Source organism: Rana temporaria, chromosome 8 (assembly GCF_905171775.1).
Source record: "Rana temporaria chromosome 8, aRanTem1.1, whole genome shotgun sequence".
Taxonomy (NCBI): domain Eukaryota; kingdom Metazoa; phylum Chordata; class Amphibia; order Anura; family Ranidae; genus Rana; species Rana temporaria.
The window spans coordinates 68,788,765-68,860,853 of record NC_053496.1 but is presented as its reverse complement, the minus strand read 5'-3'; the positions used below and the strand labels follow the sequence as shown (position 1 = coordinate 68,860,853).

General features: G+C 43.0%; 3 protein-coding genes across 3 annotated transcripts in view; all 3 read left to right on the top strand.

Annotated features, from left to right (window-relative positions):
- Window positions 1-27,821: 27,821 nt before the first annotated feature.
- Window positions 27,822-29,109, top strand: LOC120910681 (taste receptor type 2 member 9-like). Its single transcript, XM_040322434.1, has one exon. The coding sequence runs from the start codon at window positions 28,026-28,028 to the stop codon at window positions 28,971-28,973; it is 948 nt and encodes a 315-aa protein (XP_040178368.1). The 5' UTR covers window positions 27,822-28,025; the 3' UTR covers window positions 28,974-29,109.
- A 10,954-nt stretch (window positions 29,110-40,063) lies between these two features.
- Window positions 40,064-57,063, top strand: LOC120947040 (glutathione S-transferase kappa 1-like). Its single transcript, XM_040361977.1, has 8 exons — window positions 40,064-40,171; window positions 43,228-43,309; window positions 46,386-46,514; window positions 50,571-50,671; window positions 50,764-50,799; window positions 53,077-53,193; window positions 53,317-53,410; window positions 57,000-57,063. Exons 1-8 carry the CDS (start codon window positions 40,103-40,105, stop codon window positions 57,041-57,043), a joined length of 672 nt encoding a protein of 223 aa, XP_040217911.1. The 5' UTR covers window positions 40,064-40,102; the 3' UTR covers window positions 57,044-57,063.
- Window positions 57,064-70,784: 13,721 nt separating this feature from the next.
- The window catches only part of LOC120947039 (glutathione S-transferase kappa 1-like), a 23,223-nt gene continuing 21,918 nt past the window's right edge, over window positions 70,785-72,089 (top strand). The window contains exon 1 of the mRNA XM_040361976.1: window positions 70,785-70,902. Within this exon, the coding sequence (XP_040217910.1) occupies window positions 70,834-70,902 (69 nt within the window). The 5' untranslated portion in view covers window positions 70,785-70,833. The remainder of the gene's footprint in view (window positions 70,903-72,089) is intronic.

Below are 72,089 nucleotides of genomic sequence, written 5' to 3'. Positions count from 1 at the left end.
TGCGCAAATACAGCGGGGTCTATAAAATCAGTAGCACCTTCTTTTTATTCTAGAGGTCATATGCTTTCAGAAAATATATGGTTTTGGGGGTCTTTCACAAAATTCGGAAAGCTGTAAGGGAGAAATTAAAACTTTCCGATTTTTTGAGATATTTAGGACATTTACACTTTTGCGTCTGTTTAATTTTCACCATTTTGCAAAAAGTCACAATTTAAAAGCTACAAATATTTAGCTTCTATATTTAGTAGGAATTTTGCTAAATTTTCTGTGTATTTATCTGCTAATCATGATTTTTGTGTTTTTTTTTGCAAAAATATTGCTTTGATAAATTTAAAGATAAGTAGCACCTTCTTTTTATTCTACTGGTCATGTGCTTTCAGAAAATATATGGTTTGGGGGGGTCTTTTACAAACTCTGAAAGCTACAAGTAAAAAATAAAAAGCAAAGGAAAAATGGTCTGGTCACCTGAGTGTAAGAATGTAGAACAGGGCCTGGCAGCGAAAGGGTTAAAGGACAACTGTACCTTTGTACAGTAGTCCTTCAGCATATGCCCTCATCCCCTAAGTGCAGCATGCCATAAAAAAAAGCTTACTTTTCACCCTATTCACTGTGCAGCTTTGCCCGACACTGCAAAGCCTTTGTTGCAAAAATTGCCCCCACCCAATCTTCTTCTTTCCTGCACATGCATTCTGCAGCCGCATTCATTCTTATGAGTATAACTGATAACTCATAGAAATGAATGGGGCACAGTAAGAAGAGGATCTGGCAGAAACATTTTCCAAGCAAAGTCTATGCAGTGCTAGATGTGGTCATGCAATGAATATTGCTGAAGCAAGCGGGATAGCAACTTTTTTATGCAGCAGGCTGCACTTAGAGGGTTGAGGCGCATTAATTAAAGGACAACTGTATTATAGATGAAATTAACCTTTTTTATGGTGTTTAAAACATGTCGGCCCTCTTAAAGTGATCAGTTTTGGTGCACTTTTGGGGTAAAAAAAGCAGAAGAAAAATGCATGAAAAATGTATCCCTTTAAATCCTACGGAACTCTTTACACCAGTGCGCTGCAGGTGCAGTGCATTTTTAAAAGTCCTGCATGCTGCATTTTTAGTGTCTGTTTAAAAACCTCACCAAAAACGCTACTCCCCATTGAAATCAATAGAAAAAGCATAAAAAATGCACCCACGGTGCGTTTTTGTGTGCTTTTTGTGTCACATGTCCTAGATTCACAATTGCATAATTAGAGTCAGGAGTCCAGAAAATAGAACTACAGGAGATCATCACACAGCTCCTATACATGGTTAACCATGTATAACTCCTGCGCAACCAACCAGTGTTTGGCAATGGTGGAAAAGGTGGCTGCTAACATCTAGTAGTGTTCCCACACTATATAAATAATATGTGATATTGTGATGTTGTACTACCTACCATGCACAAATAATAATGGTACTAAAATACCCCAAATAATACTGTTGTTAAACCAATAAACTAAATAAAATATACCAACCAATAATACCTAAATAAAAAAGTGTGATTCTATATCAATAACATGTTATATAGGGTTATGTGATTGTGAATGTAAGATCTAAAACAAAAAAATATATATCAGTCTCTCAAGTCTTTTTATCAACAAGCAGAGTTTTTTTTCCCCCGCTCTGACGGTGTGGAAGGTGGTGTGAGATGGATCTACATCGGGGGACATTGTTTTTTTGTTTTGTTTTTTATATACTGTCTATATTCACTTTGTACACTTTTTTGTGAATGGGTAGGGCTACAATGTACTCCATACTCATTCACATGGGGGGCAGGATCTAGGAGGCCCAGGGTTGTGGGGAAGAGGCCCTTGTCCCTATTAACATGGGGGCAAGGTGCTTTGGAGTGGGGTGGGAAGAGGGTTGAGAGCCACTGAACCATGAATCTCCAGAGTTCGTGCCTCAGTTACTGAGCACGTCTAGTCATTTCTATTCCTTCTACACACCCAGTGCCATTCTTTCCTATTTCTCAAAAAAACTGTTCAGTTTCTGAAAAGAAGGCAAATGTGGAGAGAGCAGAGATTCAGACATTCTCCACCTGTTTTGACCTATGATAATTTGGGAAACTCCAGGTTTATCACCCAACCACGTTGGTATCAGAGTTGGGTAGGAGCATTTTCCAGTTAATCAACAAACTTCCTTTTTTTCTCCACCTGGCATGTATTGCTATTAACGTGTTGTTTTTCTCAGCAAGCCATAGTATTAGGGAGAGGACAAGGTTGTTTTTCTCATAAATGTTTACTGTGCGTTTTGTGTTGCCTTTGACAACACATAAGGATTTCACCAGAAAAAGTGTATAGGCATCTGCTGCCCTCTACTGTTAGCTGCTAATATGTATAATGTGTTATGTATAATTATGTATTAGCACTTCCTGTCACTGTAAGGCTGACATTAAGACCCCAGAAGGAGGAAGTGGAGATAGAAAGATAGAAAGAAAGTCTCGGCTGCATGTCCTGTCCATGCTGCTAAATCTAGGCCAGAATGGACTATTTTGAAAGTATTTATTTGTTCTAATAGTTTAACTGCAGCTGTCCATAGCTTCTTGGTTGTGTTTCTGAATCCTTGTGCCAGACATAGTATCTCTGAACTATTGTTATTATTTTAGTGCCAGATTACTAGGTCTGTGCTACAGCATGTATATAGTGGTCACCTTCCAGTATATTCGTTTTGTAGAAATGTGCGGTTCGTTTATTTCCAAATTAATATTCATAGAACATTTTTTGTTATTCGGAGATTCCGCTATAGCCAAATACCCGAATTACAATATAAAGAAAATTTTACGGAAGGCTCTGTATAACGTAACGAAATTCGTCCGAATTTTGGAAATTCTGACTGAAATTCGATTTGAATTTTACATGATCGGACATTCGACATCAAAACCGTGGATTTTTTTCCGACAGATTGTTTGCTCAAACTTGTCTTGCATACACACGGTCACACAAATGTTGTCGGAAATTCCGAACATCAAGAATGTGGTCACATACAACACTACAACGACCCAAGAAAAATTTAGTTTTTTGGAGTTAACCTGACGAGCATGCGTCAAATTGATTCCGAGCATGCGTAGGATTTTGTGTCGGAATTGGCTACAGACGATTGGAATTTCCGACAAGAACTTTTGTTGTCGAAAAAATTGAGAACCAGCTGTCAAACATTTGTTGTTGGAAATTCCAACAGCAAATGTCCGATGGAGCATACACATGTTCGGATTTTCCGACAACAAGCTCACATCGAATATTTGTTGACGGAAATTCAGACCGTGTGTACTCGGCATAACTGTACACATAGGGCCAGATTCACAGAGCAAGTACGCCGACGTATCTACTGATACACCGTCGTACTTTCAAATTTGCAGCGTCGTATCTTTAGTTTGAATCCTCAAACCAAGATACGACGGCTTCTGGCTTCGATCCGACAGGCGTACGGCTTCGTACGCCTTCGGATCGTAGGTGCAATACTTTGGCGCCCACTGGGTGGAGTTTGCGTCGTTTTCCACGTCGGGTATGCTAATTAGCTTTTCCGTCGATCCACGAAGGTACGCGCGGCCGTCGCATTCTCTTACGTCGTCGCTAGTCGGCTTTTCCTGGCGTATAGTTAAAGCTGCTATTTTGTGGCGTCTAGATAGACTTGCCATGTTAAAGTATGGCCGTCGTTCACGCGTCAAATTTTTTTTTTTGCGTAAGTCGTCCGTGAATAGGAAAGGACGTAACTCACATCTAAGTTAAAAAAATTACGTTGGTGCAACGTCATTTCGCGCAAAGCACGCCGGGAAATTTCAAAACGGAGCATGCGCAGTTCAATCGGCGCGGGGACGCGCTTCATTTAAATGAATCACGCCCCCTACCCGCCCAATTTGAAATACGCGCCAAGAGATACACTACGCCGCCGTAACTTACGGCGCGAAATCTTCCTGGATTCGACTTAGAGCCAGGTAAGATACGGCGGCGTAGCATATCTCTGATACGCTGCGCCAGGGCAATTCTATGTGAATCTGGCCCATAATGCTGAACTCAAAGACTGTGTGTGTTATTAGAGTACCATTTCGAAATAATGCTGTTTTCGTTAAGCCGAAAATCGCCGAAATAAGCCTAAAAAATGTAAATCGAAAACAATATAACATTTACGAAAATGGTTGGACAATTGCTGGAGGGTCACCCTATCACCGCAAATTTTATATTTAGATCTCTGACATGCCACACCTTGATCATCCTCAGGGGCCCTGCAACTGGACTTTGCTGCAACATTCATATGAAGGTGTCAGTATTAATAACTATATATACTGTACCTGAGTATATGTGCAGGATTCCACCAGGAACCTCTTCAGATTCAGAATACTTTATTTATTTAAATGGGAAATTACTAATATACAATAACATTTAACAAGACAACACAAAGATCACAACAATAACATTACCATTAACAGCAACGAATACCACATAAAACTAAGTTAATACTGTACTGTAATCAATCATACCATCCTAGTAAAATACTACATAAAATAAATAACACAGATTAAAAAAAAGAATACAGAAAAAGACCAACATGCAAATTACACCACTTTCTCTAACATTAACCAAAAATGATTACACCAACATAATATAAAAATTACATCTGCTACATTAAATCTTCTGCTTCATAAACCAGCATTTACAGAGAATAATCCGTTAGCTGTATAGAGAGCGCTTAACAGTGGTTATTACATAAGTCTCACTGACTAGAATTGATGTCAGTGCCAACAGGACCCGCTCCAACGCGTACATTGAAGGTTTTTACTATTAATAATCTCTACACCATACTGGTGTGAATCTATATATCTAATATATATATATATATATATATATATATATATATATATATATATATATACACACCAATGGTTCGATTGATTGTCAAGTCTTTTTTCTTTTTTTTATTAAAATAATAAGCATGTTATAAATATCTGCTCTGTGCAATGGTATTACACAGAATGGCCCAAACCTCCTCTTTTGGGATTTCCCGCACACAATGGTCTTGGCTCCTCTTCTTCTCTGTGCACCCCCATAGGAAACTGCTTTCTATGGGGGCGCACCTGTAGGCTCACTCCTGAGCCAGGCTGTGTGCAACAGCACAGTTTGGCCCAACCCTCTGCTCCCACCTCACAGGGTGTGATTGACAGCAGCAGGAACCAATGACTTCCACTGCTGCCTCTGCCCTGTGTATGCAGGGAGGGAGGAGAGAGCCTCTACAGATTTAGGTGCGGGTTCATACAAATCCTGACAGATTTTTTACCTTGATGCAGGGAATGCATTAAAGTAATAAATATGTAGCCTTTACAAACACTTTTGTTGTATGCAAAGACGGGAATCCTACTTTACTGTCCTGGGTGGAGGCACTGCCAACTTTATTATCATAGAGAGGAAATAAGGGAGCTCTTGTGGAGGTGGATAGCTGGTCAGAGGGATGATAGTGATGAGATGGCAGCACTTTGGTTAGAGGAGAAGCAACTCTAAGTGAAAGGCGCTTCTAAAGGCAGTATTCAAAATTTAATAAAGTGCACAAAGGGTTAAAAGCACTTACAAGATCGTTGAGTGTTAAAAGACATGATAAAATCGGGAGTCCACATCTGTGGCATGTGTCCATCCTCGGCACGGTGGTAGAGAGCAGTGTAGAGCCATCCAGCAGCTGTAAAGCGTTCTCGTATGTGTTGGAGAGAGGAGGCAGCAGGGAAGCCTGTGTTCCGGGTTCACTGCGGAACACACAAGGCTGATGGTGTTAGTGGGGAGAAGGGGGCGTTAACGCGGTTTGGAGCATGTGTGGCTTCTTCGTCAGACCACCATCAGCCTCGTGTGTCCCGCAGTGAACCCGAAACACAGGCTTCCCTGCTGCCTCCTCTCTCTAAGGCCCTGTACTCACGACCAAACATGTCTGCTGAAACTGGTCCGCAGACCAGTTTCAGCGGACATGTTTGGCCGTGTGTAGGCCCGAGCGGACCATTTTCGGGCGGATCGGACAGGTTTAAAACAGCTTTAAAACAGTCCGCTGGAAACCTGTCCCCCCGACATGTACGGTCGTCTGTACAGACCTACCGTACATGTCCGGCCGCCCGCCATCCCTCGCATGCGTCGAATGACTTTGATGCATGCGTGGAAGCATTTTAAAGGCAGGCCGCCCACGTCGCCTTGTCATTGTCGCGGCGACACCGCGTCATCGACGCGGCGACACCGCGTCATCGACGTGGCGACACCGCGGACACGCCCCGCGTATTGTTTATGCGCGGACCTCTGTTCGATGGTGTGTACAGCCATCGAACAGAAGTCCCCGGGCAGACATGTCCGATGAAAACGGTCCGCGGACCGGTTTCAACGGACATGTCTGCTCGTGAGTACTCGGCCTAACACGTAAGAGAAGGCTTCACAGCTGCTGGACGGCTCTACACTGCTCTCTACCACCCTACCAAGGATGAACACATGCCACAGGTGAGGACTCCTGATTTTATCATAACTTTATTATCATACCCACGCTTCCTCTTAGCAAAAGTTCTGGTTCTTTTATTTGCCTGCAGGTTTAGCACAATATCCTGTTTTGGGAGGGTCATGTGTGATAACCTCACCAAAAGAGGGCTACATTTGATATAAGCAGATTATAAATGTCACATACAAAAGTATATGATGGGCTCTTTATACATTAGAAAATCTGGACTTTGCAGATGATATAGCTTTACTATCCTATACTCACTGCTACCGTGTTTCCCCGAAAATAAGCCCGGGTCTTATATTAATTTTGGCAACAAAGGACACAGTAGGGCTTATTTTTGGGGTAGGTCTTAACATGTAATGTGCTGTCTTCTCTCCCCCTCTCTCTCTCTGCCTGACAGGAATCCCCAGTGTAAACTGAGTTAAAATGCTTGTAAAATCCTATAATACACTCTATTACAGTAGTATATAATGTACAATGTGTGTGTTTCTGTAATATAATTGTGCCAAATACCTTCGTTATAGCGCTTCTGTGACCCGCCGGAGCTCTCTTCCCCGCAATTATATTACAGAAACATATACATTGAACATTATATACTACTGTAATAGAGTGGATTATAGGATGTTACAAACATTTTAAACTAGGGCTTATTTTCGGGGTAGGGCTTATATTGCAGCCCTCCTGGAAAATAACGCTAGGTCTTATTTTTGGGGTAGGTCTTATTTTCGGGGAAACACGGTATATGCAGGGAAATATAAATAACTTGTGCACATTTGCCAGACAGGAAGAATTGAAAGTCAACCAAAAGAAAACCAAGACTTTAAACTTATTTCACTGGAGCCAGTGAGGATTAATGGCTAAGAAATATAATATTGTAAGTAGTCATAGCATACTAAGAAATGAATAGTCAGAAGAGAATGTGTGCCAAACTAAATAAAATACACTGTTTGAAAATCAACTGGTTCAGCAGAGACTACATTTCCATCAGTGGCTGTCCCTGCTCGACAAAAGTCAATCATGTGATCGACTTCTGTCGAAGGGTCATGCTGGAACACTTTTCTCGATCAGCCGCTGAACAGTATAGGTCCCGCTGTCAGAATATAATGTACTGCAGGAGGGGATTTTTTCCATTCCCCTTGTTTAAGTGGTAAGGGAAATACCGTATGTTTGTTTGTTTATTTTTTGTTTCTTATTCTTTTCATTAAGCCCGCTGGCTCAAAAAAATAAAAAAAACGAATGCTGCGTACACACCATTGGAAATTCCGACAAGAAATATCTGATGTGAGCTTTTGGTCGGAAATTCCGACCGTGTGTAGGCTCCAACTGAATTTTTCTGTTGGAATTTCCGCCAAGAAAAAAATGACAGATGGTTCTCAAATTTTCTGACGAAAAATTTCTCGTCGGAAATTCCGATCGTCTGTATGCAATTCCGATGGAGAAAAATCCTACGCATGCTCGGAATCAAGTCGACACATGTTCGGAAGCATCGAACTTCATTTTTCTTGGCTCATCATAGTGTTGTACGTCACCGCATTCTTGACGGTCGGAATTAGGTGTGACCGTGTGTATGCAAGACAAATTTGAGCCAAAATTCCATCTGAAAAAAATCTACAGTTTTCTTGTCAGAATTTCCAATCGTGTGTACGCAGCATTACAGTGTATGTTCAGCTTAAGTCTATACCAACTCCATCAACTCTGCTATTTGGCTCAGAATGTAGACAAATAAAATAATTCAATCCTACTAAGCTGTCATACTTTTATAATACAAGGCTAATGCCCTGTACACACGATCAGAATTTCCGATGGCATAAATTCCGATGGAATTTTTCATCAGAATTCCATTCAAGCTGTCTTGCATACACACTGTCAGACCAAATTTCGACGGCCTGAAACACGGTGACGTAAAACACTACGACGAGCTGAGAAAAATGAAGTTCAATGCTTTCGAGCATGCGTCGACTTGATTCTGAGCATGCATGTTTTTTTGCTCAGTCCAGTAGACTTCACCTATAACTGTTATACACCTTTTGAGCAGAATGGCCCTTTAACCACTTAAGGACCGCCTTCTGCACATATACGTCGGCAGAATGGCACGGCTGGGCACAAGCACGTACCTGTATGTCCTCTTTAAGTGCCCAGCCATGGTCCGAAGCTCCATGACCACGGTAGCGGGACCCGCGGACCCGATCGCCGCTGGAGTCCCACGATCGGTCCCCGGAACTGAAGAACGAAGAGAGCTGTGTGTAAACACAGCTTCCCCGTTCTTCACTGTGGCGCTGTCATTGATCGTGTGTTCCCTAATATAGGGAAACACGATCAATGATGTCACACGTCCAGCCCCGCCCCCCTACAGTTAGAAACACATATGAGGTCACACTTAACCCCTTCAGCGCCCCCTAGTGGTTAACTCCCAAACTGCAATTGTCATTTTCACAGTAAACAATGCATTTTTATAGCATTTTTTGCTGTGAAATGACAATTGTCCCAAATATGTGTAAAAATTTTACGATGTGTCCACCATAATGTCGCGGTCACGAAAAAATCGCTGATCGCCGCCATTAGTAGTAAAAAAAAAAATATTAATAAAAATGCAATAAAACTATCCCCTATTTTGTAAACACTATAAATTTTGCGCAAACCAATCGATAAACGCTTATTGCGATTTTTTTTTACCAAAAATAGGTATAAGAATACGTATCGGCCTAAACTGAGGAAAAAATATTTTTTTTATATATTTTTGGGGGATATTTATTATAGCAAAAAGCAAAAAATATTGAATTTTTTTCAAAATTGTCGCTCTATTTTTGTTTATAGCACAAAAAATTCAAACCGCAGAGGTGATCAAATACCACCAAAAGAAAGCTCTATTTGTGGGAAAAAAAGGATGCCAATTTTGTTTGGGAGCCACGTCGCACGACTGCGCAATTGTCAGTTAAAGCGACGCAGTGCCGAATCTCAAAAACTGACCGGGTCCTTTACCTGCATTTTGGTCCGGGTCTTAAGTGGTTAATAATACACTACAATTTGTACCTGCTATGGGCGCTAACTGAAAATGCTGTAGTACATATTATATACACACACAAGTAATTTGAATTTGATAAACGCCGGGAGATTTACGCTACGCCGCCGTAACTTTAGAGGCAAGTGCTTTGTGAATACAGCACTTGCCTCTCAAAGTTGCGGCGGCGTAGCGTTACTATGATACGCTACGCCCATTTAAAATTACGCTGATCTACGTGGATCTGGCCCATAGGTTTATTTAGTATGGCAAAACAAAAAAAAATTTTAAATCGAAAGTGAAAGGTGCAGTAAAATATAGCCACCATTCTGAATTTATAATATGCTGAAAAAAAGATCACTGGATGATGAATTCTGATTGGTTGTTATATGTCACTGCGTTTTTCACCGTGCCAAAATTATTAAGCTTGGCAGTCAAGCCATTTGAAAACACATTTATGTGATTAGCTATGGCTTTAGAAAACAGCTGTAATTGATAACTCCTAACGTTTTAGACTCTCAAAAAATACCTCTAAATATTAGATAAGCTTGACTGAACAGATTTGCAACTCGAGGCTCTGGTTTTAACACCATATACTTATAATTACAAATCTGTCGTTTGTTCCCTCACGGCACACAAATTCTCTGTCAAGGAAATCATGCAAATGTGGTAGAAACACATAGCAATCAAAGGCCAATAAGGCAATAGGAAAAAAAAAAAACAATTGACAGGTGTATTGACTTGCAAATACATTCATCTTGATATGCTCTCTGCTAATATGTAATACAGAGCCTGAGATTTTGCTTAACTCAAGCAAAGGTGAAAAAATGGGCAACCTTTGAAACTACAATTACATACAAAGACATGCAAGAACTCGTACATCTATTAATCCAGCTTTTATTACAACAGACATCTGCAAACCGAGACCTAAAAAGAACTCTTGAGGACTTTTTGGCATAAAGGACTAACAAACTTCAACTATATAAATACTTTGGAAATTTCTTAAGAAATAACAAACCAGACCCTAATTGGAGAAAGATTTTTACTAAGAATCCTAAAACAAAGCTATCATCATCATCATGGATAGCGTAATCATTGCAGATATAGCCGTTCATAGTATACTTTTTGTAACTGGTGTATCTGGAAATAGCTTTATCTTATTTGTTCACTTTCAGGAGTGGCTAAAAACGTGTGAGCATAATCCTTGTAATCTCATTCTTAATGCCATTGGGATTTCCAACATCTGTCTGCAAATTGCAAATGACATGGTACAGATGTCATTCTACATATGTTTAGATGCCTATGATGATGACTGGGTAAATAATTTAGTGACAGCTCTTATAGCATCTCTGTCGTTGTCCAGTCTCTGGTGCTCCACCTGCCTCTGTTTATACTATTGTGTGAAGATCGTCAACCTCAATGGACCTTTGTTTTATAAAATCAAAGCAAATCTTCATGTTGTGGTACCTTGGCTACTTGTGTTCTCGTTTGTTCTGTCTTGGTCAGTTGGAATGCCAGCCCTATGGGATCTGTACACAGGCTATTCCTTTACAGCCATAAACATTACAGGGAATGTGACATTAGAAAAATCAATTTATCCCTACCAGAGTAAATGTAATTGTATATTTTACTTATACGTTTTAGTTGCTTCTTTGGCATTTGTAATAATCTTCTTGGCAGGTGGGACCATCATCACCTCTCTGTGTAAGCACATGTCAAGGATGAGGCAAAACAATGAAGGACTCGGTCATCCCAGAATCAGGGCTCACTTATCAGCTGCTAAAACAGTGACTGCTCTCCTGATACTTTATTTAATTTTCTATGGTACATTTAGTTTTATTAACAATCCCAATTATATCTTGGATGTTGAAGAGACAATAATATGCAACATTGTTATTTCCACTTTCCCAACAGTAAATGCGATTATTCTAATCATGAGAAACAGAAAATTGTTAAATGCTCTGAAGCAGGTACTGGGTATGACAACTAGTGTGAGCAATACTGAAGTGCCTGCTTGCTAATGTATGTGTGTTTGTGTGTGTATGTGAGCTGTTTTATTTAGAATTATATGATGAAAACTGGACATAACACATTATAAATGTACCCTGTTTAGAGACAAACTAAAAATTATTTCAGATATTCACAGCTATTTTATTTGCCTTTTACTATTAGTCTCATTACATTTTTCGAAGGTTTAGTAAAAAAATAAAAATTCAGTCCTGATACCAGATGTATATATATATATATATATATATATATATATATATATATATATATATATATATATATATATATGTGTAACGCTTAGACAATGTTAATCATGACAAAAAACATTGAAAATGAGTATTGCAAAATGAATATATCAATCAAATAAACAATAATCATGCATATATAAATAGCTGATGTACATTAACTAGATGTTAGAAAACAATATAAAATAAATAGTGAAGTCCATAAATAATGAAAATTCCACCACGTGAATAAGTGAAGAGATATCAAAAACATCAATTCGTGACTTTTTCTGTGTACGACAATGACCCGCAACCAGAAAAAATGCAGGCTTACCAGATCAAATGGACTTAAGGAGACATACGTCACCAGAAGTCGGAATGAGCTTGTATGAAGTACAATCACAGACAATGAATGGAAGGATTGCGGTTTTGGATGGACATCATAACCTCTGATGAGCAATGATTGAAATAAACGAGACCCGCGGTGAAGAACTCAGTCCCCAAACTGGTTTCTCAAGTGTATCAATGTAGTAAAGAGATAGAAAAGAAAAATGGCCACATAGCGTAATCTTGCTTAAATAGTGGCAGTGGAGTCCTCCCGACGCGTTTCGTGTCACAACACTTCGTCTGGGGTGTGACATTTAGTTTTATTAACAATCCCAATTATATCTTGGATGTTGAAAAGACAATAATATGCAACATTGTTATTTCCACTTTCCCAACAGTAAATGCTATTATTCTAATCATGAGAAACAGAAAACTGTTAAATGCTCTGAAGCAGGTACTGGGTATGACAACTAGTGTGAGCAATACTGAAGTGCCTGTTACTACTTGCTAATGTATGTGTGTGAGCTGAAAATTTTTATCTATTCAATGTTTTATTTAGAATTATATGATGAAAACTGGACATAACACATTATAAATGTACCATGTTTAGAGACAAACTAAACAATTATTTTTGATATTCACAGCTATTTTATTTGCCTTTTACTATTAGTCTCATTACATTTTTCGAAAGTTTAATAAAAAATAAAAATTCAGTCCTGATGCATGGGCATTCTAATGTCTGTATATTTATTTTAGACAAATTCTATTTAACATAATGACGTAACATAGGGATGTTTGATCATAAATTAAATATAATACAGGCTCTCCTAACTTAACGATCAGGTTCAGTTCCAGCGATCAAGTCGTTAAACGAATTGGTTGTCAAACTAGGAGCCACAAGTAATCAATATTTTAAGCATGCTTAACTACTGTACTGTACTGTATTCTGAAAAAAAAAGGTCTAAACACAAAACACCAACTCAATAAATTGTTTTAATTTGCATAAGTGCAGAACACAAAAATATAAACAACAAAAATCCTGTTTTGTACTGTACAGGATACAATGATTACAAAAGTAATTGTATACAGTAGACATTTAGAGTAGCATTTTAGTCATCAAATTCTTTAAAGCAAGGAATATGCAATTAGCGGACCTCCAGCTGTTGCAAAACTACAAGTCCCATAATGTCTCTGCCTCTGGGTGTCATGCTTGTGGCTGTCAGAGTCTTGCAATGCCTCATGGGACTTGTAGCTCTGCAACAGCTGGAGGTCCGCTAATTGCATATCCCTGCTTTAAAGGGTGATAGTGCTTCAGGGTCATCAGTGTCAATATTGGAGTTACCAGTAGGTCATCTGTGTCATCACTGTAGTTACCAGCAGGGTCATCAGTATCATCATTGGAGTTACCAGCAGGGTCATCAGGAGTTGTAGATGAGGGATAAGACTAAAAGCAAATGATAGAACTGGTAGGGGTAGCTTGCAAGAAGAATTCTGTTAAGGTGCACTACTTTGTAAAAATAAAAAATTTCTTCATAAATTTCATAATAACATTGCAAAAGTTCCTTCATCTGCCGCTCCACTTTAGAGAACTGTTCAACATTTGGGTCCATACTCTCTAATTCTAATAAAGCTGCATTCACTTTTCAGAACATGCCAGCTAACTCCCTGACTGTAAACTTATTTTGTACTTCTTCCATTGTTTCTTCCTTTTCTTACTCTTACTTTTCTAAGTGCTGCTGTGCTTCCAACTCTATTAAATCTTCATTACTTAGCTCTACCTCAACATAATTGACTAATTCTTTTATTTTATTTTTAATGAATTATACATTTTTTACTATGTGTCACGTCAACATATATGTCAAGCATGTTGGCAAGTTGCACACTTTTTTGATTTATAATGTCAACATCTGTTTCATCGAACCCTTCGCTATTGTTCACAAAACGCTTTAAGCGTGCCCTGCATACACTTTTCTGTTACTTCCTCCCAAGCTGATGCAATGTTTTTTATGCAGTACTTTCCTAAAATCTCAAAGGGTAACTTCATAATTTTCAGTTGCTGCTACAGCTTTGGAAAAGGTGGCGTGCAAATAGTAGGCCTTGAATGTTGCTATTGCTCCCTGATCCATGATTTGTGGGATAGCAGTTGTGTCTTTAGGCAGATACACTACCTTAATGTCTAGATGTAGGTCATCAAGATGTTGGGGGTGGCCTGGGGCATTATCAAGCAGGAGGATAATTCTTCTCCATTGTGCACTTTCAAACTCTTCAAAATACGGCATGCTTTGTTTTGAATCAATAAAACACTCATTGGCATTCTTTTTTCTATTTGGTCATCAATCCATACCGCCAGCAATTTCTCCATTCCATGAATGAGGCCTTAGCGCTGCCTAGTTATTATAGCTTGATATCCTGGTAAAGCTTTTTTTTTTTTACAAATCTTTTTCATAAAATTTTGCAGGTAAAAGAGATTCCACCCATGCAGGGGTAGCCTAAGGGGTCCACTACCATTTATATGCCGACGACACCCAAATCTATCTCTCTGCCCCTCAGCTCACCCCATCAATCTCCTCACGCATCACTGATTAACTAACAGACATATCAGCCGGGATGTCAAACCACTTTCTCAAACTGAATCTATCTAAAACTGAGCTCTTTCTATTTCCTCCCCCACGTGCCCCTGACTTCTCTATCAAGATCAATGGCACATCTATCAGTCCGTCCCCACATGCCAGGGTGCTAGGGGAAACCTTAGACTCTGAACTGTCCTTTCAGGCCCACATCCAATCCCTGTCAAAAATTATGCCGCCTTAGCCTCTGCAACATTTCCAGAATATGCCCCTTTTTAACTAATGACACCACCAAGCTTTTAATTCACTCCCTGATCATCTCTCGCCTCGACTACTGCAACTCCCTCCTCATTGGATCACCTTTACATACACTATCCCCCTTCAGTCCATCATGAATGCCGCTGCAAGATTTATCCACCTTACCAACCATTTAGTGTCCTCCACCCCTCTCTGTCAATCCCTCCACTGGCTCCCACTCACCCAACAAATAAAATTCAAAGTACTAACAATAATTTACAAAGACATCCCAAAATACCAACCATGCTGCTCTCTAGCTCCCTTGTCACTTCCTCCTATGCTCGCCTTCAGGATTTCTCCAGAGCTTCTCCCATCCTTTGGAACTTCCCACCCCAATCTGTCCGACTGTCCCCGAATCTGTACATATTTAGAAGATCCCTGAAAACTCTTCTCTTTAAAAAAGCCTATCCTGCTTCTAACTAACACTGTTTTACTTCCTCCATCAGCTCATCCCCACAGCTATTACCTTTTGTATCAATTGACCCTCCCTTTTTAGATTGTAAGCTCTAATGAGCAGGGCCCTCTGATTCCTCTTGTACCAAATTGTAATGTAACTGTAATGTCTGCCTTCATTTTGTTAAGCGCTGAGCAAACTGTTGGCGCTGTATAAAACCTGTATAATAATAATAATAATAATAATAATAATAATAATAATAATAATAATTATTATTAATATTATTATTATTATTATAAAGAGAGATTTAGTGCATTTTTATTTTTAAGGTTACAAACACCTTAACATAAACTGCCCAATCCTAAACATGGCTTAAACCTTAACATGATTCATAGCATGAGATTATCTCCTAACTATGTAGTTACCATGAAAAGTATCAGCTCTTGAAGAGTATTTAAATCCAACATTTCATATTCCTGATATCTGCCTACTGTACCACATACTTGTATAAAAAAGTATCCTCTTTGTATTGCTTCCTAGGTGTGTCTGCCAGTTTCTTTTGCTTTCATATTAAAAACTGACCAAACTAGGCAGGAGAGCACATCATGGTCAGTTATCTAGCTGTGCTGGGAACTTAGCCTATTCTCCTTCAATGATCAGACTTGTCCCAACAAGTTTCCCCAGCACAGCCATTAATTGGGAAGCTCAATGGTCTGCTGTTTCACCTCCCCCAGTTCTTATGCAACTGACAACAGAGATTATGTGATCACTTATAAAAAAGGTGGAAAGATGTTTATAATTTTTATCAGGGCTTTTTTTCCTCAAACAATAGGTGCTGGAACTCAACCACGATCCCCCAAACCCCTCCCCCACACACACCCTCAAAATCACATCAAGTAGTGGATGTGGTCAGTCAAATTTCACGAACAGTAGGAGGGTCTTAAAGGGGCATTAAATACCAGGATTGCATTACATACAGAGTGCAGAATTCAGGGGGGCTACACACAGAGTGCAGAGCTGTCACTTGTAAACACAGACACCGGACTTCTGTGTTTACAAGTGATTGTGGTAAGCAGGCCCCCCGCAAGGGTCTGAGCCAGAGGTGGTGGAACTGAGTTCCACCAAGTTCCCCCTGAAAAAAGCCATGATTTTTATAAATATTTATACACTCTTAAAACTGAATGGGTTGTTCTACAAGGTGAGGGTTGCAGCTCCTACATAAAGATCTAAGAGAGCTGAGACCGCGTTACAAAAAAACAAATTTCTCACACCTCTGACTAAAGAACAATAAGCAGTGTGCTTTAGCTGTGGTCAGTGGCCGGATCACATGTATCAAAGGTGAATTATCTAGCGATCATTGTTTCAGAGGTTGTAAGAGAATAAAAATACAGACCCAAAGTAGATGCTATTGTGGATTCTGACACTTTATTTCAGGTACATTTGGTACATGAAATTGTATTTAGTAAAGATAAGATGAGAGAAGGTACTAATGACAAACCACATTTTTTGCATGTGAAAGGGAAAAAAAGGAGAAAAGGACTTGACTTGCAAATATATTATTTTTGACAAGTACACTATTACCAGATAGGGTAGTATTAGAGAGTACACCATACAGAAACTGCACACACAAGAAGATACAAGAACCCAGAAAACAATCATCCAACACTTCCGAGCCACTAAGGGAGGTTCAACAATCCAACTTGTGGCAGTAAGTTAAAAAGAAAAAACAACTTCTGGGTCGTCTTCAAGAAGTAATACAACGTAGAAGAAACTTACCTTTGAAAAATTTGGCAAAAAACATGTCCATCTAAGATTACAATCTTTATACATTTTATGTTTAAAGGGAATAAAATCTCGAAACATTTGCTTTCCAGAAATAGGAAATAAGTTGGAGAGTATTCTACTAAGCATCACAAATCATACTTGAGTTCTTCAGCATGTTTTGCTTAGCCACCACAGTTGTTGCGATTCACAGTACACTTCTTGTAACAGGTTTATCTGGAAATATTTTTATCCTGATAGTTCACTTTATAGACTGGCTTAACACACATGAGAATAATCCTTGTGACATCATCATCAACAGCATTGGGACTTCCAACATATTTCTTCAAGGAGCTGTTGCTTTCCAAGAGATTTCTTTCTTCATATTTCCAGAGTTCTTCAGTCAAGCATGGGTAACTTTCTTACTCATAGGCATCATGACATCACTAGTATTATCCAGTCTTTGGTGTGCTACATGTCTTTGTTTCTACTATTGCGTAAAGATCATCACTATCAACAGACCTTTGTTTTATAAGTTGAAGGCAAAGCTTCCTAAAGTTGTACCTTGGCTAATAGCTTTCTCGATTATTCTTTCATGGTCATCTGGAATGCCAGCCATCTGGGATCTGTACCATGACATATCTTTTTTCCCAGTTAATATTACAGGAAACTTAACAATTTTAATGTTTCATCATTATGAAGACAAATGTAATTGTTTTTTTCAGATGAGTATGTTTCTTGCTTCTGTGGCCTTTTTTATAATTATCTTGACAGGTGGAGGTATTGTAACCTCTCTTTGTAGGCACATGTCAAGGATGAGACAGAATAACGAAGGGTCTGGCCGTTCCAGAATCCAAACTCACTTATCAGCTACTAAAACTGTGACTTCTCTCCTGCTGCTTTACCTGTTTTTTTATATTACTTTTGCTATATTAAGCAATCCCGCATCTATGAAAGATAGCACAACCATCACAGTTGGGTTTATTGCGGTTGCTTGTTTTCCCACTGTAAATTCTATTATTTTAATTGTGGGGAACAGGAAATTGCTAAACATTCTAAAGAAGATTTGGGGTATAAATTCAAGCTTGACCAATACCGAAATCTCAGTTACTACACATGATTAACTAGCATACAGAGCTGTGCGCCAAATCAAACTCAGCCCATGATTGAACTTGTTTGTTATGTCCAAAATACAAGTCTACTCCAATTAGAAAAGAAAATAATTTAAAAGACCTGTTATTTTTTTAAAGCACACTGGGCCAGATCCACGTAGCGCATCGTAATTTTCGGCAGGCGTAGCGTATCGTATTAACGCTACGCCGCCGCAACTTTGAGAGGCAAGTGCTGTATTCACAAAGCACTTGTCTCTAAAGTTACGGTGGCGTATTGTTAATCTGCCGGCGTAAGGGCGCGCAATTCAAATGTTAAAGATGTGGGCGTGTTTTATGTTAATTTTACTTGACCCGACGTAATTGACGTTTTTCTGAACGGTGCATGCGCCGTCCGTGGGGGCATCCCAGTGCGCATGCTCGAAATTAACCCGCAACAAGCCAATGATTATGACGTGAACGTCATTCTACACAAAGCCATATTCGCGAACGACTTACGCAAACAACGTAAAATTTTCAAATTTCGATGCAGGAACGACGGCCATACTTAACATTGAGTACACCTCATATAGCAGGGGTAACTATACTTAAAAAAATGCGCCGGCCAGACGTACGTTCGTGGATCGCTAATTTGCATACTCGACGCGGAAATCGACGAAAACGCCACCTAGCGGCCAGCGTAAATATGCGCTTTAGATCCGACGGCGTACTAAGACATACGCCAGTCGGCTCTAGCCCAGCTTCAGGCGTATCTTGTTTTGTGGATACAAAACAAAGATACGCCGGAGCAAACTAGCAGTTACGCGGCGTATCAATAGATACGCCAGCGTAACTGCTTTGTGGATCTGACTGTGTAAAAACGCTTCTCCTCCAGTCTCATTGCGTGGTCTCGTGTCCTCTTACACTCAGAAAACCAAAGTTTTCTTCCTACGCTGGGATCACATTGAGGTATTTGTATACCGCTATCATGTCCCCTCTCAATCGTCTCTTCTCCAGAGAGAATAAGTCCAGTGCTTGCAGTCCTTCACCGTAATTGAGATCCTCCAGTCAGCTTATTAATTTTGTTGCCGTTCTCTAGACTGTATCCAGGTCTAGCACATCCTTCCTGAGGACTGATGACCATAAACTGGATGGCATACTCCAGATGTGGCTAAACCAGAGTTTTATAAAGTGGCAGAATCATTGTTTTATCTCTGAAATAAATAAAAAATGTTATGCATGTTAACAGTCTATTGGCTTTGCTTGCTGCAGTTTGACATTGTATGCTATTGCTCAGTCTGTCTACTACCAGGACCCCCAGGCCTTTCTCCATCCTGGATTCCCCCAAAAGTTCTCCCCCCTAATGAGTGGTTTGCATTTATATTTTTAGTCCCCAAGTGCATCACTGTACATTTTTTTACCTTTTCAACATTAAACCTCATTAGCCATGTAGTTGCTCACCCCATTGATTTATTTAGGTCTTCCTGTAAAGTTTCTATATGCTGGTGTGAAGTTATTGATAAGAAAGCAATCAGCGCACAAACAATAATAAACGTGATAAGTTGCAAGCTGAACACAAAAGAGAGGCGATCACAAATAGCCTCAAAAAGTACAAGTCAAAAAATATATATAAGTGCAGCGGAATAAAAGTCCATGAATAAGAAACTACTGATGACACCCAGTAATGCAGCAAATCTTCAAACGAAAGTGAATGCTTCCTTGGAAAGGACCCGGGTGACGTCACGGCAAGAAGCTCCTCCCCCGAAGCTTCTTCTTGCCGTGTATCTTCTTGCCGTGATGTCACCCGCATCCTTTCCATTGCCGTTTGCGGCTGCATGCTTGTTTTTATGATCCATTATACCAGTTACCTGTTCATTTTGAATTCATTCACATCGGACTGTGGCTTGCTGTTGGATCTTTTGCTTTTACCTTTTTGCAATAAAATCAGTCTACACTGAGATCGTGTTTACTTTTATTCCATATATGACCCTTATCACCTGATGTCTGTGTACCATCCTGTTGGACTCATCTACATCATCTCCCTCATGGTGGGAATAAGCTGATCTGACCACTTGTTATGCAAATGGTCCATCTAATCTGGTAAGGAAGCACTTCAATTGTTGGTGGAGGATATCTCTTTCTTTTTAAAGATTTGCTGCATCACTGGGTGTCATCAGTAGTTTCTTATTCATGGACTTTTATGGGGAGTGGTTATTCTGAGATGTCATTTATAATTGCACCCTTGTGATTGCTGTGATGGCCAAGCACAGTGATCACCAATGTATGATCGCCAATGTAAACGGAATTACTGTGTACATTTGGAAGCCTGCACTTTCAGCTTATAATGGATTACGGAGAGGATAATAGAGGATTTAAAGATTGACCACCAATGATTGTGGTATTGTTCGGCAGATTTTAATGACCACCAATGATGGAGGGGTCAGCAATTTCAACATTTGTAAATACATTTGTAATTCTTGAAATGTATAAAGCCCTATATTCCCAATCATGATGGATGATGGACAGGTTTATAACATAAGATAAAACAAAGTTTTGTGCTGCATATCATATATAAGTTTCACTTAATATGTACTATATACATCATTATTCGTTTGATTAAATCGATTAATAAATTGTGTTATGCACATTCTAGCATGTGTCATGTTTGATTCTTTCTTTGTGAAATTCAAAATGATTCAGGAATTGTTCATACTTGCTGTGGGGGGCGTAAAACTAAACAGGTGATTGAGCCATGGGTTACTGCCCCCCACCTTAACCTGCAAAACCAGCTGGACAGGGTTGTGTGTATGCAAAATGTATCCCCCATCACACTCGATGGGCAGTACCAGGGCCGCCATCAGGGGGGTGCAGGCATTACACCTGGAAGGGGCCCGAATGTCCCCAGGGGCCTGGTCGCCACCCCGTTTGCAGCTTGCGGCTAGAGAGAGGAGAGATGACAGTTTCTTCGGTAGCAACCCCCCCCCCCTTGTTCTCAGCGTGCTTGTCAGGAGAAAGGAGAGGAGAGGAGAGATGAGATAGATGACACTTTCACTCCTTCGGTACCATCCTCCCCGGTTCTCAGCGGCGCTCGAGAGAGGATAGGTGAGACAGATAACTCGGCAGCAGCCCCCCCCCCCTTGTTCTCAGCGTGCTTGTCAGGAGAAAGGAGAGGAGAGGAGAGATGAGATAGATGACACTTTCACTCCTTCGGTACCATCCTCCCCGGTTCTCAGCGGCGCTCGAGAGAGGATAGGTGAGACAGATAACTCGGCAGCAGCCCCCCCCCCCCCCCCGGGTTCTCAGCGGCGCACGATTGGAGAGAGGAGAGGTGAGATGGATGCAACACCCCCCCACTGGTTCTCAATGTCATTTTTGGCAGCAGCCCCCCACCTGGGTTTTAATGTAGTTTTTGGCAGCAACGCCCCCCCCTCCCCCAGTTCTCTGCTCCATTCAAATTCATGGGGCAGTTGTGGAGTGGCACTGAATGTCAAGCGCCTGTAGGCAGGTGTGCTGCTGTTCCTGGCATTTTGGATTCAGCCTACCCACCGGTGATAAAAATATGGGGGAAGGCTGGATTTAGGGGTCTCTTTTTGGCTGCACTAAGCAGGAAATGCTGTGACTACTGTAGAGGAGGATCAGCCAACACTTGGAGGATGCTGTAATGCACTACTTCCTTTCGGAGGTATGCCTGGGCAGCCAGCTTAGGGTAGATAGGGTTCTTCTAATGTTAATGTTCACTATGGACTGTAATGCTGAAAGGCTTTTAAGTAAAGTTGCATCAACTATTCTGGGCAGCACAGTGGTGCAGTGAGTAGCACTTTCGCCTAGCAGCAAAAGGGTCGCTGGTTCGAATCCCGACCACGACATATGTATATCTGTGTGTATGACTGTGTGTCCCAAGCGTGTCACGATCCTACGGGGTAATAATGACCGCACCAGCCAAGCAGACTCTGGCTGGAAAAAGCGACCAGAGACGATTCAGTTCGCATGAGTTGCGCTATACAAGTCATTCATTCATTCATTCTAAAGCCTAGTACACACGGGCCAAATATCGACCAGCATCGGCCAGTTCAATAGAAACCGGCCATCATTCGGCCTGTGTGTATGTCAGCCTGTCCAACAGAAGCTGGCCATTCGGCTTAAGGCTGGTCTGAAGTTATTTAAAGGTGTTCCTATTGGTTTTGGACAGGCAAGAGAATTAATGTAGTTACTATGGGTAACCAAGGACTAGGTTGAAGTACATTGCAGCTAGTCTTGAAGCATGGTACCTAGTATAGGTGTCGGGTCCTCTGGTAGCAAGGGGCACAGTTATCTAGCTCACCCCCCAGCGGTCGTTCTCCCGTAGCAATCAGGACCGAACCCACATTGCAGAGACCCATAGCCTGGCAACATGGTACAGGAAGAAAGGAGTTAACAAGTGCATGCATGAGGCTTGCACTAGGTGTACGGGGGGACCCAATTCTGTTACTGGGAGTGAGACAAAAGAGGTACCCTGGGCTGGTGGAGAGGACAAGGGCTCAGCGGTGTCCCTCCTAAATGCAACATTTATTAGGGAACGATCTGTGGTGACACAGGACATTACGTTTCAGAGAAGCTCTGCACTTTATTACTGCACACAGTGACACGGCTCATCTCTAAGTCGGGAAAATGCCTTAATGTTAGACTTTCACACAACCGCAGTCCTCTCCTGGTCCCAGGCATTGGTGACTGGGTTCATGGCAAAATGAACCCCCACGTGAAGGGTGAGTGGCTCCGCCCACACACTTCTGAAATGTGATCCACCACGGATAACTTTTGAGGGAAGTGTAAAGGGCTTCCCCATGTGTAAACTTAGCCTAGACCAGTGGTACTAGGCCCACTAAGAGTGTGTGTCTGGTAGAGACATAGCTGCTTAAAGCTGAACTTTAAGCAAAGAGCTAAATACACTGATAAACTACACATATGAGAGCATTTTGTACCTGTCAGTGGATTTCCTGAGACTTTTCACAAATCTGCCACACAGCTTCGCCCTCCCTATTAGGGCAGAAGACATTGATTTTATTCTGCTGCAGTTAAGTAACACTTAAAAGTCTTGTCCCTCCCCCACTAGACAGTAAAAAATAAAGAAGCAGAAAAGGAATTAGGTCATCTCTTTATCACTGATAGGCTCCTTGTGCTGCTTCTACCTCCCTGAGTCTGAGCTCTGTTGGCTAGTGTACTGTAATACCAAGTCAAATATAAAAAAAAAGAAATCTAAGGTTTATTAACGATTACAGAGCTGCATTGATGCATTATATTTGCCTGGAATTCAACTTTAAAAGTAAACCTGCCATGTACTTATAAACATGGGTTCTGCTGTTACTGACATGTTTAAGCCTGTGGCTGCACTACTGAGTGAATGATCTGGAACAATCATGCAAGACTTCTATGTTTACTTGTTTCATGCTTGTGTAATGTGTAAAAGAGTGAAACAGTTTCCCACCTATGGCAAAGATGATGTTAGTAAGGCATGCTTAGGCCCCTTTCACACTGGGGCAGGACGTGCGGTGGTGGTATAGCGCCGCTAAAAATAGCTGGCGCTATACCGTCAGAATTGCTGTGGAATTCGGCCGCTAGTGGTCCGCTCACCGCTTCAAAGATGCTGCTTGCAGGAGATTTTTTTCTCTCCCGCCAGCGCACATGGGCTTTCACATTGAGAATGCTGGGCAGGAGTTTTTCAGGCAGTATTTAGGAGCTATTTTTAGCGCTAAACTGCCTGAAAAACTTCTCAGTGTGAAAGGGGCCATAGGATCATAGGTGTGTGCAACCTATATCGTTAGGGTGAGCACACCAAAGCTCAAACACACATGCATGTGTTGTTAGTGTGTACGTATATATATATATATATATATATATATATATATATATATATATATATATATAGTACATACAGTCTTCCTCGTGGCACATCATCTCCCTACCTGCAGATTCAGAGTGAGAGAGAAATGCTTCCACACTTCTCCTTTAAACAGAGTTGCTCAATGGGAGATCTTTCCCACCTCCCCACTGGCACACAGAGCAATATTGTTAATGCAAACGGGGTGATTAGGGTGTGCCCAGGCACATCGGGTACATCCTGTGTGCACACCTATGCTTAGGCAGCTTACATCAACAAACAAAAGACAGGGGTAGGGGTTGCTGGCACATAAACAAACAAGTGTACTTTACTTTAGTTGTAGATCAGGATAAGAATATAAAGGCACATCATCTTAATAAGAGTCTAATGCCGCGTACACACGGTCGGAATTTCCGACAACAAATTTTTGATGTTAGCTTGTTGTCCGAAAATCCGACCGTGTGTATGCTCCATCGGACATTTACTGTGGGAATTTCCGACAACAAAAATTTGAGAGCTGGTTCCGACCATGTGTAGACAATTCAACGCACAAAAATTCTACCCATGCTCGGAATCAAATTGACGCATGCTTGGAATCATTATACTTCATTTTTCTCAGCTCGTCGTAGTGTTGTACGTCACCGCGTTCTTGACGTTCGCAATTTCCAACAACATTTGTGTGACTGTGTGTATGCAAGACAAGTTTGAGCGAACATCCTTCGGAAAAAAAATCCACGGTTTTGTTGTCGGAATGTCCGATCGTGTGTAGGCGGCATTAGTCCAAGCACAAAATAAAAATAAAAAAAGCTTTTGGCTATAGTTATACTTTAACTATTACAATAAGCTATACGTCTTTGCCTTTGCAGGATACAACATTAATGGACGAGTATTTACAAAATTAGCAAGCTCAAAGGTGGAAAAATTAGATAGCAGGCTCAGAGGAGGAATAGAACAGATGTAGCACCCTTTAGTGTGCTAAAATAGTTTTTTCTTAGTGTAGGAACATTGTTTAGGCTTGGCTGGCAGCCAAGCCTATGTGTTTTTTTTTTCTAGGTCAGGGTGAGTAACTCAAGGAGGACTGGATGACTCACAGGCAGCACTTCTGAGACCGACCTCCCCCTTTTGGAACTTGCTGGAAACTTCCTGAAGTGGTGTGTAAGTGTAGCGCTTAAACAATACAGTAAATAAATACTTGCATCTTAAATAGTGATCACTCACTGTGAACAAAAACAAAATATACAATGCGAAGTGATCTCTCACTATGAAAAGACCATTACATGTATTAAAACGTAAATTATAAGACCATAAAAACTGTGGATGTGATGAATAGATAAATATGTAATCCACCACGTGTCACACGGATCTCTGGACGCAAACAATAAAGTGCTTCTTAAAGTGACTTCTTGTATATAATGTGATGACCCTCCACTGGTAAAGATGCAAGCTTACCAGAGTGTGTGGACTCAAAGAAACATATATCTCTATGAGTCAAACAGACATGGATGTTGTTAAATGCCTGAAGTATCCTTGTGGAAAATTGATCGAGACATCCAATCATCTACGGAGTTAGGTTCAACCGAATGGGAGGTGAGCAGTGATGACAGTTGCACAAACTTGCCCTCAGTATAAGTCAATGGTAAGAGGAGATGGAGAAGGAGAGAAGAGGCCACATAGTGTAATCTCGTTTAAAAGAATAACATTTAATAAGCAAATGCACTTACATGTAGTTGAAATATGCAGAGCGTATAGGTATACAGGTAAGGCGGCAGTGGAGTCCTCCCAACGCATTTCGTGTAAATACACTTTGTCTGGGGTAAACTTGCTGGAAACTTCCTGAAGAATGGGAATGGAGGTGAGGAGGAGCTGCCTGAATTATTCATGAGTGCCATGACCAATCCTCAACAGATGGGCTGACATCGGGCAGGCCCCCCTCAAATTCTCTTGGTCAGCCCAGCTGGGGCAGTGGAGTTTGGGTGAAAGCTGGAGATAGAGTGTTAGGAAGCTGTCAGAGACCCTTGAGGGTAACCCCCCAGTCTGGGGGGTGACCTCGGGTCTGGGAACTCAGGTGCGAAAGGGAGGCATGGGAGCAGGAGAAGGACAGAAGGAGGAGAACACTGCTGGGCAAATCCCCAGGGAGGAAGACAGCCAGGTGTGCTGTAAAAATGCAGTGTGCCTGGCTGTGCAGGGTGGAGGATCCCATTCTACTTGTGGCTCCTACACATAGAAATCAATTAACAGACACTGTTTAACTACAGAGCAAACATCCACTTGGTCACAGAGTATCATGCACTTTGTAGCAGAACTACCTCAAATGATAATCAAAAACATTCCTTATTTGCCACATGGGGAAAGTTCATGATTTTTTGCTCAGCTGGAATCCCCTTGCATGACCATTTCCTGAATTGTTTCAGTATCTCTGACCATCACACACCAGTAGACCTTTGCTCTCTAGAGCCCCAGCTTAACCGTAGCCAATTAAAATGTCTGAGCGGTGGCAGTGGTGTATATAGGTTTTGTGCTGCCCTAGGCCTGACTAAACTCGTGCACCCCCAAATTTAACTATGACTAACCCCTTTCTCTCAAGGCCACACCCCTTGCTGTTTAATACCTGCCCTGAAATTTTAGAGTGAGGACACTAGTTCCGAGGGCCTTGGGGGGGGGCAATGAATTCCCTTAATTTGAATAGATTTCCTCTCACTTCCTGTTTGGTGAAGTGAAGTGAAGTAAAATCTCTGCAATGGGACAGGGATGGTAAAAAATTAGCTGACAGGGGCTATAACCCTATCCAAAATGAAACAAAAAAGTGTTTCCTATAGTTCTACTTTAAGCACAAATTTCTGATAATTTTATGGAGAGGACTAAGAAGATATAACCATGCTAATAGTGCAGCAGAAACATATAGCATAGTAAGGAAAGGTTTGTGGTCCAGGATGATAGGACAGTCAAAATTAGAAGCAGCACCCCCCACAGTTGCAGAATGCTGGCCACCTTCATACCGGAAGCAATGCGGCTAGACTAATTTGCCTCTCAGCCCAGTCCACCCCATAAGACTGGCGCTACACTAACAGTGTAGTGCAAGCCGGCGGGGACTCTTTCCGTGCTGCCCCCCTGCAAGGTGCTGCGCAACAATGAGATCTGTTTTTTGCTCTAGGCCGGTTATGAGCTGATACTGCCAATCCATATGGGAAGGTTTCAAGCCTTCATGGCTACTGGAACCAATTTCATCATTAGATCTGGTTGCAGGAAATATACCCCTGGGAGTGCTACCTAAGCTTTTTGATATGAGAATGCCTTTACTGAAGGCTGAGCAAATAATGATATTTTTTGACAATCAATTACTATAAGAAGAATATTATAGTTCCTTTTAAAATGTTGCTTTATCTTGTATAGAAAGCTCACTGATATATACAAGTAGCTTTGGAAATCCACTGAAATTAGATTATTTGCTGGGTGGGAAGAAAACAAATTGACATCCACTATCAAACTTGTCAGAAAGATGGATGATCTGTGCATTTAATATTAGAAAAAAGTCAAAGATAGACAAGCCACATTGTTTGTATATGTCAAACAGAAGCAGAGGAAGCAGACTGACAAATGCTGTATTGACTTGCAAATACTGTATCTCCTTGTCTCCATGTCTCCATGTCGATTTGTTTGTCCATGGATGGTAAAACAAATTTTATAAATGACAAGTCCTAAAAAATTTTGAATTATGAAAGTGAAAACAGGATGCAGCGGCAGGGAAAGCAAACCTTGCCCATCGCTGATCACAGATGAATAATGACAGCGCTAAGCTCTTCATTTGTAAAGGACAGCTGGATAATGAATACGTTTAAAATAAAGCTGCTATTTTCTTTAGCAATGAAGCCAGTGATCATCTTACAACCAATGCAATAGTATATCAAATTTAAGAATTAATTTATAACATAAATCAAGATAGGCTGTCCAAACGATAACTATCAGGAACCATAATCATAACTCATCAAGCTTGTGAAGACTGAGGCCTTGTTTTTTCTTGATTCAGAATGTCGGAATTAAACCCTATTTTGGCAGTGGTTATTCACAGTTTTTTATTTTTGTCGGGTTTAACAGGAAATATGTTTATTCTGATTGTCCACTTTGTAAACTGGCGGAAGACCCGGGAGATCAGCCCTTGTGATGTGATCATCAACTGCATTGTCATATCCAACATAGCCCTCCAAGAAACAATTCTAATTAATGAGGTCTGCTTCTTCATGTTTGTGACATTTTATTTCCAGAATAGGGCAGTCAATGTCCTGGCAACGGTTATGTCTTCATTGGCATTCTCCAGTCTCTGGTGTTCCACCTGTCTGTGCTTTTACTATTGTGTGAAGATTGTTAATATCGGTGGGACATTTTTCTACAAACTCCAGGCAAGGCTTAAAGTGATAGTACCTTGTCTGTTGGCACTATCAATTGTTATGTCTTGGACAATTGGGCTGCCCGCCTATTGGGATCTTTACTTATATATGGCCTTAACAAATGCCACCTTTTCTGGGAACATCACACATCCCATGTCTTACAATATTAAGAGCAGTTGCCATTGCCTGTTTCAGGTATTCATGCTGTTTTCCTCCATTGCGTTCACTATTGTGTTCATTACAGCCGGGACAATCGTCATCTCTTTATGCAGGCACATGAAACGACTCAAACAAACCAGAGAAGGGTTCAGCAATGCAAAAGTCAGTTCTCACTTGTCTGCTGCTAGGACTGTTACCTTTCTTCTTATACTTTACTTAGCTTTTTATGGAGCGCTTAATGCCATATTCAACGAAACTACGGAAATAGGCACCTTGATGTTTTCTCTTTGTTTTATAATGATTTCAACTTTTCCAACCACAAATTCTATTATATTAATCACAGGAAACAGAAAATTGTCTAACGCTATCAAACAACTCTTTGGTTTGAAGTCCAGTACTAACTGTGCTGAAACTCAAGCAAGCCATACATGAATCGAAAAATGAACAATCTGTTGAACGAAAATCAAATGTGTCATTCGATTTTTCATATGATTGTGCCATCATTGTTTTGGAAATTGCCCTGCAAAACCAATTTTTTTCCTTCATTTGTCTTTACCTTTCATTTGGCTAATGCGCATTTCTTTTTCAATTTTTTTTTAAAAATTAATTTGTTCTTAAAGAAATTTCCATGTTAGCTTGGTCATTTTCGATGGCCGCACAAAAATCAGTTGTCATTGTAGGCACACTAATTAAACAATCGTTTTTTTAAGTGAAATTTTGTTTGTTTTTTGACTCATGTATCTCCTGCTTATTGCTACTACCAGATAGATACATTTCATATTCTATATGTTTTCCTATGTGTATGCTAATATAGTTTTAGGATCATTGCTTTCATTTTGATGGAGACTGGATTAGCACTTTGTTTTTAGGAGTTTCTATGACAATTTATCATGTGATTAATCAATTTCAAGATCTAAATTTAGGTTTTATTATAGAGTATAAATACATGTGATTATTTTGAAGATTAGATATTAGTCTTTGCAATATTTAAGGACACCAGCTGATTTCGAACAGCAGTGATGGAAGCTGTAGTCCAACTTTGGATATATAAATATACGATTGCAGATGTCACAGATAGACTGCCAATTTAGCCTCTTTACTATGTGGTTGAGTGAGATATCAAACATCTGGACCTATCTGATTTGTTTGTCACGTTCAACTACCAGTGTTGGGTGCGTCTACTACTCCTAACCTAAGTCATATGATATATACAGTAGCTCCCATTTTTCCCTTAATACTGTGATACTTGTATATTTGCTTACTTATAGTATCTTGGTGCTTATTCATTAAAGTTAAGGAACGAAGGCTCAAGGGGAATTTTTGGTTACACAGATTAGATAACATACAGTACATAACCTTCTGAATGTGGATCGAATTTAAAGTGTTCCTGTCTTTACTGCCTTGCTTTCATACCTCAGCTTCAGAACTGTGATTTGCTTCCATGCACTTAAATAAAGCATTCTCTATGTGTTTCTGCATATGCATGCATACATTTGAATTTAAAACATGACTATCTTAATAAAGATACTGAAATATTCAATTAAATTGTTCTGTTAAGCAAATTAATAGAAAGATGGATATTATTTTGTTGAAAGTTGTTTTAATTTTTTCACAAGTTTGATCTGAGTTAAAGGTGTTTTGTGTGTTCCTTTATCTATGGAACAAAGTACAAATGGTATTACAGGTAAATGGACATTACCTTTGCATTACCATGTTTACAACTGTCTCCTAATCTTCAAAAAACTAAACATAGATGTTATGTATGATGTTAATTGTATTTTATAAGAATTCTGTTCCTTTTATTTAAAATTGCAAAAAATCTGGTAAAATAATATATATATATATATATATATATATATATATATATATATATATATATATATGTGTGTGTGTGTGTGTGTGTGTGTGCACTGTATACTGTATATACAAGGTGTGTCCAGAGAGTAATGAGAATAATATTAAAAATGTTCCTTTATTGGAAATGTTCTCAATTGATCATTGGGGGTTATTTACGAAAGGAAAATCCTCTTTGCACTACAAGTGCAAAGTGCACTTGAAATTGCACTGAAAGTGCACTTGGAAGTGCAGTCACTGTAAATCTGAGGGGTAGATCTGAAATAAGGGGAAGTTCTGCTGATTTTATTATCCAATCATGTGCAAGCTAAAATGCTGTTTTTTATTTTCCTTGCATGTCCCCCTCGGATCTACAGCAACTGCACTTCCAAGTGCACTTTCAGTGCATTTTCAAATGCACTTTGCACTTGTAGTTTGTACTTGTAGTGCAAAGTGGATTTGCCTTTCGTAAATAACCCCCATTGTCTCCTTCAAAGTATGCACATTTAGAATGTACACAATGCTTCTAGTGATTTTTCCATTCTTCATAGCATCCCTGGAAGTCTTCAAGTGGGATGGCGTTCAGAGACTGCGTAGTGGCTCTTTGGACATTATCCACACTACCAAAATGGTGTCCTTTCTCATGTTCAAATCCTGAGTCATAATTTTATGAACAATTACTTGGTAATTCCCATTTTATCTGCAATCATTCTGATAGTGAACCATCAGTCATGGTTGAGAACAGACCTCACTGCATTCACATTCTGTGATGTTTTTGACCAATGGCTCACTTTTAGAATGATTGCAGAGGAAACGGGGATTACCAAGTCAATTATTCATGAAATTATGTATTTGAACATGTGAGAGGTGTGAGAGGTGTTGTGATCTATTCTCATGTTTAGTATAAACACTCTTTGATCAGGAACTAAAGCTGTCACTGCTTGGTGGACTTACTCTTCCAGCCATGTATTTGTGATTTTGACCACCACACTCCAGTGGCCATTTTGCTACTCACACCACTGGATTGCAGCAGAGGAGTCCATATTGGCTGTTTCTGGCTTGTTGGCTTGGTGGCTTGCTTGTAAAACAGAGATACAGAGATATCCTGGACAGAAAACCACACATGTAGTGTTACCCTAATAGGAGCCACTTGGTAATTAAAGTTCTCTGTTCTGCGCCTCGACTCCAAAAACAACCTTAGCCCCTCTGACACACCTGCTTGAATGAAAGTTACTGCAAGCACTTCTAAGAACTTGAGTATAGAAACCTTTAACTTGGCTGTGAATTAGCACCAGGAATTATATACAAGACCTTTACGTGGTCATTTAATGGGATGGGTTCAAATAAGTGTTGATTTGAGCATTAATGAACACACAGAAGGTAGGTTCAGACACAGTCCACTAGACAGTAAAATCACTATGCCAAGGTAAGTTTTATTAGCGTTCTGTACTACTAGACTGGAGTTAAAGGGGTTGTAAAGGAAAAAAAAAATTCCCTAAATAGCTTCCTTTACCTTAGTCCAGTCCTCCTTTACTTACCTCATCCTTCGATTTTGCTTTTAAATGTCCTTATTTCTTCTGAGCAATGCTCACTTCCTGTTCTTCTGTCTGTAACTCACCACCGTAATGCAAGGCTTTCTTCCTGGTGTGGATAACGCCTCTTGAGGGGACGAGCAGGAGTGTCAGGATGCCCACTAACACACAGCTCCTTTCTCTATCTGCAAAGTAGAGAGTGTCCTGACTTGCCTGCTCGCCCCCTCCCTCCTCAAGAGGCTTTCTCCACACCAGGGAGAAAGCCTTGCATTACGGTGGTGAGTTACAGACAGAAGAAAAGGAAGTGACATTTCTCAGAAGAAATAAGGACATTTAAAAGCAAAATCGAAGGATGAGGTAAGTGAAGGAGGACTGCACTAAGGCAAAGGAGACTATTTAGGAAAAAAAATATTTCCTTTACAACCCCTTTACTCATTATTCAGCAAAGTAGGCAATAAACTATACATAAAATCATTAACTGCAATATTGCATGAGCAATAAGTGAAAGTCTCTGTATAGTAGCTGTAACAGGACAGTCTTTGGTCCTAACTCTTCAGCCAGCTAGCGTTGTGGCCCAGTTGTACCACTGGTGCACATAAGAATAGTCCCAGTAAAACCTACAGGCAGCAATAAGGCTACTAGATGGCTATATGTTCAGTTGCCCATTCTCTCTAGCAACAGATAGTAGATCCCCACAGCAGCAGCTCACCAGTCCCAGCAATATTGCAACTCATCATCTGGTCACACACAGTGATTAGTGCACTCTCTGCTCTGCACCCAGATGGCTCTGGCTGTCAGCACATCTGAACTCAGAACTCGATCCTGCTCAGGCCACTGTAATGCAGCAGTGGTGGAGCACACTGGACAGAGATGTACGAGATGTATACTCTCCGGGCTACTTCCTGTCTGATGTAGTTCAGGCCCCATTACTTTCAGTGGGCAATGCACCCAAGGGTACTACATATCCCATGATCCTCCCCCAGCTTTCCTGTTTTGTCCCTCTGCAGCTTGCCAGGAGGGATTGATTGCGCAGCTATATGGCAAATGTGGATCATTGACTTAATAATAGAATGAAATACTAAGCTGAAATTTCTAAAGCAAACGTTATGAACTCCAGCGAGAGACATCATTTTGCCCCTGTACTAAGCATGGGTAAAATTGAATCTGGTATATTCAGTATTGGGAACCAGTTCCCAAAAAGAATATTGGAGAACTGGAGAAAAGGTAGAGAAAACCAACTAGACTAATAAGAGGCATGGAGGAGCTCAGCTATGAGGAAAGATTAGCTGAACTGAAGGTATTCTCTCTTAAGAAGAGGTGATTAAGGAGGGGGGGGGGATCTGATCACCATGTATGTTTCATCCAGCTGTTCACAGGATACAGCGGATATAAGATCATTATACCGGATAATCCCCCCAAAAAAAATATGGATCCTGCTCCTTTAACCACTTAAGACCCGGACCATTATGCAGGTAAAGGACCTGGCCCCTTTTTGCGATTCGGCACTGCGTCGCTTTAACTGACAATTGCATGGTCGTGCGACGTGGCTCCCAAACAAAATTGGCGTCCTTTTTTTCCCCACAAATAGAGATTTATTTTGTTGGTATTTGATCACCTCTGTGCTTTTTATCTTTTGCGCTATAAACAAAAATAGAGCGACAATTTTGAAAAAAAATCAATATTTTTTACTTTTTGCTATAATAAATATCCCCCAAAAAATATATAAAAAAATTTTTTTTCCTCAGTTTAGGCCGATACGTATCCTTCTACATATTTTTGGTAAAAAAAATCGCAATAAGCGTTTGTTGATTGGTTTGCGAAAAAGTTATGGCATTTACAAAATAGGGCATAGTTTTTATGGCATTTTTATTAATATTTTTTAACCACTAGGGGGCGCTAAAGGGGTTAAGTGTGCCCTGATTTGTGTTTATTACTGTAGGGGGGCGTGGCTGAACATGTGACGTCACTGATCGTCGTTCCCTATAACAGGGAACAGACCATCAGTGACAAGCCACAGAGAAGAACGGGGAAGGTTTGTTTACACTCACCTCTCCCCGTTCTTCAGCTCCTGTGACCCGATCGCGGGACACCAACGGCGATCGGGTCCGCGGGTCCTGTGGGCGCAGTCCCACGGCTGGGCACTTAAAGGGCAACGTACCTGTACGTGCTTGTGCCCAGCCGTGCCATTCTCCCGACATATATCGGCGTTAGGCAGTCCTCAAGTGGTTAAAGCATTTTATACAGCACATTGCTTGTGCTGTGTCATTTGGCCCCCTGTAATACCTGGCTGATCCTGCCTGGTTCTGCCCTCCCCCCTGTAAATTGACAACGGTTTATCTTGGCTTCTCCCACCTCCCCTCCCTGCCTGTCTGCCCCTGTGTCAGTGACCACCCCCTCCTCTCTTCATGCTTTCATAACTGTTTAAAATGTATATAATCCTACCGGTTCCCTAACGCCAGCCGCACCTGTCTGTGTATTATTTAAACACTTAAGGACCGAGGCTCTTTCTGAAATTTGGCGTTTACAAGTTAAAAACTGTTTTTTTTTTTTTGCTAGAAAATGACTTAGAACCCCCAAACATTATATATATATATTTTTGCTTACACCCTAGAGAATAAAATGGTGGTCATTGCAATACTTTTTGTCACACCGTATTTGCGCAGCGGTTTTACAAGTGCACTTTTTTTTTAAAAATTCACTTTTTTTTTATTCAAAAATAAGACAACAGTAAAGTTATCCCAATATTTTTTTATATTGTGAAGATAATGTTATTCCGAGTAAATTGATACCCAACATGTCACGCTTCAAAATTGCACCCTCTCGTGGAATGGCGACAAACTTTTACCCTTAAAATCTCCATAGGCGTTGTTTAAAAAATTCTATAGGTTGCATGTTTTGTGTTACAGAGGAGGTCTAGGGCTAGAATTATTGCTCTCGCTCTAACGATCCCGGCGATACCTCACATGTGTGGTATAAACACCGTTTTCATATGCGGGCGCTGCTCACGTATGAGTTCACATCTGCGTGCGAGCTCGTCGGGACGGGGCGATTTAAAAAACATATTTTTTTCCTATTTATTTTACTTTCATTTTTTTTATTTTGACACTGTTTTAAAAAAACATCCCTTGCAATAGAAAAAAACAAGACAGGTCCTCTTAAATATGAGATCTGGGGTCGAAAAGATCTCAGATTTCATATTTAGACTTAAATGTCATTAAAAAAAAAAATGTCAGAGGGATGAGCATGGATGGCTGGCTGGATGAGTATGACTGAGGGATGGCTGTGAGCATGGATAGATGGATGGATGTGGCTGCAATGGGCGCAGAGCAGCGCTGTGGGCACTACAGATCCACCCGAAAGCGAGAAACAAAAAGAGGAACCGGACATGACACCGGTTTGTTTACAAGTGATCGCTCCGGCATTTGACAGAGCGATCACGTGGTAAAACGGCCGCTGTCAGCAGCCATTTACTTTGATCAATGATTATGACGGTCACAGATTCCCCTGTGTGCTCGCCCCAGGGTGATTCTGGGAGATCAATGTAGGCCTTCCCAGAGTTATTTGAGCCGCACTGTAGCCGTCATTCGGCTATGGCGCGGTCGGTAAGTGGTGAAGGCAGTGCTGGGAAATAATGGTAGACACACAAAATATTGACACTTTGGGGCCCAATTTGGACATTTTCACTTTGGGGTGTACTCACCTTTGTTGTCAGCGGTTTAGACATTAATGGCTGTGTGTTGCGTTATTTTGAGGGGACAGCAAATTGACACTGTTATACAAGCTATACACTCACTACTTTACCTTGTAGTAAAGTGTCATTTCTTCAGTGTTGTCACATGAAAAGATATAATAAAATATTTACGGACAGACGGTCCGTGTTCATCAGTGTGCGGGGACCGCCCTGTCATCCGACGGCTCAGCGGGGATCAACAGAGCAATCCCCGCTGAGCATACAGAGCATACGGAGGTGGATCATTACTGATCCGCCCCGTGTGAAAGGGGCTTAATACTGACATATAATCACACACACATAGATTGGACTTGATGGACTTGTGTTTTTTTTCAACCTCACCTACTATGTAACAATGTAACTTATAAATTCGTATTTATGTGTTTACTGATTTTCTAACAGTGTTTGTGGTACCATTTAGAAGGAATGTCACCCAAATGCATGTTGCGGGTTTTGCATTGATTGCCACGCGATTTAGAATAGCGGGCAGAATTGCAGCGATTACGCTCACGATTCCAAATCGCCAAGTGTGAATGGGGTCTAAGGCCACGTACACACGATCGGTCAAAACCGATGAGAATGGACCGAAGTTCAGTTTCATCGGTCCAAACCGACCGTGTGTACGGCCCATCGGTCTTTGGTGCTTTAAAATCGAACCGATAGACCACTGACCGATCGGTCCAAACCGATGGTTCATCGGTTCAAAACCCGCACATGCTCAGAATCAAGTCGACGCATGCTTGGAAGCATTGAACTTTGTTTTTTTCAGCACCTCGTGTGTTTTACGTCACCGCGTTCTGACCCGATCGGATTTTGAACTAATGGTGTGTACGCACATCAGACCATCAGGCCACTTCAGCGGTGAACCGATGAAAACGGTCCGTCGGACCATTCTCATCAGATGAACCGGTCGTGTGTACGGCCGACCGGACAAATTTCCGGCGGATCGGACAGGTTTCCAGCGGACAAATGTTTCATAGCATGCTAAGAAACATGTCCGCTGGAAGCCTGTCCGTCGGACATGTTCAGTCGTCTGTACGACTTACCGGACATGTCCGCTCGGCCGAAAGCCCTCGCATGCGTCGAAGTGATTCGACGCATGCGTGGAAGCATTGACCTTCCAGGGTCGCACACGTCGCCGCGTCATCATCGTGGCCACGTCGCGACACGTCACCGTTTTCCGCAGGGATTTTGGTCTGATGGTGTGTACAGCCATCAGACCAAAATCCGTCATCGGACAGATCCGCTGGTGTGTACGAGGCCTTAGAGTGAAGGTTGGTGAACTCAGAAAAATGTGTGTGGGGGCTGACAAGCAAAAGGCTTGGAAAACCTGCTTGCAATGTCTGTGATCTTGTAGTTAGCGCCGGGGCATGGCTAGGATTTCGTTTTTTTGGAATTTGGAAAAAAAAAATTGTAGCACTTCATCACAACACCTGTATATACAGTAGCATGTAAATAGCACAAGTGAACACACTGCTGCTTGTCTACTGGACTGGTATCTGCTTATAAAGGTTGCTCACCCCAGGGAGCATTTTACCTGCTACCTATCCACAAGTCACTATCTATACCGTATTTATCTTCCTATAGCGCACACCGTCTAGCGCGCACCCACACTCTAGAAGGGAAATTCCTGGGAAAAAAAATAATTACTTACAGTTTGTCGGTGTCTTGCCCGGCGTCCATCGGCGGCCTTGTCCGGTTTGGCGTCCGTCTGCGGCCTCGGTGGTGTCCTCCCCGCTTCTCCCGCACTGTCTCTGAGCTCTCCCGCGCTGTCTCTGAGCGCCGTCGCCGACATATACCGAGTGCAGTACACTCGGCTATGCTCAGCCACGCTCTGCTCCTCTCGCATAAAGGCTAGGAGGCGGCACAGGGCGTGACCGCGAGCGTTGCTGAGCGCGGCCGAGCATAGCCGAGTGTACCCGAGTGTACTGCGCTTGGTATATGTCGGCGGCGGCGTTCAGAGACAGCCGATCGGCGTATACTGCGCACCCACGATTTTCCCCTGATTTTAAGGGAAAAAAAGTGTGCGTTATACGCCGATAAATACGGTATATATATATATATATATATATATATATATATATATATATATATACACACAGCATATGTATATATAAAAATAAAACTGTATCAAACAAGTTTTAGTATGTTACTCTATTGATTCCCCCCAAAAATGACTCATTTAATTTTGCTTTGTTTTCATTGTTTTTTCCATTAAAGCGGAGTCCCACCCAAAAATGGAACATCCGCTTTTCGGAACCCTCCCCCCCTCCGATGTCACATTTGACACCTTTCAGGGGGAGGGGGTGCAGATACCTGTATAAAACAGGTATTTGCACCACTTCTGGGTATTGACTCCCGTAGGAGTCACGCCCCTTCGTGTCACCCCCCCACTGTCTTCTGGGAAACACACTGTACCCAGGAGAAAGCGGGGACCAGTGATGGCGCGCCGCGCTACTCGCGCATGAGCAGTACGGAACTGGGCAGTGAAACCGCAACACTTCACTTCCTGATTCCCTCACCTCAGCCTCGTCTGCCGGCATCGCGAGCACGCTGGACAGGTAAGTGTCCATTTTTTTAAAAGTCAGCAGCTGCAGTATTTGTAGCTGCTGGCTTTTAAAAAAAAAAATTCAGGTAGGACCTCGGCTTTAAGTTTAACTAGACAATAGAAATATATTTTCATTGTAAATCACTTCATATATATCAGCAGCATCTCAAAGCAAAACGCGGTCTTTCGTTGTCACGCTTTCACAAAAATAAGAGCAGTACAGTGAATGCTCTGAGTTTGCATAAAAAATGAACTGCGAGACAGGATGTCGTTTTAGTTCTCCCACTAATATACATTTGGTGTTGTGTGTTGTGGGAAATTTTAGCAGGTGTTTCTAGGTTATTTTGCATAAACAAAATCACAATTTTAATGTGGTAATTTATTCTGCATACTATGTCTCTGCTTTGCACACCACAAACCAAAGTCTAAATAGCGTATAAACCTCTAGATTCAAAGACGGAGCAAATCCAGAATGTTCATAATAAACACCACAACTTATTATTATTTTTTTTAGAAAACCAAATACACTTGGACAATATTGCATTGAGAAAAACATCTCTCTTATAAAGAGATATCAACAGGGCAGCCATCAGGGGGGTACAGGCAGTACACATGTAAGGGGCACGGGGGTCCCCAGAGGCCCGGATGGCAACCCCCTATTTATTTTTTTATTTTTTTTGTTTTGTTGTTCATCAGCACCCAAAGCCCCCCCCCCAACCTGTAAGGGGCCCGGATGGCAACCCCCTATTTTTTTTTTACTTATTTTTTTTTCTCCGTCAGTACCCAAACCCCCCCCCCCCGACCTATAAGGGTCCCGGATGGCAACCACCCTTTTTTTTTGTATGTCAGCACCCAAAGCCCCCTGACCTTCTCCCCGAGCTTCTCAATTTGCGGCGCCCCCCCGCTTCTCAATTTGCGTCGGCCCCCCCCGGTTCTTAATTTGCGGCACCCCCCCCCTCCCCCGGTTCTCTGCTCCACCAGGGGGCCCATGCCTGAAGCATACCTCCCAACCGTTCCGGGATTTCGCGGTAATGTCCCGCGATTTGCGGTAAATCCCGCGGTTCCGCGAGCAGTGCTATTGTCTCGCGATCTCCCCCCCCCCGCAATTACCGCGATTCGCGTTAAATCTCCCGTTCCTGCGATTCTCGCTAAATCGCGGTCCCGCGATTGGCGACAAACCCCCCCCGCTGAACAACTCCCCCCCGCTGAACAACTTTTATCTGCCCCCCCCCGCTCAACAACTTAACAACTTCGATCTGCACCCCCCCCGGTCAACTCTGATCCACGGAATCCCCCCCCGTTTAACAACTTTGATCTGCGCCCCCCCCCCTCAACAACTTTGATCCGCGTACCCCCCCCCCCCGCTCAACAACTTTGTTTGGGGTGTATGCTCATTCGTCCCTCATTCTGAAGTTGAAAAGTTGGGAGGTATGCTGAAGCTGTGTAAGGGGCCCCAAAATTCCTGATGGCGGCCCTGGATATCAATAACATTTCATGTCTCTGTCTTTGTAACATGGGAACCACTCAGAGATAAGAGGTGGCTGAACCTCGATGAAGATCATAAACCACCAATTACAAAAGATGCTGTTTTTGAAAATTAAAATGTATTTTTTTCTTCTTTTTAAATTTTTTAAAACCTTGGAGCAAAAATGAGATCTGCAAAATACTCCCCAATGCATCTTGCCAAATACCTTGCAGTTTCTACTTTCCAAAAAGAGGAAATCGAATCGAGATCGCGATCTTTTAACGATTAATCGTGCAGCACTAGAGAGAGAGCCGACATGTCTTATTTTCTGCTGCACTCACTACAAGTCACCAGCAGATGGCGGCATGCACAAGGTCAGACAATAACCAGAAGCCTAAACTTTGTCCCTTCCCACAATGCTGTGCGGTGTGTGTAGACTCGGAGAGCGCAGACATGTCTAAGCGGAGGGTGTTGGAGCTTTTCTATGATGTGGTCTCCCCGTATTCCTGGTTGGGGTTTGAGGTGAGAGTTCAGCTCTGCAGTGATATCTGTGTACATGGCTGTACAGAGGGGGGCAGACCGCTCAGTGACAGTATAGGAGGGGGGGAGGTTCTAATCTTATAATGAATTCTGTTACATGGGGGGGCATCAGCTGTCATGTTTTTCCCTTTAATACCCCCCCCTGCAGTATTAGTTGGTATGACCCAGGACAATAGTAAGTAATTTAGTGCAGTGTTTCTCAACTCCAGTCCTCGGGGCGCACCAACAGGTCATGTTTTCAGGATTTCCCTCAGATCAAACTGCTGTGGTAATTACTAAGGCAGTGAAACTGATCAAATCACCTGTGCACAATAATGGAAAGCCTGAAAACAAGACCTGTTGGTGCGCCCCGAGGACTGGAGTTGAGAAACACTGATTTAGTGCATGGATCTGCCTGATTGGAAACAAACTGAAGTTATTGCTTGCTTGGCGTTGCATTGTAAATTTTGATAAATCTAAGGCTCGATTCACACCTTTGCATGTTGCTTTTGAGCGTTTTTGCAATGCTTTTTGCGGTGCTTGCTGCGTTTTTTGACGTGCCTTTTTAACGCAATTTGCGTTTTTTTTTTTTTTTTAGCCAGTAATTATTTTTTTTTATTTTTTTCTTTAACAACCAGCTATAAGCAGGTTAAAAAAAACGCAAAATCGCGGTATTTGCGTTTTGGATGCAGGTCCATTGAATTCTATTGCATGCAAAATGCTGCTTTTTGCAGGAAAAAAAGTCCCCGACCCTTTCCAAAAACGCAGAGCAAAAAAGCATTAATGTGAACATGTTCCATAGGAAACCATGTTAAAAAATTTCCCTGCATTTCTGCAAAATGCATCAAAAAAAGCATTAGTGTGAATGGAGCCTAAAGGAGGTTGTACAATCAGATTGCATGCTGTATGGCTAGCTTTAGTTTTCAGCCTGCTGTCTTTTTTTCCCCCCCTATTAAATGCTGACTGCCACCCCCGATGCATACAATCTCTGTAATGTCTCTGCTAAGCTGTCCATACAATATACAATCTGATTGTACAACTTTCATAAGATTTACTGAAACTATATAATATCAGGACAGACCTAAATTTCAGTTTCTATCCAATCAGGGAGACCCTTGTACTACAATTGATGGTAGATATAAAGGGAATTGTGCGGGGTGTGGTCACCTTCAGGGCTGGTTCATACCACAAAAACGCACCCAGTTTGTGATGCTTTTCTGCATGCGCGTTCCGGTGAATTTTTGATGCGTTTCTGGATGCATTCCAGATGCTTTTTACTGGGGCTGGTGCTTTTAATGCTTTCCAGTGCGTTTTTGATGCGTTTTTACCGCGTTCCAGTGCAAGAAAAATGCAGCATCTTCTACTTTTTTTTTTTTTTCCTGGAACGCAATGGAACTGACCGCACTGGTCAATGCCATTTGAAACCATATAACCTACTTTCCATGCATTTATGATGCATAAAAAAACGAACTGGACTGCATGTGGTGTAAGCTGGCCCTTAGACAACATCTAGATAGACGGGGCACTGTGCGGCATTTACATTGGCTTCTACTATAAGACCCCTTTCACACTGCACTAAAACAACGCTAAAGCGATGCCTGCTTTTGCAGCGCTTTCCCGGCGCTAGCGGGCTGTTAAAAAAAAAAGAAAAAAGACCAGTTTTGCGGCGCTTTGGAAGCGCTGCCCATTCATTTCAATGGGGAGGGTTGTTTTGGGAGCGCTCCCAACCCGCCCCAAAGATGCTGTTTGCAGGACTTTTTCTAACGTCCCGCAAGCGCACTGCCCCAGTGTAAAAGCACCCATTGCAATGAATGAGAAGACACATCCAGGCTCCCAGACCCCGGCGCAGCACACAAGGCTGTAGAGAACTCCGCCACTGGTCAGGCACCTCAGTGGCGGTGGATGCGACCGCCGATGCTGCGTGTGCACAAGGGAGGCTGTATGTGAGCCAGGATCCTTGTGCAGGTGGGGGGCGGCTTTTTTGCCGCCCTGCGCCTTGTCGGCCTAGGCCAAGATACAGCACTGCCACTCTGTATAATGTTCAGCCGCAGTATATTTTTAGCCTGTCAGGCTTTTACGGGCAGCAGGGCTGGATGCTGCAAATGTACCTTCCAATTGCACAAAAATGCTGAGATTTGATGCACAGGGGCCAAACAGTGGGCTGGATTCAAGAAGCAATTGCGCCTGTGTAACCATAGTTACACAGCGCAATTGCTTACTTGCCCCGGCGTAACGAATGCTCCTGATTCAGGAACCTCGTTACGACTGCAGCCTAAGATATGCGCGGCATAAGGCTCTTATGCCCGCATATCGTAGGCTGCATTCTTGCGATGGCCGCTAGGTGGCGTTCCCGTTGTGCTCAGCGTATAGTATGCAAATTGCATACTAACGCCGATTCACAACGTTACGCGAGCCCTGCGTACGCAGTTTACGTAGTTTCCGTACGGCGGTTTTCGCTTAAGGCTGCCCCTTTTATTAGCAGGGGCAGCCAATGTTACGTATACCCGTCGTTCCCGCGTTGCGAAATTTCTAATTTACGTAGTTTGCGTAAGTGATTCATGAATGGTGCTGGACGCCATTCACGTTCACTTTGAAGCAAATGACGTCCTTGCGACGTCATTTGCCGCAATGCACGTCGGGAAAGTTTCCCGACGGAGCATGCGCTCTACGATCGGCGCGGGAACGCGCCTAATTTAAATGATTCCCGCCCCCTACGGGATCATTTAAATTGCGCGCGCTTACGCCGGGCATTTTGCCAGCGCGCCCACGCAATTTACGGAGCTCAAGGGCATCAAGGGCAGCGCAGTAAATTTGCGGGGGCGCAGGGCAAAAACGTTGCCCTGCGCCTCCGTAAAAAAAGCGCAAATCTAACTGAATCCAGCCCCGTGTGTTTAAGGCCTAGCTGGACTAGCTTGCTACACTGGGCCAGTGCACCTACAGAAAAAAATGCATTCGTGAAATAAAGCACGACAATGTTATTTAGACATCAGATATATACATGGGCATGTGATAAAATATAAGTATGCATGAAATAAATGTTACATTTCTCTTTATATCAGGTCATGTCCCGATATAAAAACATATGGAATGTAGATGTTCAGTTTCGCCCTGGACTCCTCGGGGGAATAATGCAAGGAACAGGTATGCAAACAAAGAACTGAGCAAAGTACTGTAACCGCTTGCCAACCACCCTATGCAGATAAACTGCTGCAGGGCGGCCACTGCGCTGGGTCACCTATCTGGTACATGATCAGCACTTCCGGGTAGGGGGCGCGGGTGCCTTCCTCCCCAGCTCTGCTGTGATTTATTACAGCGCAAGCCGATCAGCAGGTCCCGGCCAATGATTGATCGCTGGGACCCGCTTGTCGGCTCCATCATTCACAGAAGGGAGCCCAACACAGAGCTCTGTACACTGACGGGCTATTTGAAGTGGTTGTAAACCCACTTTTTTGACTTTTGCCTACAGGTAAGCCTATAATAAGGCTTACCTGTAGGTATAAAGAATATCTCCTAAACCTGTACGGTTTAGGAGATATTCCCCTCGCAATGCGCCGCTGATTGCAGCGGCGCATGCGCAGGGGGGATCCTCGGCTGAAGGGCCGGCCCCGCCGACCCATGCCGGAGTGAAATCTACTGTGCGCATGCGCGGGAGTGACGTCATCGCCGATCCAGCCAATCACAGCGCTGGAGTGGCGATACCCGGAAGAAACTCTCGGGTCAGACCAGGTAAGTTCCCTACCTCGTTCCGAGGTAAGTATTTCATAATGAGTTAATATGCGGTGCATACTAGCTCATTATGGCTTTTGCCTTGCAGGTGTCAACTCCTATAGTGAGTCCCCTCCCCCCACAGTTGGAGCACACAGTGTCAATCCCCTCCCTGCCAGTGACATCGCTCTTTTTTGTTTATAGTGCAAAAACGAAAAACCGCAGAGATGATTATATACCACCAAAAGAAATCTCTATTTTGGGGGGGGGGGGGGGTTGGAGGACATTTTTCGTTTGGATACTATGTCGTACGACCGCGCAATTGTCAGTTAAAGTGACGCAGTGCCGTATCGCAAAAAATGGCCTGGTCGTTGAGCAACCAAATTTTTCGGGACTGAAGTGGTTAACCTGCTGATCGACTCCTAGATGTCATTAGTACAGTGACAGCGTATAGTATTAGCACTGATCACTATATTGGTGTCACTATTGTCAGTGTACCCCCCCCCAGCTAGTGTCAGATTTCCTGCCACACTATCACAGTCCCACTATAAGTCGCTGATCACCGCCATTACTAGTATAAAAAAAAATATTCCAGTACCTATACCAAATTCTGTAACTTTAACGCAAACAATTATATATACCGTATTTATCGGGGTATTGCGCGCTCCAGCGTATAGCGCGCACCCCTAAAGTGGACCCGACATTCCTGTTAAATTTTTTTTTAGTACTTACAGTTTTGGTGTCTTGCGCGGCGTCCATCGGCGGCCTCGTCGGGTCCGGTGTCCGTCTGCGGCTTCAGGAGTCCTCTTCGTTGGGTCCGGCGTCCTTCTGCGGCGTCCTCGCTCGATCCCCGCGCCGAGTTTGAATACTGCGCCGGCATATACCGAGCGCAGTACACTCGTGTATAGTCGGGTAGGCTCGGCTACTCTTGCGCTTACGTCCAGGACGTGAGCGTGAGAGGAGCCGAGCCTGCCCGACTATACACGAGTGTACTGCGCTCGGTATATGCCGGCGCAGTGTTCAAACTCGGCGCGGGTATCGGCGTATATAGCGCACCCACGTTTTTGTCCTGATTTTCAGGGCAATAAAGTGTGCGGTATACGCCGATAAATACGGTACTTATTGGTATTTTTTTTTTTTTTTTTACCAACGACTACAGAATAGTAAATTCATGAAGAAATATTTTTTTTATTTTTTATTGGATATGTTTTATAACAAAAAGTAAAAATATATTTTAAACACTGGTGATCTTGCGAGCTACCATACACAAATTGTCAGTTCTAATATAATCATCTGCTAGCACTGATCACATCCCATAAGGCTGTGCATTCAGTATACAAGTAACAGAAAAAGTGCTGCGCTAAAACATATGCCTTTGTGTGTTTTACACATATATAGACTGTAGAAAACCACATGAAAAATACTATGACACCACTAACTCAGATTAGTGTGACTCTGTGCTCAATTATAGTGCAGCATGTGAACTATTAATTTGTTTCTCTACTTATCCATATATCCACACTCTATTAATTGCCTATAGAAGATCACATGCATAAAGTGCTAATTAGTGCCACAACTTAATGCTAATTAAAGTGATTCTGTGCGACAAATACAAATTATATGCATTAATGCTCAAATAACAACATCTGACATAAAATATATTTGTGCTCAAAATATTCACAAACGTGTTCCCATGCACTACAAAAGTGCCATGTGCAAAGTGCTATTTTGCTTGATTCACAAAATGACATGCATAATATATTATCTATTCACAGTTCAAAAAAATCCAAAGCAACTGGTGATAACAAAACTTGTCCTTGTGTCCACTCTGGTGCTTCCTCCTCTTCAGTATATGCACTCACCTTAGAGCGTAGGGCTCTGCAATTAAGCCTGGTCAGAACACGCATATGAACTACCTCCTGGGTTCAGTGGTTATGTTGGAATCCTAGGCTGGTTGGTGGTTGTGTGTATGATGAAAAAAACTCGATAGTGTGATATCGTTTAAACAATTTATTGTGTAAATAAAACTTGGCCCCTACTGTGGGGTACTCACATTTTGTGGGTGCTACAGTGCACCACTCTTTACAAGCTCAGGGATACTGCTGAAGTAATGTGTTCTTTCCTTTAGCTGAGAACGCTCCACTGCATCCTGCACCGTCCTTTCTCCTCCCCTACGCGTGTCGATACCGGGATTAACTCAATCTTCCTCAGGGGGCTTTTGAGTTTGGATTTTTTTTTTCTCTTTTTGTTTAGTTTGAAGTACTTGTCGTGAATCTGAACAAGGTTACCGTAGATGGGAGGTGAAAGTGGAAAACCCATTTAAACATTTGGTTGCCAAGTTGTATTGCTTACCTAGCTCCTGAGATTTGTCCATTCCTGACCCTGGTTGTGATATAGTATATAGGGGAATGTTTCCTGCAATGGTTACATCAGATCATTCAGAAACTGAAAATACTTTGTGTATAACATATAATTTTTACTTATTACTATTTACTTTAACCTATTTTCTTAGGTAATTCTGCACCTGCAATGGTTCCCAAAAAAGGAGCATACATGAACGAGGATCTGGCGAGAGTAGCTGAATTCTATGAGGTCCCTCTGAAAGCACCAAGTGACTTCTTTCACGTAATTATTAAAAAAGGTTAGTCTATTAAATGTATATTAAAACACATTTACCGTCAGAGACTGTTTGTTGAATGTCATATTCACTGCTTTATAAATCTGCCTCAAATTATAGAGGGGTGTTAAAATCATCTGTAAAATTGATACTTGCAATATGTCCTACCCCCCCCCACACAGCAAGGGTTAATTACATACAAATTTCATTTATTTTTTTAAAGTCAAAGGGGATTGAAATAAGCAGCAAAACCTACCACGTCCATCATTACCCTGAAAGCCAGCACTCTTCTCCACTCTCTGACATCCTGTGATGTTGGTGGACCTGTACCGTCAGTGCAGGACTGCTGAACCTTCATTGTATGTCACGAGAAAAAGCGCAAAAATTATTACTGCTTATTTATATCCCACTAGGCAAGCATATCACTCTTGTAGTGGTAGTAAGTCCGCAGTAAGGGACTTACCGTGTCTGCTTTCCAGAGTTGGACTTTTCACATGTAAGGATATGGGGATCCTTTATGTTTACAGAGAATTTGTACCCAGATAATCCAAGTAAGCAGGATAATAGACATGGTTGTATTTACCATAATAGTACTCAAGCAATCACTCAAAATACAACTTCCTCATAGAAGAAAAAAGGGACTACAGCGTTCATGATCAGTACAGAACATCCATTTTCTGAGAAAAGGTTGTGTGGCTTCAAGCGGGACTGCACAGTGAAGATTGTTGCGTTGGGACTGAAGGTAAGTATAAGGCTGCATTCACGCTACAGCGTCTTGAATCGCAGGAAGATCTGCCCACAATTTGACAACACTGATATGTGAATGACAAAACACGGAACTCGCATTTGAGATGGCATTAATTTGAGTGATACCTCAAATCGTGGTGTGGGTCTGCCGCAATTGTCGCACACTGCAATCGCGGCAACCCTCATCGTGGGACCCAAAAATAGTTCAGGAGCTACTTTGGGCGTCACGAGTCCCACAGTGTGGGTTCCTGCGATTGCATGTTTTATCGCGTGGCACAGCCGCACCACGATTTGAGGTGTCATTCAAATGAATGGCATCTCAAATGCGAGTTAGGCTCGGTTTCCACTAGTGCGACTTATTATGCGATTTGGGACTGCAAAGTCGCACGACAAGTCATACCCCATGATTTCCAATAAATACCGTTCATATCTGTGCAACTTTAAAGTAGTCCCTGCACTACTTTGATGCAAATTGAGGTCCATAGACCTAAGAATATACAGGCATTGCTTCAAATCGTGACAATAAATCGTGCGACTTTAGGGTTGCAATAGTGGAAGCAGAGCCTTACGCATTTTTTTCATTCACACATCAGCGCTGTCAAATTGTGGGCAGATCCGCGGCATATGTGCCCACGATTCAAAACACTGTAGTGTGAATGCAGACTAACACCTAGTGGGCAGCACTTGGAGAAACAAATAAAGTAAAATATAAATACAGTTGTCTTATTGTGTGCTTGTTACATGCCTGCTATAATTGATTCATCCAGTAGATGGCAACAAGCTCAAAGTAAATATTGTCACGTTTGGTAAACTGTAGAATAGCGAATGCCATGTTGTCTCTATGCCCCCCCCCCCAAATTTTTTTTATATATATTGCAGCTTGTCGGGTCTCAAAGCTGAACTCGGAGAAAAAAGATAAGTGCGCCTTTACAGTGGGGTTGCCTCTTCATTGCTGGAGTAAAATACTCGTTCAGCTCTATGGGGCGCCAAAAAGCAGTTGATTCTCAGTCCATGCAGGCTTTCTCTAGGCTGTAAGACCAGTGCTTGCAGCCTCTTCTCCTCTGCACTCTAGTGGTCACAGGTCCTCTTAAGGCAGTATTTCTCAAACTTTCTTCAGTTGGGGCACCCATTAAAATGATGCACCCCATTCTAAAATGTTTAAAACAAAATTAATAGTTTCATATAAATAATATAGTTTTGCAAAAAAACATCCACACATGTTGGACACCAAACATTAGAGGTGATTTATTATTCCAAAGCAAATACACCTTTGCTTACTGGTACTCGGGGATGGACTGGCCATTGGGACTACAGGGTTTTTCCCGGTGGGCCGATGGCTCAGTGGGCCGGCTTCAGTGACAGCAGACCGCCGCTCCTCTGTCTCTCCCTTACCGCAGCGCTCGCCTCCTCTCCCTCCTCGCAGTGCTCACCTGGGGGGATCAGAGAAGCAGGGGGGACGACAGAGGAGCATGGGGAAGGGGACAGACAGCTGACTCAACAGCTATGGCCTGGGAGTTTCTCACTTCTGCCTAATCTTGTCCCATAAGGGGGGCACCGAACTGATTCTTTCCCCCGGGTGAAATATTGTCTAGCTTCCCCACTGGTACTGCCTATAAAAGTACCAGTACCAGCCTCTCTACTCTATAAAGCTAGTGAAGGGGGAGATGGGGCTTGGGTGGCCGGGGAGGGGGGGGGGGGAGTTGTCCGGCTGCTATGGGAGAGACCTGTCAAAGTGGGCCAGTCTGGATGAAGTCCAGGGCCACATTTTTGTCCCAGTCTAGCCCTGCTGGTACTGACTAATATTCCAATGTTTCTCTTCCTCATTTTCTCTCCCTCCCTCAGCAAGTGTGATCCCAGTGCTGACAGGGAGGGCAAGGAGAGGGGGCAAACGAGGATGCTATGCAGTAGGGATGGACCGATATAGTTTTTTCTTGGCGCATACCGATAATCCCTGCCTTTCAGGTCAACAGCCGATAACAGGTGCTGATATTCTTTACATTTTGGTAGTGTCCTCTGTCCCCACACAAACGCACACCTGTGTGTAGGTGTATCTCTTCTAGGTGTACAGCAGAGCAGAGATCGACCGGTATCATAGTACTGGATGGGAGCTGCCAGAGTTAACTTTTCACATTACCAGGCTGGTGATTGGTTGCAAGGATCGCCCGGCAATCAATAACTAACTGTTTAATGTGAAAAGTTAACTCCAGCAGCTCCCGCCCCCCATCCAGACCTGTGATACCAGCCTCTAGTGAAGAGAGCAGCGAATGCTTAGAGCAGGGATTAGCAATTAGCGAAACTCCAGCTGTTGCAGAACTACAAATCCCATAAGGCATAACAAGACTCTTGATAGCCACAAGCATGACACCTAGAGGCAGAGGCATGAAGGGACTTTTGTTTTGCAACAGCTGGAGGTTGGCTAATTGCTTATCCCTGGCTTACAGGAAGGGCTGGCAATACAGGGCTGCCTGTGATCTATCCATCAACTGCCCGTGACCCCCGTTCTTGCTAGTGTTGGGTGCAGGAGCACACTCGACACATCACTGCGACTCTGTGACTCAGTCGCAGACTGTGAGCTATGTGAGTCGGTCCCACTTTGTCCTGGACCTATGGTCAGTCCGGGCCTGTTTAAATGGTGTCTGGAGGACTGGCAGAGATTGCAGTAAGTGTCACGTAGGGACGGGGGGGGGGGGGGTCTGACCAATATCGGTAAGTTTGTAACCTATACCGATTATTTGAAAAATTGAGAATATTGGCACCCTGGTTGAATAAGGCTATTTAAAGTCCTCAATGCCCAAAACCCTGCATAAGATATAAGGATGCTGAGGGACAGTCAATTGAAAGAGCAGAAGAGTGCCACCTGCTGGTGGATCAGAAGATCTAGTAAGAACAGCTTTTTTGCAGCCGCCTAGACACAAATTGGCATTCAATCCTTGCAGTTTGGGGCAGTCCCACTGCAGGGGAGCATTTTTCCTTTTCTCAGAGAAGGCTTTAAACATGCATTCATTAATCTCCATTTTTCAGTTTTGTTTCCATGTATTGCCATCTGTTAATTCTGTCAATAATTTACTTTCTGTCCTAGGGTTGCAACAAGCCCTCACTGCACTCTATCTATAGAGGAGCAGTGTGGTCACCCTAGACTGTGTCCTTGAAGTATCATTTCACAAATTTCTGCTCATTTTTGTGTTTGACTGTAGCTGGATCTTACACAGGACTGAGAATTGTCCCTTCCATGTTAATAGTACTGCGCCAGTCACCCATCACTATTCCACGTTTAAAGGATAAATGAGTCGCATGCTTCTCCATACTAAAGGGTACCTGTGGTTTTTCTTACAGGAAGTCTCTCAGCCATGCGCTTTGTCACGGCTGTTCAGATGATGCATCCTGAATTCTTAGAACCGGTTTCAAGGGAGCTTTGGGTGCGGATCTGGTCTGAGGTCAGTGTCTATGTGCCCATTTTTGTTTTCTGTAATTAACGCATAAAATGTATATGGTGTATCAATGCTTATAGTATGTTATTGTTTTATAGGATAAAGATATTACTGAACCAGAGAGCATACTGGAGGTAATGACTGTCTTATTATATGTAATTTTTATTTTTTTAGTAGCAGTACTATTATTACTCCTCTGCTATAATGTGCTGTGAATATCCATATGAACATCACATACTAATATTAAGACATTGGTTTGACAGCTGAAACTTCTGTTTCCATGGTTATTCAATGCAAATGATGGTTTACTCAAACAGGGTGTAACATTGAGGTGATCATTACTTGTACAGATTATGAACCTTAAAGTAGATCTAAACCCAATCAGTGTTTCACACTTTTTTGTTATGTATAATTCCACATGTGTTAATTCATAGTTTTGATGCCTTCAGTGTGAATCTACAATTTTCATAGTCATGAAAATAAAGAAAACTCTTTGAATGAGAAGGTGTGTCCAAACTGTTGGTTTGTACTGTGTATATGTGTGTATATATATATATATATATAAATTACACCAATCAGTCATAACTTTTGTGACCACTCTCCTAATATTGAGCAGGTCCCCTTTAGCAACCAAAACAGCCCTGACAAATCAACTCATGGGCTCCAATAGACCTCTGAAGGTATGCTACGGTATCTGGCAGCAAACCATCAGTAGCAGATCTTTTTAAGTTTCTGTAAATTGTGGTGAGGACTCCGTGGATCAGACTTGTTTTTTGAGCACATCCCACAGATGATGAATTGAATTGATTCGGAGGAAAAGTTGGTTGTGTTCCTCAAACCATTTTTGAAATCTGCACAATCCAAATGGAAGTAGTAGTTCTGTCAATATGCCTCATTTCTTAGTATAACAAAAACAGATATTTGCCCTGGGACTTGGTAGAGGTGAACACTGTGAGGCCAACATAAGTAAAAGAGTAACTTTATTGAGTATATACAGATAGTCATACATAGTTTACATCAGTAAAGATAAAATACAATTGGTAATGAGCAGGATATATAATGTGAACACATCTGTTGCAAAGGTCCATGTAATATGATACATGACATCTAGAACTCGACGTGTTTCACAAGTCAATGCTCGCTTCTTCAGGAGTAAGTACATTAGCAGTGTATCTAAAATAGGAAACATCAATAATGGGTATATGTCATGATGATGGGAATCATTTGACAACTTGGTGAGGAAGGGGGACCTTATGAGTGGAATGTCCCACACTTACTAGTAGGCAATACCAAGTTGCTACAGGCTGGTTTCCCAAAAAATGTCAGCGGCATGACCATAACAAGGGGGCTGAGGAAGTGGATCCAGCAGGGCCTGTCCGGGTGTCAACTATCAAGTACAGCGCAGCCTGGTAAAACATGGTATGGAGAGAGAGACCGAAGGCGAAGGTGAGAATACCTGTGAGGAGGTGGCTAGCATGAAGTAATCAAAATGAGGACAAGAAAGAATAATGAAAAAGGTGATTCCAAATGGAAAAGTGTTGGAGTGAAAGATTCTGGAAGCTTACATTGAGGAATGACCGCCAAATGTGCAGTAAAGGAGCCAGAGAAAGAGATACCCGTGACACAATACCTCCAATTTCTACCTCCCAGTGGCTGAACACACCGACACTGTCCGCCGCCATAAGGGGATGCAGCGAAGCAACCTTCATCCATCTGTGAATATGCAATGCGTCCAAACATAATGACGTCACCGCACTGCGGGAGTCATAGGTGGAGTGCAAAACATGTCGCTGATGTACAGGTAGCCCCGCCCATCAAAAGGATAGGAGGGAACAGCAAGGGAGGTGGACCTCCCCAATAGTACATTGCAGATCCCAAAAACTATACAGATGACCACAACCACCAAGTGGAGACCAGCACAAGAAAGCAACCTGAAGTAAAAGCCTAGGACAATTGGTATCCAAAGGGTCACTATTAGAAACTATGACACACTTGTGCATGCTTATATACACAAAAGTGTGGCCAAGGGTAGCATAAGACCAGGTTTGGGCATGTAGATGTCTTCCACCTGGGGAATGGTGAAACGGAGAATAGGTCTAGTGCCACCAATGATGCACATCCAAAACAGATATTTGCCCTAGGATTCTTTCTTGGTATAGTTAAGAAGTCATTAGTAAACTTGAATATATGTAATATGTGCTTCCTCTGAACATAAAATACATTGGAAAATTTGGCTTTGCACGTGATGTGCAAAAAATAAAGCAGGACCATAGCAATTAAAGGGTTTATGCTGTAAACTACAGTATTTCTTCCCAGGGCATTCTTATACTTTTTCATAGTGTTTCGGTTACAGTTTTTCTTTTCCTTTTTTTTTTTACACTTTCAATTTACGGTATGTATTTTTCTTTTAGGCTGCTAAAAAAGCAGGCATGTCAGAGGACATTGTTAAAAAGGTTTTGGCCAGCATATCTACACCAGAGATTAAGAACAAACTGAAGGAGAATACTGATAGTGCATTAAAGTATGGGGTAAGTTTAAGTAATGGCTGCTGGATTTTGCTTGCAAGGAAGCAGAAACAAGGCAATTTATTTAAAGAAAACTAGCAAGCTCTGTTTTTAATCCTTTTCCTAATTGTTGTGTTTTCTCCTCAGGTATTTGGTATGCCTTCTATTGTGGCTCACATAAATGGAAAGCCACAGCTGTATTTTGGATCTGATCGCTTCGAACTTTTAGCACACAATCTAGGTGGGTTTTCTAAACATAATTTTACATTTGAGTACATAAGACTGAGAACTGAGCATTTAAAGACCGCTGATCACTCAATCAGCGTCTCTCTGCTTTGCCCACCCTGCGTTCACTGGAGCACTAGGCTGTGAAGGGGGCATGAATGGCTGGCTCAATCTCTCAGCGGGTTGCTGAGAGGCTGAGCCAGTTGCCGGTCCAGGCATGTGGGTGGATCCCCACCATATGGTTGCGATCTTTTGCCCGCTGTAGGCTGAAAACTGGTCACAGGAGTGCAGAAAGAACTGCGCTCCTGTTATTCACAGAAGTACAACAATCTTTGGCTGCACTTCTCCTTTAAACAGAAAAGGTAAAGTGCACAAGTTCAATTTTGTATAGTCAGAAAAGGACCAAAGACTCCAGATAACAATAAGCCTGGTTTGCTCATTTAGATCTTGGTTTAGCTTTTTAAAGCAGATATTGTGTGCAGTGTGTTGGTGTGGCACCTTTGCATTGTTTGAAAACAATGTGGTTCAACTACTTCAATACTGGGCACTTTCAGCCCCTTTCCTGCTCAGGACGATTTTTTAGCTTTCAGTGCTGTTTCACTTTGAGTGACAATTGCACAGTCATGCAACACTGTACCCAAAGCAACGTTTTATCATTTTCTTCACACAAATAGAGCTTTCTTTTGGTGGTATTTAATCATCACTGTTTTTTTTTTTTTTGCTCAAAAAACAAAAAAAATCCCCAAAATTTTGAAAAAAAATTTTTTCTTAGTTTCTGTCAGCAATTTTTTTTTTAAGTAATTTTGTCTCCTCTACTGATGTACGCTGATGAGGCTGAAAGATGGCACAGATTGGCCTCAGTGGGCACAGACGGGTGTCACTGATGGGCAGACTGTTGTCATTGATGTGCACTGTTGGGGCTGCATTGTAATCAGGGCACTTATGATCAGTGCCCTGATTACCTTTACATGTTTCTTCTTGTGAGGATATGCCACTTATCAGCTCTCCTCACCTCACACTCTGTCAGTGTTAGAGTGGAAAAACCTACAAACGGCACTTGTTTGTTTACATGTGATCAGCTGTGATTGGACACAGAAGATCACATGGGTAAAGAGCCGCGGCTCTTTGCTGAGATTGGGGTCGCGCCATGTCCCAGGAACACTGCGTGCCCCCCGGCTAAACTGGGCGCTGTCATATGATGTCGTCCCAGAATGAGAGCCGCATTCTTCGCTGTCATTTGACGGTGGGCAGGCAGGAAGTGGTTAATCTTTAGGTGCACCTGTGCCTAGACTATCCAAATTTTTTTTTCTTTTTTGCAAGTGGGGAAGTGTAAGAAACTTACCTTTTTTACTTTCTGTTCTGCTAACAATGTTTTACCATACAGCAGCAACACAGACGAGAATAAAAATGCTTTCCTTTATTGTTCATCCTAGGACACAGGGTATCTTCAATTCTAATATGATAGTTATGCTGCCATCTTCAGGTCATTAGACTCTGACAAAAAAGACAGGGCATGCTCAAAGGCATAACCCCGCTACGCAAGGCTTCAGATTTTTTTTTTTTTTGCTAGTCTTAGGTCATCCCGACACAGGGTTATTTTCCTAGTTGCCATTCTTTTGGCTTGGAGAGTTTCAGGACTGACTGCTCTTTCCGATAAGGAACTGTTCCTGGTGTTGAACTGTGACAAGGTGGCTCTCCAGAAATTGGCTGCTGCAGTTTGTGAGTCTGATTCATTCTTGGGCTTCTAGAAGGCCCAGGGAAGGGTCATACAACCTCTACAATCTCTCAATAGATTTGTCAGTTTATTTCTTGTTTTCAGTGATGACCCTTTGAACCAGGAGCATCGTTTCTCCTGGGCTATTAGATATCAGGCTTCTGTAGCTTAAATTTGTAAAGCTGCCTACCCAGTCTTTGGTTCGTACTTTTACATAGTTATACCAAGTGGATGTTTGTGCCACTGAGGCCGCTACGTTTGGGTGAGTTTTGCAGGCTGCTGCATGAGGGTCTAACTTCTTTTGGTTTGGTTTGGTTGTTTTGCGCCTGTTGCTGTGTTGCCCTCCCCTCCTTCTCAGTGCTTTGGAACATCCCTATCATAATGGAGATGAAAATGCCCTGTGTCCTGGGATGTGGTCTACCTGTAAAATCCTTTTTCTTTGGAGTACAACATGGGACACAGGGATCCCACTCGTTTGCCTTTGTGGTTTATGGTTTGCCTGGTGGAGTGAGGTTATGCCTAGGAGGTTAGTCATGGGATTGTGCCATACTCTTTCCATTTTCAGATGATGGGTTAAACAGTGCTTCATGAGATATTCAAAGCCTGTGATATTTGGTGTGTTCCTTAACCTCCATGATACTGTTTGTTCAATAAGGTTCTCTAACAAACCTCTGAGGGCTTTGCAGAACAGCTGTATTTTATACTGAGATTAAATTACACACAGGTAGACAATATTTTCAAATTGGGTGACTTCTGAAGGCAATTGGTTTCCGATGAGCTGGTGACGGGTACTCTGATGGGCTGGTGACAGGTACTCTTTATTTATTGGCAATCAGTGTGTATTGGTGTGTACTGTGATCGGTAACTAGCTGTTACCTCAATCTCCTCCTCACACACGATTGGTGTGAGAGGAGAAAACCCCATTACAGCTTGTTACCCTGTTTTGTTCAGATTTGTGACTGGCTGTGGTTAGACACAGCTGATCACATGGTAAATCTCATCCCTGATCACTGCACTGCATGCCCTGGGGCTGTGCATGAGCGGTGTGCACGAAGACAGCGCATGTGACTGGTTGTGATTGGACACAGCCAGTCATGTGGTAAAGAGCCATTTTCATTGACTCTGTACCCTGATCGGGGATGGGTTGTGTGCACCAAGGGACACGTCTCAGCCCCCCCCATCGCCGTGCTGAGAACAAGCAGACGTCATATCACGCCCAGGGGGAAGGAGTGTTCCTGCCAGCGTCCTTTCCCTATACGCCGGTAGGGAAGTTGTTAATATGCGGCACTGAAAGGTAACGTTGACTTGCCTCACTGCTGGACACAGACTGGCATCACTGCTGGGCACTGTTGGGGCTGCACTGATAATTGGGGCAATGATGATCAGTGCCCTGATTATCTGTACTGGTCTTCCCTGTGAGGACATGCCACTGATTGGCTCTCCTTTCCTCACACTCTATCAGTGTGAGGCGAGGAGATCCGATAGGCCTCATCTCCTGGTTTACATGTGATCAGCTGTAATTGGACACAGCTAATCATATGATTAAAGAGCCATGTCATCGTGGCTCTTTACAGAGATCGGGGTCACGGCATGTCCCAGGGACACAGCCCGCCCGTGATCGCTGCACTGCGGACACTTACGGTTGTGCGATTGCGATACAGCTGGGCGATGTCCTAAGACGTCGGCCCAGAACAAGAGAGGATCCCTCCGGGCGTCATTTGTCTGTCTATATGGCAGGCAGAAGGCGATTAAAAAAGAAAACAAATTCAGCCACACACATTTAATGATTGATAAGGTGCAGTGTATTACATTTTTGGATTTTGATTCAATACCACTTTATTTGTAAGCAAACAAGGTTTTCATCCAGCATGTTTCTGTTCTTTATTTTTAGGTGAAAAATGGTATGGACCAGTCCCTCAGAAGTCCCGTTTGTGATGTCTAGAAAGAGAGAATACCAAAATTCAAGATCACTTGACCCGTGTTACCAATGTAGCATAGAGTGCCCACCACGGCAATATTTTTTTTTAAATTCCAATTAAATTACTAATGCTGTAAACATTGTATACAAGTAATTATAATTACCTCAACCCTTCCCTTCTTCACTACGCTACTGATGGCCTTTACGACACAATTGCACCCCTGTCCTGCCCAGACCTAACCACTTCCATCTACAACACCACATTGTCATCCTCCCTTGACATTCTTGCTCCTCTTTCTAAACGCCTTGTCCATGACCGACTGAGTCGCTACCTCATGAACAACAACCTTCTCGACCCCCTACAGTCTGGCTTCTGCCCACAACATTCTACTGAAACTGCCCTACTAAAACTCACCAATGACCTACTAACTGCTAAAACCAATGGCCATTACTCCATACTCATACTCTTAGACCTCTCTGCTGCCTTTGACACAGTTGACCACCTGCTACTCCTCAGCAAATTGCACTCCCTTGGCATCCACGATTCTGCTTTATCCTTGTTCTCCTCCTACCTATCTCAGTGCACTTTCAGTGTCACAACTCCATCTCCTCCGCTCCTCTTCCTCTTTCTGCTGGGGTACCCCAAGTCCCCGTTCTTGGGCCCCTCCTATTCTCACTCTATACTTCCAGAATTCGACCCTTCCTGACTAATGACACCACAAAGCAACTTATTCACGCCTTAATTTTTTCTTGCCTTGACTACTGCAACTCTCTCTCCTTAATGGCCTACCCTTACGCAGGCTTTCCCCCCCTTCAGTCTATGACTGCTGCTCTTCTTTGCCAATCCCTTAACTGGCTTCCCCTAACCCACCGTGTAAAATTTAAAATGCTAACCGCAACATACAAGGCCATTCACAACATCGCCCCATCTACATCACCAATTTCACCTGCAGATATCGCCTAGATCGTCCCCTCTGCTCCTCCCAGGACCTCCTGCTCTCTAGCTCCCTTGTTACCTCCTCTCTTGCTCGCCTTCAGGACTTCTCCAGAGCCTCTCCCATCCTCTGGAACTTCCTGCTCCGGTATGTCCGATCAGCCCCTATCCTGTCCATCTGCAGGAGATCCCTGAAAACTCCATCATTCAGGGAAGCCTATCCCACACCCACCAAACAACTGTTTCCGAGCCACTCCTATCAAATAATTTTCTGCAGCTATTACCCCCTCCCTTTTAGAATGTAAGCTCTACGAGCAGGGCCCTTCTGTATTGTGCTGTCCCCCCTATATATTGTAAAGCGTTGCGTAAACTGTTGGCGCTATATAAATCGTGTATAATAATTGCCACTAATAAAAGGAAATGCCTCTTTTTACTACAAAGCTGATTTGGGATCTTGAACTATTTTTGTATGTAATATGGGATCTGGGCCAAAAACCCCAGCCAAAAGTGCCATTATATATCTGGTTTACGTTGTTGCCTTTTTGTGTGTGTGTTTTTTTTATTAAACTACACAAGCAATGACCTTATTGTATGCATTTTTTTGTTCTGTAATATAATTGAAACCACTGAATATAGATCATAAGAAGGCCATTGCTCCAAGCTTTAGCTGTCTCATACTACACTGCAGGAACACCGGGTGTGAGTTTTTGGAGCCTATTAAGGATTCATAGTTACATAGTTAGTCAGGTTGAAAAAAGACACAAGTCCATCCAGTTGAACCACAACGAAAATAAACAAAAAAAATAATTCATGACAATGCAATGCACAGAAAGAAGGGCTGCACCATGTCACCATCGTTAAATATATTAATTGTAACATTTTTGCACTTTTGGGGTGTCTGAAATATATAAATTTAGCAATGGATTTATATACTTTTATACTGCAGGACTTATGTACTGTTGCTGAACACCTATGAATTTGTATTCATGTGTTTACTAATGTGTTTTACAGCGTTTGGGTTGCAATTTAGAATGAATGGCACCCAAATGCTTATTGAGCACTTTGCACTGATTGCCACGCGATTTAGAATAGCGGGCAGAATTGCAGTGATTACGCTCAGGATTCCAAAAGTGTGAATGGGGTCTTAGAGTTCAGGTTGGTGAACTCTGAAAAAACTGTATGTGGGGGGCCGACAAGCAATAGGCTTGAAAAGCCTGCTTGTAAGGTCTGTGATCTTGTAGTTAGTACCGAGGCATGGCTAGGATTTAGTATTTTGGCATTTGGAATAATTTTTTTGGAGCACTTCACAACACCCGTATATACAGTAGCATGTAAATGGCACAAGTAACCACACTATTTGTCTCTATACTACTGGACTGGTATCTGCTTGAAAAGGTTGCTCACCCCAAAGAGCATTTTACCCACTACCTATCCCCAAATATATATATATATATATATATATATATATATACACACATACACACACACATACATACACTGCTCCAAAAAATTAAAGGAACACTTTGAAAACATATCAACGGGCAAAAATCTTATGCTGGCTATCTATACTGATATGGACTGGGTAATGTGTTAGGAATGTAAGGATGGCACATCATTTGATGAAAATTATCCACCTACAGAGGGCTGAATTCAAAGACACCCCAAAAGCCAAAGTGAAGAAATTATGTAGCAGGCCTAGTCCATTTTGCTGAAATTTCATTGCAACAACTCAAAATGGTCCTCAGTAGTTTGTATGGCCCCAAGTGCTTGTATGCATGTCTGACAACATCAGGACATGCTCCTAATGAGACGACGGATGGTGTTCTGGGGTATTTCCTCCCAGATCTGGACCAGAGCATCACTGAGCTCCTGAACAGACTGAGGTGCAACCTGGCGGCACCAGATGGACCGAAACATAATGTCCCAGAGGTGTTCTTTTGGATTTAGGTCAGGTGAACGTGGGGGCCATTCAATGGTATCAATTTCTTCATCCTCCAGGAACTGGCTGCATGCTCTCGCCACATGAGGCCAGGCATTGTCATGCACCAGAAGGCACCCAGGACCCACTGCACCAGCGTATGGTCTGACAAAGGGTCCAAGGATTTTATCCCGATACCTAATGGCAGTCAGGGTGCCATTGTGTAGCCTGTAGAGGTCTGTGCGTCCCTCCATGGATATGCCTCCCCAGACCATCACTGACCCACCACCAAACCAGTCATGCTGAACAATGTTACAGGCAGCATAAAGTTTTCGGCGGCTTCTCCAGACCCTTTCACGTCTGTCACATATGCTCAGGGTGAACCTGCTCTCATCTGTGAAAAACATGGGGCACCAGTGGCGGACCTGCCAATTCTGGTGTTTAATGGAAAATGCCAATCGAGCTCCACAGTGTCCAGCAGTGAGCACAGAGCACACTAGAAGACGTCAGGCCCTCAGGCCACCCCTATGAAGTCTGTTTCTGATTGTTTGGTCAGAGACATTCACACCAGTGGCCTGCTGGAGGTCATTTTGTAGGGCTCTGGCAGTGCTCATCCTGTTCCTCCTTGCACAAAAGAGAAGATACTGGTCCTGCTGATGGGTTAAGGATCTTCTATGGCCCTGTCCAGCTCTCCTAACTGCCTGTCTCCTGGAATCTCCTCCATGCTCTTGAGACTGTGCTGGGAGAAACGGCAAACCTTCTGGCAATGACACGTATCGATGTGCCATCCTAGAGGAGTTGGACTGCCTGTGCAACCTTTATAGGGTCCAAGTATCGCCTTGTGCTACCTGTAGTGACACTGACATTAGCCAAATGCAAAACTAGTGAAAAACAGTCAGAAAAGATGAGTAGGAAAAAAAATGTCGGACACCTCCACCTGAAAAAACATTCCTGTTTTGGAGGTCGTCTCATTGTTGCCCATCTAGTGCACCTGTTGTTAATCCGTTTCAGCTGCTTTGCTTTTAATTAACAACCCCCTCTGTATACACCCCTCCCTCTATGCTACTTAACTGACCAGATCAATATCCCAGGAGTTCTGATTCAAAAGTGTTTATTTTATTTTTTTTGAGCAGTGTGTGTGTGTGTGTATGTATATAGAGATAGTTAAAGCTGTGATTTGTCATAATTGTGGTGATTATGGCTTACAGCTCATGAAAACCCCAAATCCACAATCTCAGAAAATTTAAATATTAAATGCAATCAATAAAACAAGGATTGTACATAGATCAATATCGGACCTCTGAAAAGTAGAAGCATGCATATGTACTCAGTACTTGGTTTGGGCCCCTCAATACGGCGTGGCATGAAAGCCATCAGCCTGTGGCACTGCTGAGGTGTTATGGAAGACCAGGATGCTTCAATAGTGGCCTTCAGTTCTTCTGCATTGTTCGGTCTCATTTCTCTCATCTTTCTCTTGGCCATGTCCCAATGATTCTCTATGGGGTTCAGGTCAGGCCAGTTTGCTGGCCAATTATGCACAGTAATCCCACGGTCATTGAACCAGGTTTTGGTGCTTTTGGCAGTGTGGGGATGGTGCCAAGTCCTGCTGGAAAATGATGTCCGCATCCCCATAGAGCTCATCTGCGGAAGGAAGCATGAAGTGCTCCAAAATCTCCTGGTAGACGGCTGCGGTGATCCCGGCCTTAATGAAGCACAGTAGACCAACACCAGCAGATGACATGGCTCCCCAAATCAACACAGACTGTGGAAACTTCACACTGGACTTCAAGCATTTTGCAGTGTGTGTCTCTCCATTCTTCCTCCATAGACTGGCTCCTTGGTTTCCAAATGAGATGCAAAATTTGCTTTCATCAGAAAAGAGGACTTTGGACCACTGAGTAACAGACCAGGTCTGTTTTTCTTTAGCCCAGGTAAGACGCTTCTGACGTTGTTTGTTGTTCAGGAGTGGCTTGACAAGAGGAATACAACATTTGAAGCCCATGTCCAGAATCCGTCTGTGTGTGGTGGCTCTTGATGCACTGACTCCAGCCTCAGTCCACTCCTTGTGAAAGTCCCCAACACTTTTGAATGGCCTTTTCCTGACAATCCTTTTCAGGCTGCGCTCATCCCTGCTGCTTGTGCACCTTTTTCTTCCACACTTTTCCCTTCCACATAACTTTCTATTAATGTGCTTTGATACAGCACTTTGGGAACATCCAACTTCTTTTGCAATTACCTTTTAAGGCTTTCCCTCCTTATGGAGGGTGTCGATGATGGTTTTCTGCACAACTGTCAGGTCAGCAGTCTTTCCCATAATTGTGATTTCTACTGAACCAGACTGAGACCATTTAAAGGCTCAGGAGACCTTTGCAGGTGTTATTGCTTAATTAGCTGATTAGAGTGGGACACTTTGAGTCTAGAATATTGCACCCTTTCACAATATTCTAATTTTCTGAGATTGTGGATTTGGGGTTTCCATGAGCTGTAAGTCATAATAATCACAATTATGACAAATCACGACTTGAGCTATCTTGCTTTGCATGTAATGAGTCTATCTCATATATTAGTTTCACCTTTTAGTGAAATAAATGAACTTTTGCACAATATTTTTTGAGTATCACCTGTACATATATATATATATATATATATATATATATATATATATATATATACATACATACAGTACAGACCAAAAGTACAGACCATTCAAAGAGTTTTCTTTATTTTCATAACTATGAAAATTGTAGATTCACACTGAAGGCATCAAAACTATGAATTAACACATGTGGAAATATACATAACAAAAAAGTGTGAAACAACTGAAAATATATTTCATATTCTAGGTCATGGGTCTTCAAACTATGGCCCTCCAGCTGTTCAGGAACTACAATTCCCATCATGCCTAGTCATGTCTGTGAATGTCAGAGTTTTACAATGCCTCATGGGATGTGTAGTTCCGGAACAGCTGGAGGGCCGTAGTTTGAGGATCCCTGTTCTAGGTTCTTCAAAGTAGCCACCTTTTGCTTTGATTCCTGCTTGGCACACTCTTGGCATTCTCTTGATTAGCTTCAAGAGGTAGTCACCTGGCACAGCACCCCATCACTCTCCTTCTTGGTCAAATAGCCCTTACACAGCCTGGAGGTGTGTTTGGGGTCATTGTCCCGATGGATGGAATAGCATGCCGCTGCAAGATGCTGTGGTAGCCATGCTGGTTCAGTATGCCTTCAATTTTGAATAAATCCCCAACAGTGTCACCAGCAAAGCACCCCCACAACATCACACCTCCTTCTCCATGCTTCACGGTGGGAACCAGGCATGTAGAGTCCATCCGTTCACCTTTTCTGCGTCGCACAAAGGCACGGGGGTTGGAACCAAAGATCTCAAGTTTGGACTCATCAGACCAAAGCACAGATTTCCACTGGTCTAATGTCCATTCCTTGTGTTCTTTAGCCCAAACAAGTCTCTTCTGCTTGTTGCCTTTCTTTAGCAGTGGTTTCCTAGCAGATATTCTACCATGAAGGCCTGATTCACACAGTCTCCTCTTAACAGTTCTAGAGATGCGTGTGCTGCAAAAGGTGGCTACTTTGAAGAACCTAGAACAGGGGTCTCAAACTCAAATTACCTGAGGGCCACAAGACAAGTTTTCATATGCCATGGGGGGCCGCATGCAAACTTTCAAACTTCAAAAACAACAGCACTGGTGTCAGCGAGCGCATTATTACCACCAGCACTGGTGTAAGTCAGGGTTTGACAAATTTGCTTGGAATCTAGGAGCCAGCTAAAAAAGTTAGGTGCCAGAAAACGCACCCCGTCCCGACGAGCTTGCGCGCAGAAGCGATCACTTACGTGAGCAGCGCCCGTATATGTAAACGGTGTTCAAACCACACATGTGAGGTATCGCCGCGATTGGTAGAGTGAGAGCAATAATTTTAGCCCTAGACTTCCTCTGTAACTCAAAACATGCAACCTGTAGAATTTTTTTAAACGTCGCCTATGAAGATTTTAAAGGGTAAAAAAGTTTGTCGGCATTCCACAAGCGGACACAATTTTGAAGCGTGACATGTTGGGTATCAATTTACTCGGTGTAACATTATCTTTCATAATATTAAAAAAAATGGGGATAACTTTACTGTTGTCTTATTTTTTAATTAAAAAAAGTGTAATTTTTTCCCAAAAAAGTGCGCTTGTAAGACCGCTGCGCAAATACGGCGTAACAGAAAGTATTGCAATGATCGCTATTTTATTCTCTAGGGTGTTAGGATAAAAAATATATATAATGTTTGGGGGTTCTAATTAGAGGGAAGAATATGGCAGTGAAAATAGTGTAAATGACATTAGAATTGCTGTTTAACTTGTAATGCTTAACTTGTAATACCAACGGCCACCACCAGATGGCGCCAGCTCACATCTGGTGGTAATAACTTGTAATACCAACGGCTCACCACCAGATGGCACCAGCTCAAAAAAAAAAAAAAAAAAAATTTTTTTTTTTTTTTTTTTTGCTCCCCTCACTTCCACTCTGCCTGAGGGCCATTTATAACTGGTCCGCGGGCCGCAAATGGCCCGCGGGCCGGTACTTTGAGACCACTGACCTAGAATATGAAATATATTTTCAGTTATTTCACACTTTTTTGTTATGTATAATTCCACATGTGTTAATTCGAGATTTTCCTAGCTTGTGACGGAAAATATTAATTATATGAAGACAGGAGGCGAGTATCTTATGCATTATCTTTCTTTAATAATGCCCATAGCAGAAATACAGTAAACATTTATTGTAACTTAAAAAATTCAAAGAACTACCCTTCCCAGCAGTCCCTGGGGCAGTGTAGCCCCTCCCAGACCGTAGCCTATATAAGGGACTGTCTGAGGTAACCTATTCCTCTTTCTTCATGCGAATTAGTGTAAACAGGAACCGAAAGTCCAATTAGACATCTCTGCGGCTGCCGGGAACCTTCCGACCGGAACACAACATCCGAATCTGGAGGAAACGAAAGGACAAGGCCAACACGGACCAACTTCATCCGGACCAACTTCATCCCAACGGGGACTATAGGAAACCCAAACCATTCGGAGCCGACCGGTCAGTTGTCCTCAGGAACATGGACCAACGGATTCAGTCAACGGCATCCCGACTCCGGATCTGGAACGCAGTAGGAACCTCCATCTGCGGTGAACTAAACCCATGGATCGAAACGGACAGCAATCCCAACGGGGATAGTGAAAACGAACTCACGGGGCGTACCAGCCTCCGACTTGCAGGGTGCGTGGTTCATCAGTCTAGAACGAGAGAGAGACAACCTCGTGACAGGGTTGGGTTGGGAGGGAAGATACTCGCCTCCTGTCTTCATATAATTAATATTTTCCGTCACAAGCTAGGAAAATCTCGAATTATACATCAGACAGGAGGCTCATATCTTATGCAAGTTCAAAGCTATAACAATGCATATGACCAATAACAATCAAAATAATCCACAACACTGACATAGATATGTGTACCTCCTGTTCAAAGCGGGATTGGCGGAAAAGCGGTCGCTGACAACAGTCCGCCGCTATAGTAAGTCACAGAGGAAACCGGGAAGAGAGGATTAACGTAGGAAACGAGGAGTTGAAAGACTTGCGAAGATCGCAGCGAGGCTGTCACAGACATATAAGTCTGTAGACAGCGGACCACATACAGTTGTGGATGTGCGGGGAAGAACGGGTAGAAAACCGATCGAAGTACCGTCTGGTCCAACGCACAACGGAAAAAGACTTGAGTCTCTGAGGCGAGGAATGACGCCTGGATATGTCCAAAGCCTTGACGTCTGACCCACGATGATGGAAATCAGACACAAGAAGACAGTAAGCTCGAAAGACAGTAACCTCAAAACAGAGTGTCAACGTCCCCCAGTCCGAGAACATGATCATGACCTTGGAAAAATCCCAAGTGTGCTGGTACATTGGGCGATTTAAACTTAACGCCTTCAAAATTGACACACCAACGGATCTAAAGAGTCCGCCAGATAATTGGCTATTACAGACCCTGGCGCTTGAACGGGGTCGACCCGTCGTTGATCACACCAAGTAACCCAGAGTCCCCAGGTAGATCGAGATGCCGATCTAGTCCCGGGGCCCAGTCCAAGGCAGGGAATCCCTAGCTGTTCCCGAAAGGTCGTAGTCTGCGACTGGAACCCCGATACTAACCATGTGAGGAGAGGTAGGATGTGCTACGTGAGTAGAGGGTGCAGATCCCCGTTCGGACCAGCGAGGAGGTGGGGGGAATGAGGAAACAACCTGGGGAGTTCCACCGTCATCCTCAGAAGGAGGGGAAACCATGGCTGCGTCGGCCACCACGGAGTGAACCGCACGACTGATGCCCTCCGGCTCGCTAAGTGAAGGAGGACCCTGAGGGTCACCGGGAACAGGGGAACGCGTAATGTGTCCCCTGTGACCACGTTTGGTGGAGGGCGTCCACATGGTGCGCCTCTGGATCCGGCCACCGGTTGTAAGAGCGCGGAAACTGGTGGTTGATACGGGGAACGAAAAGGTCCATAGAGAAGGATCCGCGAAGTGAGCGAGGATCAGGGACCCTGACCGGTGCGGTCGCCAATCGTTGGAATCGGTCAGGTAACGAGAATCCAATCTGCCACCCTATAGGGGTAGTCTGTGGCATATCCCTCAATCGGGACGATGATGCATTCCAGGCAGAAGTGCCCGAAGTCTTACTAGATCCGCTAGGATTCTGGATCAGGGGCCCACCAAGCGATCGACGTACCGGACTGCGGGTACGTTGTCCGAACGCAATAGCACACAGCAGATGGACGTGCGTGGCAACAGACTTCCGATGGCAAAAAAGGCCGTCAGGGGTGTACGTGTTGATGTGCAGCCGAGGGTTCTCTGCGGACCACGTCCTACCGGAGGACGAGGGACTGCACCGAGCACCCCAGCCGAGGCGGCTGGTATCCGACCCTATGACGAAATCCGGTGAGGAGTTGAAAATGTCTTGCCGTTCCGTTTGACGGCATGACGTAACCACTACCGTAGGTCCACCATGGCTTCACTTAGTTTGTATAGCGAAGCCCCCTAGCGAAGATGTAGAGTCTCGAGTCTCTGGAGGGTTCGACAGTGAAGAGGGGCTGGAGAGTGGCCTGGATTGACACCGGGAACAGGCCGACTAAGCGAGTCAGTCCGCGTAAGGACACCCGCTGCTGCCCAGCATGATACTGATGTCTTTGCGGATGGCGGCTAATTGGGTATGGGTAGCCGAAGGATCGCTCGGTTGGTGTCCACCAAGAACCCCAAAAACTCTATCTCCTGAAATGGGGAGATAATAGGTGTTCGTGATCTATGAGGAGTCCCAGATCGCGAAGCGATCCGACCATCCAGGAGGCGTGTTCGCTCGCTAGGCGAGGGGAACCAGCCAGTAGAAGTAGGTCGTTCAAGTAGATGTTCAACCTCACCCTTGTTCCACAGGGCAGTAAGTTGGTGAGATTTCTCAAGCTCCCACCGGACGAAAAACCGCCTTTCTTCTTCCTGATCGGGAAGATGTTGTTGAGGAAGTTCAAAGAGAGCGGGTCCATCTCTACTATCGGCTGTTTGGTCCAAGGTCTAGCAACCTGTTGTCCATTAGGACGGTGTTTAGGTTTGAAAAACCGAATGGGATGGTGAACCAGGTATACGCCTGGTAATATAACTCCATTTGTCCTACCGTCTTAAAGATATCATCAATTAGCGTGATCCCATTGTGCTAGGTCAACCGGCTTACAGAGGCGGTAGCCTGCTCACTAAGGCGTAGGGTTAGGTGATAGGTCCAGAGATCTAAGACCCAGTACTGTGAGGTCCCAAAGGCCCTCTCTATTCCCTTCCTGGAATACTGAATGATTATGGGATCCACCTCTGGAGTGAGCACCACCGTATTTGGTAATGGAAGGGTGAGTATTCCACCCTCAACTTGTCCGGTTAGCGCACCGATCGATCTCCGGGTCCAGCATTCGATCTATTGGATCACCTCAGGTAGAGGTGCCCAGTCACCGGAGTGTGGGTGGCCAATCACCTCCTGATCGAAAAATGGTACTCCACAAGAGTCCAATAAGGTTTTACCCTGGGACCTAGGGTTGGCGTCGTCATGGAGCGCCATGTGCCCACTGCTCACATAATCATCATCATTATCATCATCATTTTCATCCTCAGACTCAAAGGTGTTAGCCGCCTCGTACTCCGCGGACGACTCTGGAAGAGTCCACGAGGAGTCTGGCTCAGTCCGTCTAGCGGATCGCTGCCTCTGCATGTGCATCTCCCCGAGGCTCGGGGGTCGATTGGAGTCTGGGAAGGCAGTGGGTCGGCAGGCCCGGGAGGGTACTGCCTGGGGCATGTTATTCACTTCCCCTGCCGGGGAGTCCGTGGGTCGGCAGTCCTGGGAAGGTACTGCCTGGGGCATGTTATGTACTTCCCCTGCCGGGGAGTCAGAGGGTCGGCAGTCCTGGGAGGGTACTGCCTGGGGCATGTTATTTACTTCCCCTGTCGGGGAGTCAATGGGTCGGCAGTCCTGGGAGGGTACTGCCTGGGGCATGTTAATTACTTCCCCTGCCGGGGAGACGGAGGCCACATTAATGTGACGGCGCATACGGGACGCCATGCCCTACTCAGGGGCGTTATATCCTTGCCGGGAGATCCGGACATAGGGGTGCATGTGGGTTGGAACAACCGATGCCCTGGTAGTCTGGACGGACCTACCGACCAGCTCAGGAACCAGTGCAGCACTGAGGTAGGTAGGGCCTTCCAGGGCTGCGTCCACCACTTCAGTGGCACCAATAGGGAGTAAAGGATCTGTCGCCAGCCACAGGAGAGGAGTCAGCTGTCTGCGGACAGCACGGCCGTGCAGCACAGGAAGATACGGAAGTTATGTACTATAACTTGTATAGTAATTTCTATAATTCATTCAATTATTGTTATAATTTGTTTATTTATTTATATATATATGTATTTATTTATTTATTCAATTATATATAAAGTATAGTTTAATAGTTTATATTTTAAAATTTGTTTATTATATATATATTTATATATTTATTTATTTATTCAATCATATAGATTGTATAAATTATTTATTTATAGACATTTATGTTCATTGATTTATTTATATTTATTTAATAAGTCAATAATTTATTCATTCGTATAATTATTTAAATTTATTATTTATTTACATGTATTAATATATTCATTATATGTAGAATAGACTACAGGGGAATAAATTCCCAGAACAAGAACTGATGTTTAATGTAACTGAAGGTGAAGGAGTGACAGAAGCAGGGGAGGGGAGGAATTCCCCACCAGCTAGGTGTGAGTGACAGAAGTTAGATGAGGGGAGATATTCCCCACCACAAGGGGAGCTAGACGTGAGGCTCGGGGCCGTAGTCTCGCGAGACTACGGCCTAACGTGATTCGCATAGATCAGTGAGATCTACACAGAGTTCCAACCATACAGCCGCCCGCACCCTGGCGTGGCGGTGATGGGGAGAGACGGCCTAGCACACGGAGGATGGGGTCCCCAGGACAGGTCCGCAGCAATGGCGCAGTCGATTCGCGACAATAGCGCGATTGGTGCAGGGAGATCCTCACCGCCACGCCCCCCTCAGAGATGAGACGCTCTGAGGAGAAGAAGGGAGGTAGGAAAAAAGGCGCCGAGATGTTAAAATGGCGTCGTCCTACCTCCAGTCAGAAAACGAGCAGTGTGCAGAGCGCACCGGGGGGAAACAAAAGAAGCAAAGCAGCGGTATATTGTAAAATAAACAAATAAAGAAGCCCAATGACTGTAAGATGTACACATCAGAGGAAACCGCGTTCTCTACAAAACGGGTGGCACAGATAGCAAAGTGGGAAAAGCATACAGCAAAAACTAAACGTTTATCATTTTTTGAAATATCAGTTGTGCTTCATAAGACAGAAGGTTGATAGAACAACACACAGATGAAGGTCTGAGGGGATCAGAGGGTATATACAGATACAGGTGGAAGTTGAAGGGAATAGCGGAGGAGGGAAAAACCTCTGTAGCTGTAATAAAAGCCGGGGTGGGAGGGGGGGGGGATTCCCAGCACCCTGTGGAAAGACGATGTGACATTAGGATCTACACAAATTAAAAAAACTGCTGATAACCAAATATCAAGCAAGCCTACATAAAAATTATAAACATAGAGTAATGTACTTATCTGAGTTCTGGCTATGAGCAGAAAGAAAGAGGAATAGGTTACCTCAGACAGTCCCTTATATAGGCTACGGTCTGGGAGGGGCTACACTGCCCCAGGGACTGCTGGGAAGGGTAGTTCTTTGAATTTTTTAAGTTACAATAAATGTTTACTGTATTTCTGCTATGGGCATTATTAAAGAAAGATAATGCATAAGATATGAGCCTCCTGTCTGATGTATAATTCATAGTTTTGATGCCTTCAGTGTGAATCTACAATTTTCATAGTCATGAAAATAAAGAAAACTCTTTGAATGAGAAGGTGTGTCCAAACTTTTGGTCTGTAATATATATATATATATATATATATATATATATATATATATATATATATATATATATATATATATATATATATATATATATATATATATATATATATATATATATATATATATATATATATATATATATATATATATATATATATATATATATATATATATATATATATTTTCATTAAGTTTAACTCGACCATGGAAATCTATTTTCATTGTAAATCACTTCACATAAAAACGTGGCAAAAACGCGCAACTTTGAAACGCGCAGGTGTGAATGCAGCCGATTAATCGTGCAGCACTAGAGAGAGAGCCTGCATGTCTTATTTTCTGCTGCACTCGCTACAAGTCACCAGCAGATGGCGGCATGCACAAGGTCAGACAATAACCAGAAGCCTAAACTTTGTCCCTTCCCACAATGCTGTGCGGTGTGTGTAGACTCGGAGGGCGCAGACATGTCTAAGCGGAGGGTGTTGGAGCTTTTCTATGATGTGGTCTCCCCGTATTCCTGGTTGGGGTTTGAGGTGAGAGTTCCCATTACAAGTCAGCTCTGTGTTCCTGCAGTGATATCTGTGTACAATGGCTGTACAGAGGGGGGCAGACTGCTCAGTGACAGTATAGGAGGGGGGGGAGATTCTAATCTTATAATTAATTCTGTTACATTGTGGGGGGGCATCAGCTGTCATGTTTTTCCCTTTAATACCCCCCCCCCCCATGCAGTATTAGTTGGTATGACCCAGGACAATAGTAAGCAGTCATAGTAGAGGACAGACAACTCCATTCCCTCCACCTTCCTCTGCTTCCTATACACAATCAGACTTTCAATAGATTTTTCTGTCCAATTGGGAGATTGTTTGATGCCCCATACACTTAATGATCATATTGATCGATCTGCTCTCCACTGCTCAGAATTTCCATCCAGACCAGATTAATTCCAATTGGTTGTGTTTAAAATCGATCGAGGATACAGTATGTGTATTTTTAATAATGCATAGATCAGATCAGATTGTAAAGAATCCTTCAATCCGATTGTTATGTGTATGACCACCATTAGGCTGACTATACACTACAATCTGGTTGTTGTACAATCTCCTTTAACCACTTCCATACCAGGCACTTACGCACCTTCCCGCCCAAGCCAATTTTCAGCTGTCAGCACTGTCGCACTTTGAATGGCAATTGCGCGGTCGTGCGACGTGGCTCCCAAACAAAATTGGCGTCCTTTTTTTCCCCACAAATAGAGCTTTCTTTTGGTGGTATTTGATCATCTCTGCGATTTTTTTTTTTTTGTGCAACAACTAAAAAAAGACTGAATATTTTGAAAAAAAAAATACGTTTTTATTTTTTTCTGTTAATTTTTTTGTAAATAATTAAGTTTTCTCTTTCAATTACGGGCACTGATATGGCGGCACTGATGGGCACCGATGAGGTAGTACTGACGGGCGCACAAATGAGGTGGCACCGATTGGCGGCGCTGGTATGCGGCGCTGGTATGCGGCACTGATGGGCACACATAGGCGGCACTGATGGGCACACATAGGCGGCACTAATGGGCACACATAGGCAGCACTGATGGGCACTCATGGGCGGCACTGGGCACTCATAGGCGGCACTTATGGGTGGCACTGTTGGATACTTATGGGTGGCACAGATGGGCACTGATAGGTGGGCACTGGGCATGGATGGGCACTGTTTGGTGGCACTGATGGAC

Bases quoted from the DNA above. Each gene is read 5' to 3' on its own strand.
- LOC120910681 (XM_040322434.1), top strand. From the start codon at position 28,026: ATGTCGGAATTAAACCCTATTTTGGCAGTGGTTATTCACAGTTTTTTA.
- LOC120947040 (XM_040361977.1), top strand. From the start codon at position 40,103: ATGTCTAAGCGGAGGGTGTTGGAGCTTTTCTATGATGTGGTCTCCCCG. The intron at 40,172-43,227 runs GTGAGAGTTCAG...TCTTTATATCAG, and splicing joins ATTCCTGGTTGGGGTTTGAG to GTCATGTCCCGATATAAAAA. The intron at 53,194-53,316 runs GTAAGTTTAAGT...TTTTCTCCTCAG, and splicing joins ATAGTGCATTAAAGTATGGG to GTATTTGGTATGCCTTCTAT.